The following is a 72,089-nucleotide window of genomic DNA, read 5'->3' as shown; positions in this document are numbered from 1 at the left end:
TCATACTGACAACTGAAGAAAATGAGACAATTCTTCAGACAGGGAACTTTTTGATGCTGTATTGTTTTTCAATCATTACATTTAGGATACTATCAACAAACGGTTTATTACTCATATTCTTAAAGGTGTGTATCATATATATATATTAAGGATCAAACTGACACATGTTCATTTGGTTGATTTGAAATAAATATTTTTGATAATTTACATTAAACAAAAGGAATCAAACACTAGTTACACTACAGATATTAATCAATACATAACTTATAATATGGATCAAGCTCTTATTAACTTTATGATTTCCTATAGTCACATTTCATATCATTTCAGATATTTGAGTTTGATTTGAACATTCTTCCCCACACAGTGTCAATTTTCTACTGTCCTTTGAAAAGTTAACTCAAAGTTAAGTAAAAAGATAGTGGAATTAAAGATATCTCAGTCACCATATAAAGTTTATATTTACTAGCAGTACCTTTAGTACCTTTTAATTGTTTTAAATGCAAAAATGTAATTAATTAAAAAGAAAGTGTTTTGGATGTTATTCATATTGACAGAATAGCACCTGGCATGGCATCACTGAATAGTATTTCATAAAATTATAAAATTATTCAGGTTGGAAAAGACCTCTAAGGTCAATTAGTCCAACCCTTAACCTAGCTTTGACAAGTCCACCACTAAACTGTGCTACAAAGTTCTACATCTACACGTTTCTTGAAGACCTCCAGGGACAGTGACTTACCAACTTCCCTGAGCAGTCTATTCCAATGTCACACAACTCTTACAGAAAAGAAATGTCTCCTAATATCCAACCGAAACCTCGCCGGTGCAACTTGAGGCCAATTCCCCTTGTTTTGTCACTCGATAATTGATAAGAGTCTGATCCCCACCTTGCTACACCTCCTTTAATGTAAAGTAAAAAAAGGTCTCCCCTGACCCTTCTTTTCTCCAAGCTAAACAACACAGGCTCCCTCTGCCACTCCTCATAAGACTTGTTCTGTAGAGCAAGTAATTTCTTTAAGTATTCCACTAAGCAGACATCCAATTGGGCAGGTGGACTTTTTTTTTTCCTTGTTGGACGTCATTAACACACAATGGATTAAATTTAAGCCAGGGATTTATTTTCACTTAACTGAGGATTACTTGCCAAAACATTTGTATGATATTCAAGTTTTGAATATACATATCCTATTTAACGGTATATAATCTAACACAGCTCATTTATTTTCATATCTACCTACATGTCTAATCTTGCCTTTTTGCTTGTGTATATAGTTAATCTTGTTATAAATGCTCATACATGATTATTATTATTTTTATTATTATTATTATTAAGAAGTAAGTTGTTTCTGGAGATAACATCTTCATTTTTTATTCTTACAAATATTAGCTCTGAGTGCAGGGATATAAGAAAACATACAACAAAAGGGATGTATGGAGAAAGATCTGGAGGAAACAGAAATCCTCAAAAAAAAACACAAAATAAATTAAGTTGGAAACTTTCCTGGGGACTATGCTAGTTTACATTGATGGCTCTCTAAATCACATATTTGTTTTTGAACAAATTTTAATTAAAGCTTGCTGTTTAGTTTAGCCTGTCTCTCCTGAAGCATGCAAAAAATACTATTTTACATAACTTGCAATGATTCTGATTGAAGAACTAGATTGGCTAAGTGTTTTTTAGTGATTTTTTTTTCCCAACAAACTTAACTGTCAGATCTCGTTTTCAATATTGATGTCACTCTAGAAGACAATAATAAAATGTCATGAAGTTAAAGGGATGTGACAGTATCCTCTGCATAAATGCAAAGATCATTTTCTTTACTTCTGTGAAATCTGGTATATTTTGTCATTTTCAGACTTGAAATTTTAAATGCTCTTGTATGCTGTGGTGGGTTGACCTTGGCTGGCTGCCAGACCCTCACACAACCATTCTCTCTCTCCCACCCCTCAATAGGACAGGGAGAAAATAAGATGAAAAGCTCATGGGTTGAGATAAAGACAGGGAAATTGCTTCGTACTTACTGTAATGGGCAAAAGAGATTTGACTCAAGTAAAAACAATTTATTTTATTGCCACTTAAAACAGATTTGGATAGTAAGAAACAAAGATTAAAACACCTTACCCCTAACCCCATCGCTTTTTCCAAGACTTTGCTTAACTCATTCATTCTTGAATCCCTTAGCTTCCCTTCAAAACCCCGGAGTGGGACAGGCAAGGATGAAGAATGGGGTTTATGGTCAGTCCACAACAACTCCTCTCTGCTGCTTCTTCCTCCTCACACTTTTCCCTTGCTCTAGCATGGTTACTTCCAAAGGCTACAGTTCCTACCAAAAACCCGCTCCAACACGGGCCTTTAGCAATCCATAGTACCTTCAGGGAATATCTACCTGCCCAGGTTTGGGTCCTTTATGGGCTGCAGTGTGGATATGTGCTGCAGTGTGTTCCTCATGGGCTGCAAGAAATAATCTGCTCTACCATGGTCTTCTCCACAGGCTGCAGGGTAATATCTGCTCTAGCACTTGGAATAACTCTTCCTGACCTTGATGTCTGCAGGATTGTTTCTAATGTGTTTATTTTCCTCATTGCATGAAGCACTTTGTAATTTCTGAAATGTATTTTCCCTGGTGCATCACCATTGTGGCAGAGGGGCCCAGCCATGCCCTTTGGTGGCTCCACTGGAGCCATCTGGAACTGTCAGTGCCCAGCATGGTGCGGTCCCAGCATCACCTGACAGAGCCCACCCCTGCAGCCCCCTGCTGCCAACGCTTTGCCATGGAGTACTAATACATGTGTAAAAATTAATGGAAATCATTTAGATCAATACAGGACAGAGCAAAGTGGTAACTGTGGGTGGTAATTAAGCCGTGCTATTTGAAGTTTTAATTTTATCAAATCAAGGAGAGGATATTTTGAAATGTTTTTAATAGTGTTTAAGAGGCAAGTGAAATAACACAATTCAGACATCAAATGATGCTTTCAAACATAAAATATAATCTCTGAGGTGAAGAATCTTTTTCTAGTATCCAATACGAATCTCCCCTGATGCATCTTTATACTGTTCCCTTGGGTACTGTTGCGGTTTAATGCCAGCAGGCAGCTAAGTACCATGCAGTCGTTTGCTCATTCTCTTGAGCAAACTCAAGAGACTGGGATGGGGGGAGAGAATCAAAGAGGTAAAAGTACAGGAACTCATGGGTTGAGATCAAGACTGTTTACTAGGTAAAACAAAAGCTGCACAGGCATGTTGTGGTTTCATCCAGCACCACAGGAAACTAAGCACCACACAACCATTCTCTCAATCCCCCCTGCCACCAATGGGATTGGGAAGAGAATCAGAAAAAAAAAAAAAAAAAAAAAAAAAAAAAAAGTAGAACTTGTGGGTTGAGATAAACACAGTTTAATAGGACAGAAAAGGAAGGGAAAATAATAATCATGATAATGATGAAAGAATATACAAAGCAAGTGATGCACAATGCCATTGCTCACCATTGGCTGACTGATGCCCAGCCAGTCTGCGAGCACTGGTTGCCTCTCCACTGCTCTCCCCCAACCAACTACCCCCCAGTTCAGCATGACACCACATGGTATGGAATATCCCTTTATCCAGTCTGGGTCAGCTTTCCTGATTCTGTCCCCTCCCAGCTTCTTATGCACCCGCAACCTCCCCACTGGCAGAGCAGCACAAGAAGCTGAAAAGATCTTAGCTTTCTTCCTAAAAGTTAGCATGGTGTTGTTTTGGATTTACAATTAAAATAATGCTGATAACATACTGATGTTTTAGATGTTTCAGAGCAGTGCTTACACTAAATAAACTCTATCCTAGCTGAAACCAGGAAAGGACAAAAGCAAAGCAAAAGAAGAAATTCATTCACTACTTCCCATTGGCAGGCAGATGTTCAGCCACTTCCAGGAAAGCAGGGTTCGTCATGTGTAACGATTTCTTGGGAAGGCAAATGTCATCACTCTGAATGTCTATCACAAATGTGCAACATTAACCAATGTTTTCTCTGGTCCTTCTTTTGCTGTTAACATATTCAGAAATACCCTTTTTGTTGTTCCTCACAGTTGAGGCCAGCTTCAGCTCTTATTGAGCTGTGGCTGCAGGAATTAATGCCTTACAATGGCAAACAGGGATCTTTGTAGTTCTCCTAGGTTGCTTGACCTTGCTTCCAGTGTCCAAGTACTTTTTTCTACCCAAGCTCTAGAAGATCCCTGCTCAGCTAAGCTGATCTTCTGCCCCACTTGCTTGACTTCCAACACTTTGGAATTCCCTGCTCCTGCGCTCTTAAGAGGTTGTACTTAAAAAGTTACCAAAATTGATGGATCCCAACACCTTTAAAAGCAGATTCCCAAGGGACCTTACTAACTAGTTCCCTGAGCAGCTTGAAGTCTGCCCTCCCCATATCCAGGGTCAAAATTTTGCTGGTAGGTTTCCTTGTATCACTAAAGATATTGAACTGGAATACTTCATGGTCACTATGACCACAACAACCACCAATTGTAACTTCACCCACCAGACCCTCTCCATTTACAAGCAACAAATCTAGGAGGGCACCTTTCTTAGTTGTTCCCTTAGTAACTGTACCAAGAAGTTGCCATCAACATGCTTTAGGAATTTCCTGCACCTGTTTGTATCAGCTGTGTGGTATTCTCAGTTAACGTCTAGGAAGTTGAAGCTACCCACAAGGATAAAGGCAGCTGATCCAGAGACATCCCTTATTTCCTTAAAGAGTTATTATTCATTATTGTCATCCTGGTCTCTGGTAGACTCCCTCAGTGATGTCTGCTTTGTTTGCTTTTCCCTTAATCCTTATTCAGAGGCTCACTTAATGTAGTTCACTTGTTTTTCTATTGGGTTGATTAAAACAAAAATCTTGTCTGATTTTTCTTGTTTGTGTTACAAACCTTTCAGAATACATGTATATCAGTAGGATCTGTGGCCATTTAATAGCATCTCTTATTACCTCTAACCCACTGAATAAGCAAGATGAATGATTTTTTCTCCTATGGCAACTGAAGACCCTTTTATGTAAGTTTCAGGATACTATTTTCTGAATGATATCATTCCTCTTGATATCCTTAATCTATAGGCTTTTGGTTTGATTTGAATTTCCTTCAGCTGAGAAAGATAAATATTTTGCCTGTTGGTGGTTTACTATACTGGAAACATTTTTTATTTTTTATTTTTCATCATGTTCTGTACATTATAACCTATCTTCAAAATTAATCCAGTATTCTGGAAAACAAACAAATAAACAAACAAAAGCAAATGCCCCCCTCAAACCAACAGTAGGCTGGAATATAAGTATTTGCTTCTTCCTTGACAGTTGGTCTGTTAATGAGAGCATTAAAGAATAAACCTTACATCAGCATTCCTATACCAAGGTATATATATAGAAAAAGAAAAAGTGATTCTTATTAGAGCTGAACTTTAACTTACACATCAAACAAAAAATATTGTTTGGGTATATATCAGGCTATTCTGAAGTGGTTTCTAAGATGCTATGCTTTGGAAGCAGTCCTCCTTTTTTTCCTCACTTTAGTGTTCAAAATAAGCAGAATATGAAGGCCTATATACTGAAAATGTAATTGTTTTATTTTGAATACTTAAGAATTAAAAGGCTAAACAATAACTTAACCACATTATGAAGAGCATCCGGGATATGGGAATTTCAGTTATTTAACTACAGCTATCACTAGGCATATCAGTGTACAGAGCATACATAAGCCTGGCAGACTGAGATAAGTCTTTGTATTTAACCTTAGCTGTCTGAACATTGATGTCTTGGGTGGAAGACTAGCTGAATACTAATTGTCCCATGGCATCTTGCAAGGCAGCTGATATTTTGGTTTTGATTTGGTTGTGACTTAACTGTATCAGACTGGCAACACACCTACTCTCAGTTGCACCCATGTGCGATGAAGAAAATAAATACATGAATGCTTGTTATTACTCCTAGGTATTCACTGCTATTTTCAGAAGAGATCCCAACATTTGAACTGATGCCTAGCCAGAAATTCAAAATTCTACATACTATTTGCATACAGTGAAGCAGATGGCAGGTGTCCTCATTGTTAATTTAGAGGTTTACCTTCAGATGACTACATTTCATGGCTTAAAATTATGCACATCTTGATGTTAGTGCTTCAAAAAACTTTCCCTTTGCTCCATAACCAAAAGACTATCTGTTTCAGTGTAGTTCTTATATTTGTAGTTCATAGATATATAGGTGCACGTTTGCAAAAATACAAATACATGCAAGTAAATATCATGCCGTTAATTTTGGATGTGTGTACATATACCAATCAGTATTGTACCTTTTTTTTTTTTTTTTTTTTTAGTTTTAGATGTGTTTCTATTTAATATTTGTTCATAAACAAATGAAAGTATTATTTATTAAAAGAATTAGTAACAAAATATATGGCCACTTTCAGAGCTTGCTAGTCTTGATCTAAATGTAAATGACTTAACCAGGTTTTCATTTTATCTAAAAATTACTCTTTCCTGTACTGCTGTAAATTGATTTTGAGCAGAAATTGATTCCATCTGTGCCAGGTAAGCAAGCACAGATATTTGCACTTCAGGATGGACTAAACTTAGCTTGTTGGCTGTAAGAAGAAGAGCATCAGAACAGAAAAAAAAAAAAAAAAAAAGAAGAAAAAAAAAAAGTACTTAAACTAGAATACAATATCTTCTGTGAAAAGTGATCTTGGAACAGATGACCTCCAGAGGTCCCTTCCAACCTTAATCATTATGTGGTATTTTGGAGAGACATGATGAAATCTACATGTATAATACATATAGCTGATTGTACACTAAGCTATTTTTGATGAAAATACATTTCTGGGTGCTACTAGAATTATTTTAAATCCTTAATTTAAAGTCTTAAATAATATGATCAATCATTCTTATTAGTGGCATATATCATTTTTCTTTTTTAAGTTGTCTGTCTTTCTTTCTTTCTTTCTTTCTTTCTTTCTTTCTTTCTTTCTTTCTTTCTTTCTTTCTTTCTTTCTTTCTTTCTTTTTCTTCCTGTTTTTATTCTTTTGATTCCATTTTCTCTGTGTTTGACTAGTAAATTTTAGTGCCATAAACCTCCATCAATATATTAAGTAAAAGACATAAAGATTGTATCATAAACAAACTCCCCCAGTGCAAATACTTTCATCAGTAAAAATGAAGACTATAACCTTAACACGGTTTCTTTCTCATTGTTTTCATTTGAGATGTAAGGTGAGATTTCTTTCTTTAACTTTGTTTTTGTAACATTGAAGACCACATATATGTGCATATACATGCAAGTTTTTGCATGCTTGTACCATATAGAATCTGGTGCTAGTATAAAACAAAATGGGTAACTACCAAAACTCACAGCAAAAGTAATGTTTATATTGATAGTAATGTAGTAATTTTGTGATGATTTTTCTTTTCTAAAGCAGACACCAAAACAGAGAATGTGAAAGGTGAGTCTGAGATAAAACACTGACACACACTGAGCTGTACAGGCACATGGTCTGACCTTGTACATCATCCGTGTAATGCTGAGTTGTGGTGGCTTCTATCATTTTGCAGACAGGTCTTATTAGGAGTTGAACATCATCTCTGAAATACAGCAGGGAAAGGACAGAGTGAAATTTTATATTTTAGGAGGTTCTTATTAAATATCTACAAGACATCCATAGCTGCAAGAAATCCAATCACATTATCACTAATCACAAATCACTATTTGTGACACAAGTGTACTTACATCAATAACTTGGATAAATATTAGGGAAAAAAAAAGCAAGCTGAGTGAAAGAAAATCAGAGCTAAACCTAGCAAAAACTGATGAAAATTTATTTAAGTCACACTGCAAGTGTATACATTACAAGCAATAAAGTCAACAGAGATGTGCCAATTTACCTCAAATGAAGTTCTGGTCCCATATCAAGTCTCTCCTTTTTCCTTGCTGCCCTTGGGAAAAAAAATACAATAAAACATAAGTTGCAGATTGAAGACTTAGAGCACACTTGCAAAATGTTCTAACAAGAAATATGATGAAATAAACCAGGAAAAATACGAAATCTCTGGAGAATACCTGTTACCAGATTTGAAGCACAGTGGATGTTGGGCATCTTCATTTTATGTTTAAGACCAAAAGGGACCATTACAATTTACTTGAACTTTCTGAAGATAAAACAGGTCACAGAATTTTTCTGAGTGGTTCTACATCAATATTTTCAATATTTGGATCTATGTTTTAACTGAATCTTAATGGTTCACCCACCAACACTAATAAGAGGATTGTGCACATTCCCAGTGCATACACTCAAAATGCTTTCATCAGGATCTGACATTTTTATTTGCTATAATTTTTAATTACAACTTGATTCTATGTTTTGTTTTCAGATTGATTTAATGTCAGCTGCGTGATACTAATAGTGAAAGACACTGTGCATTTGTACTTCATTAGTCCCTTCAGAGCACAGGCAAATAGGATAAATATAAGAATGAAAGTCCCCAAACAACCTTTAGTTTCTATGGACCATAAATCTCTATAAACAGAAATCACTCAAGTAATGATTTTTACTTTTTTTTTTTTTTTTTTCTTCCCAGTTAAGCAATCGGAGAAATAGACATAAAGTCTGAAACTATGATGAAAAAATATGTATTTATGCAGCAAGCTAGGTATCATACTAATAAAATCAGCAAATACAATAATTCAACAAAATTGCAACACAATTCACAGAAAACATGAAAAACTAATATTTTCCCCAATACATGCCAAAGACTTATTAAAGTTTGATATCACAGGGATTTCAGTACTTTAAAAATGTCTCATGCTGCACTTGTTACTACATCTAAGATATTATATACATAAACCAGTGCACCAGTAAATACCTCATGTGACTATAATTATTCTCCATTTATTCACTATCCTGATAATCTGCCACCTTCATTACCTTTTCCTAATTAACCTTCTTTTATTGAGAAAGGGATTCACTTTAAAAGTTCTACATGATCCAGTCATCTCCATCCTTTCAAAAAGAAAGAAAGATTTGCATCTCCAGAAACTAGCAATTAGTCCCTGAAATAACTGCTTTAGGAATGGATAAATTATCAGTCATCTCCTAAAGGTGATTTCATCTGTTGACTGCAGATAGAAGGACTGTAAGGGTATGTGGAAGCAGGGAGTCTGCTCCTCCAGGGGTGTCTAGTCAAAGGAACCAGAACTAAGATCATAGAGAGACAAATCTGAAGGACAAGTGGTAAAGGAGGTGTTGATAAGAACAATACTGATAATTCAGAGAACCACAGAATCACAGAATTTCTAGGTTGGAAGAGACCTCAAGATCATTGAGTTCAACCTCTACCTAACACTAACAATCCCCACTAAACCATATCCCTAAGCTCTACATCTAAACGTCTTTTAAAGACCTCCAGGGATGGTGACTCCGCCACTTCCCTGGGCAGCCCATTCCAATGCCTAACAACCCTTGCGATAAAGAAGTTCTTCCTAACATCCAACCTAAAACTCCCCTGGCGCAACTTAAGCCCATTCCCCCTCATCCTGTCACCAGGCACGTGGGAGAACAGGCCAACCCCCACCTCGCTACAGCCTCCTTTAAGGTATCTGTAGAGAGCAATAAGGTCGCCCCTGAGCCTCCTTTTCTCCAGGCTGAACAAGCCCAGCTTCCTCAGCCGCTCCTCGCAGGACTTGTTCTCCAGGCCCCTCACCAGCTTCGTCGCCCTTCTCTGGACCCGAAATTCACAAGATTTGGTACAGATCTGTTGAGTGTGAAGATGTTTGTTTTTCAGTTAATAGGATAAGGAAAGGAAGGGAAACAAACACATAAAACCTGACCAATAAGAGTTAACAAAGGCAGTAACCATAAACGAATCTGGGTAGTCACATGGACTGACATGATATCAGTGAAACTGCACACAAACCAGGACTTTGCAGCTAATAAAGATGCAAACCTGAGGATGAACGACATCGGAGGGGGGTTGGTGGGACTGTGCCAAGCGAGAAGATGACATGCAGGGTAAGGGGAAGCAGGGAGGATCAATGAGGGCAGTGTCTGTGTCTGCCCCAAACCATGTGTGTGTGTACATTTCCCACAGTGGACTAGCCAGTGAGTAGGAGACCCATGGAGTGGGTGAGAGGGGCTGGGATGTGAACAGGGGTACTGGGTGGGCAGAGGGGCCATGCTGGTGCTAGGGGCACCCACTAGTATGTATTTGCTGGTGAGCCTGGAGGGGTCTATGTGTGCTTGCACCTGGGAGCTGCAGTCTTTGCTAGCCTGAGAGGAGGAGGGGACTGGACTGTCTGTGCTGGTGTGGTGTGCAAGCCTGTGTGCGGGTGCTGCTGAAGGCAGTCTGTGGCAGTTCTGTGTGTGTGCATGTGCATGGCTGTCTCTGGGATAGGTGCTCATCTTTGCTACCATTTGAACCTGAAAAGGGAAAAGCAGTAGCTGCCTGGGCCGAGACTCCAGGTCCCTGGGCACTGGGCTGGGCTCCCGCAGCCAGGCAGGAGCAGTCCTGGGCCAAAGTGGCCAGAGAAAGCAGGTGCTTTTGAATTCCCTTAAAAAATCCTTGGAAAACCTTTCATGCTGAATCACAAAACAGGAGAAAAAAAAAAAGAATTCTTGCTCTAAGATTTCAGCACGCATTTCTTAACTGTACATCAAGTAAAGATTTAGTGGACTTACAGTTACAGGTATTCAATCTGCAGAAGATAACTTCAAATTCTTTACTGAACTTACTGGCCTGCCCTTCACCTTCCTCTCTGCTGCATCTAGCCTAGAGTTTGCTGACAGCTTTTAAGATGACCTTAGAGTCTTATTATTTCTTCTTAACTTAAACTAACTTCTGTGCCAGTGGCTGTTTTCCTGTCCAAAGCTCATCTTTAAGCAGTCATCCTGGGACATGATTTGAGTTTGTAAGGAAATTAATCCAGTGTAAGCATCCACATAAGAAGCTGAGAAATTTGTCTTTGGGGTGAGGAGAGGTGTCAGAACATCAATTCTGGCCAATGGTGCATAGCACTGTGTGTCTCCAGACAGATTCAGATTCCATTTTGCCTTCAGCTACACTGAAAATGGAGGCTGTCCACAAGGAGGTTTGGAGCTGTGCAGGAGGAGCATGTTGTCTCCTTTATAGACTCCAGAGCATGATCTGAAGGGATATATTTTCTTTGGATTTGTGTGATCTTTTGATATTTGCCCTGAGGCTGCAGCTAAGAACCCATGTACACAGCATGTCCTTTGCCTCTAAGGGTGGGTTGGGCTCTGAAATGAAATCTCCACTAGAGATCCCTGCTGTTATCTTAGCTAAAATGGATCATGCTTTGAAGGCTCAGCAAAGCACACCTGCATCCATGCAAAGTGACTTCACAGTGCCTCTGGTGTTCTGCAGCTAGTTCACTGCTTACTGATTGATAGAGGGGGAAGGGAAATGGACAGTTTCCTATGGGAGAGGATCATTATTTGCTGAAAGCGAGGGAATAAAGCAATACCGTTTCTCCTTTATGTAGTTATGCCATGGTAGGGAGATGATAGGTGTGAACATGCAGATATATTTACAGACCCAGTGATCTTCCTTGTATGAATGGGAGTCAAAGAAGTCTGCTGCTGAATAGAGGTTTTCAGATTGTCTGGACAGAGTTTTGGAATAAACAGAGAGAAGTCACTCAGTCAGTGTAGCCTATTTAATTGAATGTAATGAAGTGTTTGATGTGATGTGTTACCACTCAAAAATAAAAGATGCAAAAGAAAGCACCTTTCAGAAAGATTACTTTCTCATCACCCGGAGAAATTGGAGCCTTAGCTCCTTTTTATTCTCTTGGCAGAAAAGGAACTGGGAGCTTTTGTGGACAAAAAGTTGCCCATGAACCAGCAATGTACTCTTGTGGCAAATAAGTCCAACAGCTCCCTGGACTTCATTGGAAAGTGTGTTGCAGGAGGTCAAGAGAGAGGATCTTTCCCCTCTATTCAGTACTGGTGGGACTAATCTGGAGTGCTGGGTTCAGTAAAGGGCCCAGAAGTACAAGAGAGACATGGGCTTGCTGGAGTGTGGCTCCATTGGAGGGCCATGAAAATGTTTAAAGGTTTGGAGCATCTGTCATACGAGGAAAGGCTAAGAGATCTGAGAGCCCAGAGAAGACTTGTGGGGTCTTCTCAAGGTGTATGATGGAGGTCCTGATTGGGGTGTGAGGGGAGAGGTGGAACCAGACTTTTCCCAATAGTGCCCACTGAAAGCACAAGAGATTATCAACACAAATTGTGTTGATTATCAACAGGAAATTCCACTGAAATAAAACTTTTTTACTCTGAGGGTGGTTGAATACTGAAAGACTTTTGTCTTCTTGCCTACTTCATGTATTCTGGTAAAAGGGAGAGAACAGGCTTAGGAAGGGCTTCTTGTTGATGGGCCTTGCTTGGTTTGCTGAGAGCAGTGACAACAGCAAGCAACATAGTTATGCGTGTAAGTTAGAAGTGTGGAACTTGGAGATACGGGCAGACTTGTTCTCCATTCTGTAGCCATCAAACAGGTTTGTGTGTGCAGAATTCTGAATGGCATGCAGATGTGATGGCCTGGATTAGCAAATTCAAAGCCACTAAAACAAGTTACTTGCCGTTACAGAATTCTGCTAAATATAGTTTGTATGTCAAGAACAGCCTAGATAAGAGAATTCCCTCCCTGGTGAGAACCTGGATCCATAAACTGTTTGATGTACTCAGAAGAAAAAAAAAAGAACTACTCTGTCTGGAAAAAGAAAAGAAAAAAAAAGAAAACAAAACAAAACAAAAAAAAAAAAAAAAAACAAAAAACAAAAAACAAAAACAAACAAAAAAAAAACACGAGGCTGTTTCATTGCATAAACACTTGAAAAGTAAACATGTGAAAAACAAGTGTTTTGAGATATGGGTGGTATAATGCAAACATTTAGCTAATCTTATCCTAGCTACTGGAGGACAGAAGATAAGCCCTTAATTTATCATCATGATATGTAAACAAAAAAGTGGAAGGTGCTTAAGTATACAGTCTTAGTTTGTTCAAATTTATTCAGTAAAACCAGCCGATTGTGTACAAATGAATGTAATATCTAAAAGCTGTGTCACAAAAGACTTATGTGTCTCTTTATGGAAAAATAAGGATGACAATGACAGAATGATTGTGAGACATTGGTCACATGCAGAGATTTGACTAATGTAGCCTGAAAAGTTAGTTTTATTGAAGTTTGATGATCAGATGCAACAGGTAACATGGTGGTGGTGGTGGTTGTGTGGTTGTGGTGTTGTTTTGTTCCTTTTTTTTTTTTTTTTTTTTTTTTTTTTTTAAATTCCAGTATATACTGCACTTTAAACTTTAGCAGACTGTTAGGGATATGACCCTTCTCAGAATCATGCAGTAGTCTGGCTAAAACTAAAAAAGGTTATGTGGGATAGGTTATACATAATCTGACACTGATCATGTTGAATGAACTAAGAAAGCACATGATCAATGACAAACTCTGATCTTGTCTAACTGAAACAAGCACATTAAATGCAGCATAGCAGAAGTTCCTTCTAAGATGGAGACCACTGCAATAGCACGCTGATAAGATGGGTAGAATCAGTTGAAGGCTCTCATCCTTCTGCATCCTTTTTCTAGAAGTTAATACTGATCATTATACAATCTTATTTCATGTTAGAGAGTTGACAGAGATACTGAGACGTACAGAGGAATGACTCCAAATGATTCAAATTTCACAGGAAAGGTGAAAGAACAAGAAACTACTCTGAGCCATATGAACTTTCTGCATTCCATCAAGATCAATTCTCTATCTAGTGATCCTTAGCATCCACACTACCTTTCCAGGCCAGGGTAGTGGTTACCATCTCACATGTTGCCTCCTTTCTCAGAGGTGGAAGCAGCAGAAGTCAGGCTCTGAAGTTACATGATAGAGCTAGATATTCAGGCAGTATGTGCCACTGCTTCAGCTGATCTTCATTTTCTGTAAGGCAAAGTAGTCTTAAGAATGTTGAAAGATCATCAACAAAGCTGTTTTACTACTCCCAACAGTAACTACCATAGTCAATCGCCTGGTTTGCCTGGGCCTGGAACTAGTGTCTAGACCCAGTATGTACTACGTAATACTCCACTACGTTCAGTTATAACACTACAGACAGTAGTAGTAGGCAGTTCAAAGATATAAAACAACTTTTCAGAACTCAAATCTGAGCAAGACAAATGTTCCACTGGCAGGGAAAATAAAACAATTTTAGATCTACCTCTGGCACAATATCCTTTGGTTGAAGGTGCACATTCTCAAACAAACAATTTAGTTTTCTGACAGAGTTGAAATTCTCCACTGACATCAGCCTCTCCTATAGAAGCATCTATGAGTAATGCTTCCTATAATCTCTGGCCATCTAGAAGAATCTGTCCTATGATAGTGAGCAATGGCCTGGTCTCAGTTATTCATGCCTTTGTTACCTCTCAATTTGACTGTAGCAGTACAATATATCTTGCCATGAGGTTTTAGGAAACTTCAATGCGTACTGGACATTACAGCATATCTCCTCAGCAACAATGGCTATTATATCAGACAAGTCTTCTGATCTTGCTTTCTGTTTTGTATTAGTACGTAATCCAAGTTTCTGTCCCTACTATGAGGTTTACTGAGGGCTCAAAGTGGTGGACACAGCTAAAGGATTATCAAATACTCTATCCAAAAGAGTCATTACAGTTGCAATTTTCTAGTACAAAACAATTTCCTGTAGTAAAATATGCAGCTTGTCTGTCCTGAGAACATTCTCAGGGTCTTACTCAGGACAAAGGCAATAACAGCAGCTCCAGAAGCTGTGGACCACTGCTGCATATCTCCTACTTTAAACACTAGGTACACCTTTCTAGCCTCATTTTTTATAACAAGTGACTGGCAAGATATAGGTGTTTACAAGAACTGAAAACTTTAAAACAAATGCATCAATGGATATAATTCATCTTCCCTGGAAGAATATCAAAGAACAAATACACCAGAGATATTTGTCACCTTACTTATTTGTCATACTTCTCTCAGAAACTGTGATCTTGAGCACTTTATAACAACCTACATTGAAGAACTTTGAATAGAATTTTAATATATGTAACCTTTGATGAGTTTTAATATGACATGTAAACTAATCATATTCTCTTTACAGTCTCAATTCTGTCTTTCCTGAAAACAAAAAGGTGGTTTTTGTTTTATTTTTCCTTCAAGAAGTCTGAAAAACAGGCTTTAAGCTTGTTATGAAAAACAAGTACTTCCTAATCTAAGAAGTCAATAAAGTTATTTTCAAACAGTATTGAATTAGATCTGTGGAAAAGTTCACTGCAATAACAAATACTTGAATCTTTTAAGTATTTCTAAGTCTTTAAAGGACATTTTTGTTCCATAGCAGAAGGTATTTGAGTTGACAGAAGTGACTAATAAAACCATTAAAACAAGCTGTTTTTTGCATCTCTAAAAGGTGTTTATAAGATTTTTCCTGAAAGTAGTTCTTATATTTCCTTACATTCAGTCAATCTTATTAAAATAATCACAACTTACATAGCAGAGCTAACAATCTGGGAAGTAAAAAGAAAAAAAATAATGGATCTCACTACCTGCTGCAAAAGAATTACACAGAAGCATTAACAAAAAGGATAGGAATAAAAGAGTTTGCTTGACTGTATTCCCATTTGCCAGCCTACATATGTCATTTTAGCTGACTGATTCATTATGTACTAGCTGCAGTGGAGTTCACTGTTTAAATCTAAAATTTAAAAAAAAAAAAAAAAAAAGCAAAATTAATGCCTAGAGAATATTTAATGTTGTATAATTTTTGGTGAATCCTCAAATGTCCGAATTTCTCTCTTCATGGTCCTCTAATTAGAAACTTTTTTTTTTTTTTTAATTATTATTATTATATTATTATTTTTCACTTCCAGAAGAACAAGCTGGTCCTGTGGCAGGATAATTTTTAGATAAGGTGTAAGTCCTTGAACAATTTGATGACATGAGATCTCTTCAAGGGAAATGAAACAGAGAAAGGAGAGGAATGTCATCTAGTAGTATGTCATCTTTTGATGGAACAAAGTCACTTTAACAAAAAACCGGTATAAATGGCTGCAGAGTAGGATGAATTTATACCTGCAGAAGCACTGTTAGTGCTCTGAGAGGAAACTAAAGAAAAATGCTTTCACTGAAATGTTTCTAAACACTTTGCAGATGCTAGTTATGATATATTGTTATAACTGTATGATAGTTCGAGCAAATGTTTAGTATCACAGGTCCCCTGGTTTTACCCAGCTGGGCAGCAGAGCTCCATCACAACTGCTCTCTCACTCCCCCTCCTCAAAGGGAAAGGGGGAAAAAATACCATGGAAATACCATTATGAACAAGCTAGAGCAGTGAGAAAATAAAAACAAACTAAAAACATTCCGTTCCCGCCATCCACCTCCTCCTCCACCCCCCACCCCCAAACCCAACCCCCCACCATGGTTAGTTACCACAGGGGAACAGAGAATGGGGGCTGCGGTCAGTCCCTAACGCTTTGTCATCTGCTGTTCCTTCACAGTCACTCTCTGCCCCTGCTCCACGTGGGGTCCCTCCCATGGGATGCTGTCCTTCCCGAACTGATCCTGCAGGGGCTGTCCACAGGCAGCAGCTCTTTAAGAACTGCTCCCACATGGCTCTGTACCATGGGGTCCATCCCCCAGGAGCAAACTGCTCCAGCACGGGTCCCCCATGGGCAGCAGCTCCCCCCAGGCCCCCTACTCCTGCGTGGGCTCCTCTCCATGGGCTGCAGCTCTGGCCCGGGGCCTGCTCCTGCGGGGGCTTCCCACAGGCTGCAGCCTCCTCCAGACCACATCCACCTGCTCCACCGGGGGCTCCTCCACGGGCTGCAGGGGAACTTCTGCTCCATGCCTGGAGCACCTCCTGGAGCACGGACCTTGGTGTCTACAAGGCTGTTTCTCACTCCTCACTCTCCCAGCTGCTGTTGTGCAGGAGGTCTTTTTTGTTTGTTTTCTTATATCTGCTCTTACAGAGGTGCAAAAAACATTGCTTATTGGGTTGGCTCTGGCCAGCAGTGGGTCCCTTTGGAACTGGCTGAAACTGGCTCTTATCTAACAAGGGGCAGCTTCTGGATTATTTTCACAGAGGCCACCCCTGCAGTCCCCCGCAACCAAAACCTTGCCATGTAAACCCAATACACCATCACAGAAATAACAACCGCACTATGAAAGGTACATGTATGGTACATTAGCTAAAAACTGAATAAACTTATCACACTGAGAAAATGGATGTACTGTCTTTGAAGACAGCTTGAACGGATACTGAAGAGGAATAAAAGCTATTTCATAACATCTCTGCTTTTGTGATCTGCCTGTATGAAGCTGCCTTTAGGCATAGAAAAAAAGTAAAATTGCTGCCTGGAAAAGCTGAATAGTTGAGCAATTTAAGAGCTGTGTTTGTGTTGACTAGGTGGTTTTTTTTTGTTGTCTTTTTTTTTTTTTTTTAAATATATATATATTTATATATACGTATACGGAAGGGGTCAGGCTGGCTATAGCTGAAGTAGCTGAAGATGCAAGCTTCATTTTTCTGAGCACCCTGATTTCTTACTTCAGTCTTTCTCACATCTTTGCCCTCATGACCTACATCTCCACTTCTGGTAGCAGTAGGGACCTGAACTGTTCTTTCCAGAGCAGAAAAATTGCATTTTATGTGTTCTGCTAAGGAACTTCAATCTGGGCCTGTGCCCAGATCCAAGAAAAGGAGGCATTATGGTTATAGGCTTGGCTTCATTCCCTCAAATGTGGGCACAGCTGACTCTCAATAGCTCCTGTATAATAACACAATTTTAAAAGGCAGTGGAATCTGCAAGAATACTTACAGGAAGATGACCTTTGTTGGTGCACAGTGAGGCTATGAAGTCTCCTGTTGCTCCATCATTGATCTCAACCCTGTTCCAGTGCAAAGCTAATGCTGTACAGAGGGCTTCAGCCTACAGAACAAGATTATTCTGGTCTCTGATAAACAAAACACTCATGTATTTCCATCTTCACACTATTATCACTGCAATGTATGTTACCAGTTTCTCCTTTTTATTTGACCTGTATTTCTCTTCCTGTAATTCATGATAGTAACTTCTACCTTACAAATACTACAATATTCAGTCAGTACTTTGAAAACTGAACACACATGCTATACATTGCTAATTATTACTTTAAAAGTAATAAAGTACTTTATTAGTAATGTACTTACTTTTTTTAATTGACATAAGCTAGAAAATTTGCATTGATTAAACACCATGCAATGCTTTTGCACCATCTGACTGCATCCTTATTGGGTGGAATTTATGCTAATCTTATCTCAATTAAGCAATAGTCATTACTGTTCAATTAAATTGGTATCTTATGAGAAGTCCCAGTAAAGTGTCCCTCACTCTCTGAATGTATTGACAGTAACAGGAATATATCTTACTATGAAGAATCATCAGGGATATATATTCTCATATTACCTTGAGAAGAAGCAAGATGTTTTTGGTGGGCTAAATGTCAGTGAAACAACATCAAAGAAATGCATAAAGGTCTTCTAGAAAATCATCCTGTGACTCAGAGCAGCAGAAAGATGTTTGTTTCTTATTTTCTCAAGCAAAAAGTATGCAAAAAGGAAAAGATTTTCCTAGATCATAGAAAGAAGCTATTGCTAGATAGGCTGAGACCACTGCTATTGCTATCCTCGCAGTAGCAGAATGTGTACCTCTTTGCCCCAGTCTTTGTGAAAGAGAAGCCCCAGACACATATCTCCATGTTGGGATGTTGCAGCTTTGCTGTCAGTTTTGGTTGAGATAGAGTTAATTTTCGTCATAGTGGCTGGTATGTACTGTGTTTGGATTTAGGAGAAGAATAATGTTGATAACACACTGATGTTTTAGTTGTTGCTTACACAGAGCCACGGAGCCAAGGCCTTTTCAGCTCCTCATGCCAGTGAGGAGGCTGGGGGTGCACAAGAAGCTGGGAGGGGACAGAACCAGGACAGCTGACCAAGACTGTCCAAAGGGATATTCCATAGCATATTGCATCATGCTGAACAATATATATTGGGTGTCTGGCTGTGTGGGGGGAGAGGGAGGGTCACCACTGGATGGGTTGGGCATTGGTCAGTGGGTGGTGAGCATTTGCATCACTTGCATTGTATCTTCTGTTGTTGTTGCTATTATTTTATTTCCCCTTCCTTTTCTGTCCTATTAAACTTTATCTCAACTTTTTTTTTTTTTTTTTCTTTTTTTTTTTTTCTGATTCTCTCCCCGGTCTTGCTGTGGGTGAGTGAGCAAATGGCTGTGTGGTGCTTAGACACCTACTGGATTGCACTTGTGATCCCACATACTAGTGTGTCATACCATGAAAGCTGGCAATCCAAAGACTGTAGGAGGCTCCTTGTCCACTTTGGTCAGAGCATGCTATATACTCTTTATCTCAGTCCTGATGCCAATAATCCAGATCCCGTTTTCTAGGATGATCCTGCATGTGCTACTGAGATTTCTGAAATCAGTGCACTGAAGAATTCCTCTCCCAGATTTGGGAACTCCTCACTGAGCAGGTACTAGTTGGTTAAATTTCTTCTGTGCTATTCATGACCCACAGTGCCATAAGTTCTTTTATGCCCATGGCTGAGACTATGGCATTATGGGATGTGCATTAGGTTGGCTATTTGGGTACTGTGCTAACAAGTAGAAAATAAGATCTGAGCTCTTAGCAGGCAGCAGAAAGGACTAAACTTGGTTCTCTTTCTTGCTGTGACAGCATCCTGACTCTGAGGATTCTTACACATCTCAACCCTATGTGGACAGACATGGAAAGGGTGAAGGCAAAGGGTATCCTTTGAAAGAAATGATAGTGAGTTCTCATCCCTGATCAACTAATGGTCACATAGGCTCTTTGTCCACAGTAAGCTAGAGGTGGGATTTCAGACTCAGATTTCTCCTTAGTGTTTCATTTATAGAAACTTTCAGTTAAATTCAGAGTTCACTGAATTTGCAGCGTCCTGGTATATGTTGGCCTCTAGTGAGACCTTAATGCTTTTCAAATACTGACTATAGAGCCTAGACTCCTACATTTCTGTCAAGAGGACAGTGCCACAAAAGTCACCTAAGGAACTGTGAAAATTTAGATACAAAATTATTCTTTAAGATCTAGCCTTCCACCTTAACTGTCCCTCCCCTGCCCACCCTAAAGCCAAAACCCAAGAATTTATAGATCCATATTAAGTTTGTGTTATGGTTATGGCTGGGATAGAGATAATTTTCTGTGTTTTGGATTTTTGATGAAAATAGTGGTGATAACATACCAATGTTTTCATCGTTGCATATCATTGCTTACACAGAACCAAGGACTTTTCTACTTCTTATGCTGTCCTGCTAGTGAGGAAGCTTGGGGTGCACAAGAATCTGGGAGGGAACACAACCAGGACGGCTGACCTACACTGACCAAAGAGATATCCCATAGCATATCCCATACCACATGGTGTCATGCTCAGCAATAGAAGCTGAGGGAAAGAAGGAGGAAGGGAGGTACATTTGGAGTGATGGTGTTTGTCTTCCCAGAAAACCACAACGCATGACGAGCCCTGCTTTCCTGGAAGTGGCTGAACACCTGCCTGCTGGTGGGAGGTAGCGAATGGAATCCTTGTTTTGCTTTGCCCACATGCACAGCTTTTGCTTTACCTAGCAAACTGTCTTTATCTCAACCTATGAGTTCTCACACTTTTACCTTTCTGATTCTCTCCCTCATCCCACCTAGGGAGAGCGATTGAGCAGCTGTGTGGTGCTGAGCTGCCTGCCAGGGTTAAACCACATCTCTCCTTTTTGGTGTTCAATGTGGGGTGTGAAGGGTTCAGGATGATGGCGGATGTGATTGAGTGTGGAGTCTGACCAGATAAGTTCTGGCAGTTATGCCACAAGTTAATATTTTTAGTCATTTTAATTAAAAATAAAAAGTACAAAATTATCATAATGAAGGAAGTACTTCTCTCTTTTCTCTTATTGCTTTAATTAGTGAAGAATAATGTGCAACTAGCACTAGACTACAGTGTGACCTTATTTTCCCAAAAGTCCTAGAGGATTCAAGGTAGTTTAGATAACAGCTTTTGGGTAGTTTGAGGAAATGTTCACTGTAATTTATAGATGCCAGGAATACTGTCTGGCTTTGGGTAAGAGGGAATCATACATGATTGAAATTTAGATAATCAAAATTGCATTGTATTGGCAAATTTTACTAAATTACATGCCTCTGGCAGCTAATTTTGAAAGATAAAACCTTATATTAGTAAGAGTATTCAGGAATAGTTTGCAGCCTTGTAACTGTCAAAATGACTGAACTATAATATGTGGCTTATTTCCTAATGTTCTTAAGGCATATGACACAATAATCAAAATCCCACATCCCCATACCCTCCAAAAATGGAGAGAGCCTCTGTATTTATTATAACAGTAGTTCAAGATATCTTCTGTTGTTGTTTGTCTTTAATGAAAAATGTGTGTTATAAATAACCTTTATAAAGCACACAGTAACCTGTAGCCATCATTTCATTTCCATTTCACAGATTCACTGCAGCTGCTTTCTCTACTTTAGCAGCTTTTCCTTTAATTTGTAATCAATTACAATGATCAAACCTATTTTCAGTTTTTTGTTTTGTTTTGTTTTGTTTTATGTGAGCCTGAAAGAAATATTTGATAACACATTTGTAGGAGAATTTAGTTTTTCATACTTTTCAATATTGCTTCAGACTTGTAGATTTATCTCACTGAAATAAGGATTGTCTTTTAAGAGCATCTCTTTTTTATTTTTGTGACTGCTCCCCAACTCTATTTCACAGGTGACTGCTACAGTAGTCTGAAGTAAGTTTTGGCAATGCTCTTGAGTCCAATGGATTCTAGCCTCTATGACACATGAACTTAATCAAAAGTTATGTCTTAGAACACATCACAGGACTGCAGAGAGAGAGCCTCTGCTTTCACAGAAGCTAGAAGACCACTTATATGATAATTTTCCCTTGGTAAAATATTTACTGATATGTGAATGAGTAACAGAGAAATATGAGAACAGAAATTACTTTTTCTAGTAATGAAAAGTCAGTTTCATTCTGAAAGCATACCTTTCATATCTTGTATCCTAGTTTATCATTTTACTAAACTCTATACTATATGCAACAGATTTGAAATAGCTTCTTTTTTCAAAACATACTAGATTGTTTTTTTAAACAGTTACCTAATGGTCTTTGTGACTTACTTTCCCCTGTATGTGTTCATCTTTTTCTTCTTCTACTGCTTTATCATCATCATCATCATCATCATCATTATTATTATTATCATCATCATCATCATCATCATCTTCATTTAGTTACTAATTGTAAGGAAGAGAACTGCACACTTTCCATTCTAGCTCTCTCTTCAGGATTGGACATGTTGAATGACATCACTTCTCTTCACACTGCAGTCATTTACTACTCAGGAGATACAATTCATGTAAAAGCCACATGCTTACGTAGTTGAGTTTTATCATGAAAGGATGAATAAAACACAAGTACGTACAGTATGTTCTCAGCTACCTACTGCAGTAGACTTTAAGTAAATTATTACTATTATTATTATTATTATTATTATTATTATTATTTTATCTTAGAAACTAAGCATTGTAGTTTAAGTAACTAGTTCAAAAAAAAATGTAGCTGAAGTGTTAAGTTACGATTTTTGAAAGTGTCAGAGTACAAAAAGGTTGTTATGACTAGTTTGGTGCCTAGGAGAAGAAGTGAAATTGGAACAGTGTAATTTATTATACTCTGAAGTTCCCTCATTCACTTCCTTTGCTGTAAAGGACCCTTATGGTAACCATCCTCAGACATGATGAGTGAGATGAAGTATATCTTATGAGTAAAAGAGCTGTATAGACTGCCTGTTCTCCCCTGCCTCCTGAAGCCACTGTAAATTTAGTATGATGCTAAGGTCTTCTCATAGCATTGTGTGTTGAAAACGTGCAAACAGTTATTATCCAAAGCTCCATTCCTAACTTTGCACAATTATCAGTATGGGAAGGATGTAATAAATGTTTCATTAATTATTTTCTGTGAGTCACTGGGACTAAACGTCCATTTCCATAAATTTGTATATACCTGTAGATGGTAACAGTTCTGCTGCACATGAAATCTTGATAATAAATATATATATATATGTATACATATTTGTCTCAGGGTCTGATGGAGCCTTTTTCATTACAATTTCTGATAATTATAACCTCTCTGGCAAATGCTTATACAAGAGTCTCCTTGTTACTTACCAGGAATTGGATTAAAATAGGAAAGCTAAAAAAGTAGAGGAAAAAAACAGTTCAGGTTTGAATGGAAGCTGGTGTTCTGAACCGCTGCCTCTTATGTTTTGGATAGCATATAAAAAGCCTTGCTTTAAGGTTAATCTTTAAACTGACCTCACTATAGTTAATTGTTTCATCCATTACTGTTAGAAGTATTTGTACAGCAATAGAAGAAAACTTTTTTTGTTTGTTTGTTTTTAATCTTAAAAAATAGGAAAACAGTTCTGTAAAATTTGATAAAATGGTTAAAAACAGATACATATTTTCTTCCTTATAAAGTCCATATATAAACATGGTTCAGCTTAAAAGATTTAATTAAATAGTATCCTGAATTTTAGGGAAAATCAGTCTTTGGCTGATGGCCCTTGGAAAAGCAGGAATGCTTCAGATCTTAGGACTTAAAAAAAAACCAACAACATAAAAACAAGTTAACAGCATGGTTTTAACTGAAATAAAGCATTAAAGCAAGGAAAACAATTCATACTTTTATTATATCCCTTTTTCAAGCTGAAGGGCAATGAACAATGTGTTTTTCATGTCTAAAGAAATTAAAAGCATTAATGCTTTGCAGTTATTTTTCTGCAGCTCTTGTCTCCTAAACACCTCTTATTCTATCCCTGTACAATCATTTTACAGAAAGTGAACTTGAGGAAGGAAGAGGCATGCCTAAGGTTACAATAAGTCAATGATTCATCACAATAACCAAAGCTTGGTTATTGTGATGAATCAAAATTGAACCAAATGGTTCAAATGAATCAAAAATGAACCAAAATTGGTCTATTTCTCTGCTAAAAGTGGGTAAACAGGAAAAATGATTTTATTCTCGTCAGTATCATATTGGAAGGTCAAAAGAAATAAAAAAAAAAAAAGAAAAAACAGTATGTCCATCACTGAGGTAGTGTGGTTCAGTATATTGAATCATATCACATGCAAATACTCAGACATGAAATTTACTGCAGGAATTTATTTATGTAAAAAGTAATAATAATTACTTCAGGTTTGGTGAAAGTTAATCCTTCTGGTCAACACTTGTTTTTACATTTAAATTTTTTTCACAAGACTTCATTTATTTTTCTGTATTTTCAGCAATTATTCTCTATTTTCTTTAGACAGTACAATAAAAGAATACAGTTTGTTACTGGGGGGCTCTTTGCATTTGAGCTTAGAAATATACTACAAAACATCAAACACAACATCTTGTCAGACACACAGAATACAGTTCTTAACAAAACCATAAGAGATGTACTATTGGTACATGTTCATTCAATATATTCTTGTCGTTACAAATCTTTCATAAAATCCTAGCTTTGCTGAAGTTTTTAAGTTTGATGCTAAAATGTTGAAAGAATCTTATCCTGAACTTACACTGAGGTATGCAGGTATGATGAGAAATATGGGGATGAAACAAACAGGAAAGAAAGAAATCTGAATATTTATAGTGTTATTCTGGTCTTAAATAACATGTGCACTTATGTATCACCTTTTACACTTTGTAAAAGATTCTCTCTTTTATTTCAGTCCTTTCCTCCCCCACTCCCATGAAATGTTTGTATAATAGAAAATATATACTGTTCCGTGGAAACAAAATATTTCATTCCCTGAAGGTACTAGCAATTTGTTTTTCTGGGAGTCAGAATGCAAACATTCTACTTCTGTTTTTCTTCACCTTAGATCATCTTGACAGTGCTTTACCCTTTCTTGCTAGAAGGACATTTTGGAGATAGGTGAAAACATAGCAGAGTATCCTTACTACAATAGCTCAGTGCTGAGCTGAGCTGACTGATGTGGTTTTGTGGCTCGACTATCAGTCTTTTAGGGACTGGCTGTTGGTCTCATGGTATTGAAAGTTAGAGACTGAAGTTAAAGTCTAGTATTTTACTTACACAACCAGACAAACTTCCCGCCTCCTTTATCTTTGAAAAATGTCCATGGATACATAAATCCAATTAAATATTTCAAACCCATTTCTGCACTCCTTCTCAGTTAAGGTTCATTTCTCAAATACTAGAGTAAAAGCTGACAAATGCAAATATATTCATCTACTCTAACTAAATTACAGTTCAGTTAATAAAATCACACATGGATTAAATTCAGTGCTTCTTTCCTGTTCCTGTAAAAGCATTCTTATCATATAAATACCCAATAATAAAATTTATTTTTACCTCAGAAAACCTTTTAGTACAAATAGCTGGAGACCGTTCTAAGTCTTCAAGCTCTAATATCACACAGAAGAAGAGAGGTCATTTTAAGTACTTTTACAGATTTCTGATCAAGTGGAAAAAAAAAAAAAAAAAAAACACCACCACCACCACGACCACTTAAAAAAAAAAAAAAAAGTCATAAAATGATTGGTGCATGTATTTCAAAGGCACTTGTGTGAAAGCATTATTAGAAAAAGTGACATCAGCATATTTTTCCCATTTATTTCATAAGAAGGATTAGAGAGCATGAAGTGCTTGCATCATTTGAAAGTCATTCAGATCCTCTGAAAATGCACGAATCACACAATTTAATTTACAAAGTCTGCAAATCCTGTCATTCTTTTACTTTATGTCAGATAATCCTATCGTCAGATACATAATTCTGCTTATACTACCTTTTGATTAAATAATTGAGAACAGGCAAAGAAATTTAACCAACACAGCAGATTCATGTACTTTTCTAATCTCATTACTTTTTACCTTTAGCCCTGGATCAATTTTTGTTGAAGATCATATCAACAGAGAGGGAACATTTAAAAATCATTGAAATTTTAAAAATGAAATAACGAGAAAGAAATAGTTATAGACTATCTCATCATTGATTCCCAGCACATTCTTGTGCAGAGAGTTGTACATTACTATAATTCCTCTGTCTTACAATTGGGTACATTTGTAGGTACCTTGGAAACCAGATAAGATTCTGTTCAGATGCTGAGTTTTATTACGATGAACTAATTTAGACTCAAATCACCTCACTCATAAATATTTAATACCATAACGGCTATTTCAGCACTGTTTTTCAAAGCATTTTGTTACATGCTTCAAAAACCTGAAAAAAAATATATTAATGCACATTTATGAAGTAAAATGTTTAAAGTTAGGGAATTTCTATAAATTGCCAGGGAGAAAAACATATAGCATGACCTGAAGGTTTGGGAAAAAAAACTAGCAAGCAGGGTGATTACAAAATACAAGAGTAATTGGTGAAGAGTGATGGTGAACATTTCTGATTTCAGATTATAATAATTATAACATACTTTATTTATAATGCATGTAGTATCTGTGGAACTGCATTTATTAATGAAGGGTATGGTGGATATAACAAGATGCTATATCCAAAGGATTTATTTGGTGGGGTTACTTGTGCCAACAGAGTGAACAGGCAAATAAACAGTGTGGAAACTAAAAAGATACCTAAGATATCTTAGAAAGATCTGAGTATCTCATTCAGTTTGAGATCCATGGCAGTGTTATCTGAGTGAAAAACTTGGTATTTGGCCAGAAACTTGCTAAAATATGAACAAAAGAGAAAATTTTACTTATGTTTGAAAACATAGTATGTGCATGTAGTCCATCTGGTTCTGCTTCTTACTTGTTTATTTCGATATTTCTTAGTTATTATTTTAGTTGAAAGCAGTCTGTATCATCACTGAAGCAATTCAGGTTATAAGTAGTTAGTGGACTTTACTGAACAGTTATCTGATAGGTTAAAGGGTATTAACCCTCTGTACGAGGACTCATGTACATACTCTGCTCTTTGCTCTTAGTCATATGCTTGTTGTATAAGAGAATTTAGATACCTGCATCAGAGGTTATCGGACTATGTTAAATGACGAATGCTTTAAACAGATGAATTGTTGAACATTTCTTTCTTGACTTTCAAACTGAAGAATTGTGAATCATACTATTGACTGTGTTGTTAGAAAGGAACTTTGATTTTGAAAAGTTAGGACATTGCAATATGTAAACCTGACAAAAAGGAACACAAAGTGTAATCTGGAGAAACTTCCCATTAGAAGTACAGGAAGTGATCAAATTTACCAGCTTGGTGAGAAATGAATTGTCAACAGAGAAATTAATTACAGCTGACATTTTTTAGTGCAATTCACTTGCCTAAATATAGAATGTCTTGTGTCATTTGTGACTCCTAAGGATTTCACACTTACGCACACTCCTGTCCTTGTAGGTTTCTTGTCAGTTCTATCAGTCCTGCATAAATGTCTTGGGCAGCCTGAAGAAAAACATGGATGAATTGGAGTGAGTCCAATGGAAGGTCACAAAGATGATTGGGACTTGGAACATATTATGTAGAGGTAGCAACTTAAATGACTGTGTTTGTTCTAGAAGACTTATCTTCTAGAAGACTGAGATCTTTACTACCTTTACTACCCTACGGGAAGGTATGGAGAATATAGACACAGACTCTTCTGGGATGTGTACAGTGACAGATAAAACATACAAGCACAGTTTACAGACAGAGAAATTGTGATCCTGTATTAGGAAAAAAATAAATAAATGTGAGAACAGTAAAACACAACCCAGTTGCCCATAGGGGATATAGAATCTCCATCTGTGGAGGTGTTCAAAACTCATCTGGGAAGGGTCTTGAGCAACCTGAACAATATTGAGACAGATGACATCTACAGGTCCCTTCTAATCCAAATTACTCTACAACTCTGAAATGTGCCCTATAAGTTTACAGAGTAGGCAATTGTGTGTCATGATTCATTTAACATGCTTCAGACATCAGCAGTTGGTGAAGAATCAGTCCCTAAAACTACTAATTGTCCTCTATTGGTTATAAAGAGTTACTAGTATAGATGTAGCTTTCTACAATATTAATCCCGTTGGTAGAATCAGCATGGTCATTGAGAAATGACATATAATTTGGAAATAATGGTCCTCCGGGACATTCATCTATCTTTTCGGGATGAATATCCCAGAAGCTCTTCTGTCAGCTCTTCTTTCCAAGTGCTGACAAGGATCCTTCTCCAGTAATAAAGGTTGATCAATCACTAACTTAGTGATTATATTTTTCATCAAGCATATGGAAAGCAACTGCTTAATGCCCTCATCCAGAGGAAATTCAAACCTTCTTGAAAAGGTTCAGTAGGCAATCAGTATAAAGATTCTTCCACTGAACTGGTAACACTATATGAAGTTGAGAATTTATGCAGACTACAAAAGAAAGTTTGATTCTTTGTTCTAGTTTGAACACTTCTGACATTTGAACCACACATAAGATGGAGGGTACCACACAGCTCAACATTATTATTATTATTTTTTTTTTCCCCCATATGAGTTATTTTGAAAACTTCTTTATTTTTTTCTGAACAACCAAAAATTTATAAATGTCCTGTGACTGTCATTGAACTAAATATCCTGACATCCAGCTACAGGTTAATGATAAGATAATGACCAGCATCTATTTAATCTGAATATCTCAGCCAACGAAATAGTACCAATCACAGCAACACTGATTTAATTCAACAGGTAATAGACAATGTCTTTAAGATTTATAATCCAATGAGATACAGAGACTCCTCAGTTTTGGCTAAATTGTTAGAAAGTGTCTCTGCTTTAATGAAAGCTATTGCAGGAACATAAACTCGCTTACCTTTCACCATTCTCTCACTTGCATACTCTGCCCATTTTAGAGAGATTCCTTGTCTTGCATCCATGTTAGTGTCTGTCAGTCCTTTAACTCAGAATTGCTTATTTAAAAAATACACCATCTCACCCAACAGAAGTGCCTCCTTTCAGATCTTGCATCTACCTTGACTACCATTTGAGCTGCTGCAGGCCCCAGACTCAGTTCCAGGACAGAGTTTTCTCAGCTCTACTCCATATCTGGTATTCCTGTATGGATTTCTTCACTACCACAAGACATCTGTCTTAGATGACCATGTTTGGATCAAATCAGTCATCTTCAATTGCCTTTTTTTCCACTGAATATTGATAGAGCCTAGGCAAGTGGTTTAGCTTTACATGACAATTAAATAGCTAAAGCTAGGGAGATGAATGACACATTTTTCTCTATCAAATTCTAGTCTTGTTGTCACTGCATTTTTTAACAATTGTATGAGTAATGTTCAAAAAATTGATATTTTGAATGTGATTGAACTGAAAAAGTTGAAGAAAAAAAAAAAAGCTCTGTAACAAATTCTTTTGTATTTTTTTGTCACTGAAACTAACTGTAGAAAATACCCCCCCACACAAAATGAGATGCCCAAATAATACTGGAGTGAAATTTGTGCTTTATTTCTACAATATACATTCTTTATTTCTACACTATACATTTACTCAAACCAAACCAAATCAAAACCAAACCAAAACCAAAACACTCTTGAAAAGTTTCTCAGAAATATTTTATTTTGATTCAACTTTCTCCATGTACTACTAATTGCAAGAATATTTGCGAAGTAATGTCAAGTTTTATTTGACTCTTGAGACTGTTAATGAATTATACTCATAACTTATACTCATCAGTAATTGATTTTTTTTGTAACTTCTCCAATCTTTGCAACATTATTGCCCATTTAAAAACTTAGGTAAACTTTTAGCAAAGTAGATTTGATATTTGCTTGACTTTTGTGGAAGTGTGAAGCCTAGTACAAGATAGTAGGAGGCATACTGACAAGCTGTTGACCCTTCTTTTCATACTTAAGCTGTAACTGTCCCTAATGACAGCAGTGGCTATGAGTGAGTTCACATTATATGACCTGCAAGAAGGCTTCTGATTATTGAGGTCACACAGTCTAATTTTGACCCTATATCACACTAAAATGCAGAGGTTCATTGGATTGTCCCTGTTCATGCCCTAGTTTCAGAGGGTTCCAAGAGATGCTCCAGTCTGAATAACTGCTAGATCAGTATGTTCAAGTATATCTGTCCAGCCATAATTGACAAATTTATTCATTCTTTCCTAATCTGTAACATTCATACTGCTATTCACTTATGAATCACTGTTACTAAGCTACTTAAAAGTATTCACTTATTATCATTAATCTTTCATGAGCAAAAGTGGAGATTTCAGTTATGTGATTTCTGTTTCTAAAAATGGTTATGGACCATCAATAAATAGATCCTCATAACTCAAATAAGAAATAAAAATGTTATATGCACAACATTTGTCAGATTACATGGAAGACAGCAAGCAATTTTTTTTTTTTCTTTTTACCATGCAGAAAAAAATCCCTCGTTTGTCAGGAATTACGAAAGAAAAGGAATTATGGAGAAAAGCAGGATGGATACCAGTTTGCTTCCTGTTCCTTACCTATGCCAGTTAAGCCAGTGTCATTTTAGGATCTAGGTACTAGAGTGTTTTCTTCCCAGAACTGGCTGAGAGGCCGTTGATATATAAGAAGTCATCATTACCCTAAACTCTGTTAACTTGCATAATGATAAAACTGGTGTAGCAAGCTTCTTGTCCTGTCCTTGATCCTTAGAATGTTTTAATCTTGCTGAAAATTAGTCTCTGAAAATTAGTTGCTGAAACAGGGCTGCAGATTATATAATCAGGTATAAAATGCTTTAAAACGTGCAGCTTGAAAGTTTCATAGTCTCTTATTTCTCACAGGCATGTAGAGTTGGAAGATACCTCCAGCATTTTTAAGTCCAGTTTATTCCTTCAAAGGAACCATCTAATCCAATCCCTCGTACAAAGTTTATGAGATTGCTTAAAAGAAGTCTGCTCGCAAACTGGAAACTGGTTTTGAATGTAACTTCCATTATATGAAAAATTATTGCAATTTTTCCAACAATGACAGAAATGTATTCTTGGTTTTCTATACATCTTGTAAAAAATATGGTTCTTTTCTTTGCTTGGTATTTTCCCCAGCAATTTACATAGCAATCCTACTCCCTTTTGTTCTTCCTTTTGCCACAGTAAGTAAACCATGCTCTTTTGTCTGCAACTTAGGAAGGTAAGACACATTTACCATTCCCAATATGTTGTTAAATATTCTTTTATAGCTGTGAAGTCTAAGCTAAGCTTTCTTAAGGATAGTTGACCAAAACTGTATATGGTGTTCTACATATAGTTTAATGAGTGCCTTATTTCATATCTGTTTTAATTGGAATGCTTTCTAGTTCATATTGCCTTTATTTTGATCCTGCACTGCATTTTTCCAAATACTATGCTATATATCCTTCCTTTCATATTCAAATGTCCTCAGCACTTAGTAGATTAGCATACTTTGTCCTAAATGCATGACTGAAATTTTATTTTACTTTTCCTCCCCTCCCCTCCCCTCCCCTCCCCTCCCCTCCCCTCCCCTCCCCTCCCCTCCCCTCCCCTCCCCTCCCCCCCCCTCCCCTCCCCTCCCCTCTCCTCTCCTCTCCTCTCCTCTCCTCTCCTCTCCTCTCCTCTCCTCTCCTCTCCTCTCCTCTCCTCTCCTCTCCTCTCCTCTCCTCTCCTCTCCTCTCCTCTCCTCTCCTCTCCTCTCCTCTCCTCAGCATTCAGTGATGTGATTTCTTGAGTGTCATTAAAAAGAAATAAATATACTAAACACATTTATTTTTCACAGTGTTCCATGAGGCTTTTGTTCTAGTAACCTTCATTTTCCAACTTCCAATTCTACCTATGAATTGCTGTCTTCTCAAGTTCAATGAATAATTTCTCCTGTGGCAACATGTCATCTGCTTCACTGAAGTCCAGACAGGTTTCATCTACTACATTTCCCTTCTCTGAAAAAGAGGTGTCAAAGAAAGACATATAGCTCACATGATCTTTCCTTATTACAGTCTATCCCATTTACCATTTACCTTCATGTCTCTGATTATTCTTTCCTTCCAAATACCTTTGAAAGCTTTGCATACTTTTAAGGCCTGTTTTGTTATTGCCCAGATCATCTCTGTTCATTAACTGTGAATGCTATTCTTTGATAATTTAGATCTACGTCTAATGATGCATTTTTCAAAAAATGTTGCCATTACATTGGCTTGCAATTTCATTTGCAAATTATTTCAGGAAAAGACAATATTTTACCCCTGACTGGATTGCTTGAATTTACTGTCATTTCAAATATGGATCTTTTCATTTTTTTACTCTTACCTCCTTTTTGATACAACATTCAATATTGTTATTCATATTGAAAACTAAAGATTTCATTTAAATTTTAGAACATTCCACAAGTAATTTAAATCTCTATTTCAGTTCTCGGTGTATAAAGGGCATTTCCTTTCTTTTTCTCTTTTTCATCTTATTTTATTTTCAAAAGCCTTAAAATTATTATTCTTAAAACATGCTGGGTATCATTTGTGTGAACTAGGAATGGAATAGGAACAACTTCCAGGATGAGTCACATTGTATTTTGAAAAATAAATACATGTAGTGTGTTTACGTGACCAGGTTTTGGTACCAGAGAGGCATAGGGGTGGCTTCTTCTGGAGAATAATCCAGAAGCTGCCCCATGTTAGATAAGGGCCCTGCCTCTGGCCACAGCTGAGCCAATAAACAATGTTGTTTGTGCCTCTGTGAGAGCAGATTTAAGAAAGGGAAAAAAAAAAAAAGCTGGGGAACATCAGCTGGGAGAGACAGGAGTGAGAACCAGCCATGCAGACCCCAAGGTCAGTGCAGCAGGAGGGCAGGAGCTGCTCCAGTCACACAGCAGAAGTTCCCCTGCGGCCTGTGGAGAGGCCCCTGGTGGAGCAGGCTGTCCCCCTGCAGCCCATGGGTCCCACATGGAGCAGATCTCCACACTGCAGGCTGTGGAGGAGCCCCCAGTGGAGCAGGTGGATGTGGCCTGGAGGAGGCTGCGGCCCATGGGGAGCCCCCTCAGGAGCAGGCCCCGGGCTGGAGCTGCAGCCCGTGGAGAGGAGCCCACGCAGGAGCAGGGGGTCTGGGGGGAGCTGCTGCCCATGGGGGACCTGTGCTGGAGCAGTTTGCTCCTGGGGGATAGACCCCATGGTACAGAGCCCTGTGGAAGCAGGGGAAGAGAGTTACTGAAAAGGCACAGTGGAGACAAAGTGCTATAGACTGCACACAAGTTTCCTCCTCCCCTTGGCGGGGCACAGACAGCAGCTCCCTGGGGCAGGCACAAACACACACCTCCAGGCCCACCAGCACATGCACACTCGTGGATGCCCCAAGCACCCACACAGCCCACCCAGCACCCCTGTTCATATACCAGCCCCTCTCACCCACCCTACGTGTCCCCTGCTTGACAGTTTGTCAGTGAATGCACACACACACCCCACACACCCAGTTTGGGACAGACTCAGACACTGTCCCCAGCAGCCAGCACCAGGCACATAGGCTGTGAGCTGTAACCCTGCTCCAGCTGCCAGCACAGAGCCCCTCACTTGGCTCACTGACCTCCCCCCAAAGCAGCAGGTCTGGGGACAAACACCACTCCCACCCCACACACTTCAGGAACCGATGCTGAGACCCCACTGGCTGCAGCAGCTGCCACCACAGGGCAGGGCACCCACACCCACCCAGGTCTGGCTCCAGCAGCTGGCACCCACTCTTCTCATGCCCAGCCCCTGGTAGCTGGCACTGAGCACTTTCAGCACACACACAGAGCATAGAGAGTCAGTTTACACAGAAAGATAGTTAATAATAATAATAATAATAATAATAATAATAATAATAATAATAATAATAATAATAATAATAATAAACAGTTATAATAAAGATTTAATAAGACAAGACAAGCGGTGAACAGGTGCAGGGGTCAGCCTGATAAACATACCGATCCACCCTGTTTTACATAACTGGCTCTTTTTTTCTCCTTTTCTGTCTACCCCACTTTTTCCTCCCTGCTCCCCCTTTTCCCTCCCCTTCCCCTCATGGGTTTGTACAATTCCTCATAGACTCCTCAAAGACTGCCCCCACCCTGGTTTACAATCTTATCTGTTGTCCAGGTTGATCTTACTGGAAGTGGCATCTGTGGTTTCTCGATAACCCATAAGTTATCTATGTGTCTGGGAGGTTTATTTCTTGTCATTGTCTCCTATGTTTGTTTTATCAGGTCTATGTCTCTGTTTATTTTGTTTCTGGCTTTTCCTTCTTCCCCTAGTTTCTTATTTGACAAGAAACCCAATCAAATAACCTTTCTGGAATAAATGTTCTCATAGTCTCACATTTCCTCAACAATTAGTCTGACTGGCCAGGTTTGGTTTCCTGTCACTGCCTCCCTTATCATTTGTTGTTCAGGTTTGTGTCCCTTGAGTTCTTGTTTATGACTCCTTTCTTTTCTTGTTATCTCTTTATTTTTTATGCATTTAAAAAAGCCCTTGACTCAATACTAATAAAGGAGCAGACACTATCCTTCTGAAGATTTCTGAAGGCTGATCTTACTAGCAGAGGCTGAGGCAAGGAAGACATTGAGTACTTCATCTCGTTTCATATCCTTTCTCACTACATCCCCCAACCTATTAATGAGAGGATCCATGTCTTCACTATTCTTCTTGTTGCTGGTGATTTGTCTGTAAAGGCCCTTCTTGTTGCCCTTCACATCCTTCACCAGGTTCAATTGCAGGTAGGTTTTGGCATTCCTAGCTGTAGCCTTGCATACTTGGACAATGTCTCTATATTTCTCTATATTTGTCCCAGCTCACATGGTCCTGCTTCCAACTCTTGTATGTTTCAGTTCTACATTTGAGTTTTCAGCATTTCCTTATTCATCCATGCAGGCCTCTTGCCATTCTTGCTTTAGTTCCTGTTCTCTGGGTTGAACCATTCTTAAGCTTGGAAGAGGTGATTCTTGATCCTTCCACCCAGCAGGTCTCAATCATCTATGTTGGAAAACACTAGACTGCTACTGTATTAACTAGTGTTTTTTTGAAAAATTTCCTCAGTACCTGTAAAGGGTTAGCATATGCCACAGAACATTCTCAACAGTCAGTTTGCACGCTGTCTTACTCTACCATAGGGTGAAAAGTGTTTAACAAGATACAGGTCATCTCATACCATCTGTTCTCTGTGCCACAGAATTGTCCCAGGCACATTTGGCTTACTAGAACTCACATAGCAACAATATTTGAATTTTCTGCTCTTTATCTTCTTTGATTGTTCATTGTTTTCACCCCTACGTTTTTGCACTGCTGCTCATTTTTTCATTAATTCTTAGAAATCCATTGGATGGTTCATTTGACAGATTTCATTAGCCAATGTTGCACTTATAGCTGGATACATGGACTCTGATGATACTGACAAAGAGAAATATTATTATGTCCCTTCATCTCTAAGGGCACCTGGTGTAGACCGTCTAATATCTGTGGTGCCTAAGGCTGATTTGCAGAGCAGCTGCATCCATGCTACATTGCACTCAGCCCTCTAGGCCCTATGTTGTAGCTTTTTGCTCTTACAAAGTAGTTATCAGTTTCTGTGCTTTTTCAGCTCAATGTGTCTGCAATAATGTGGAGGTTGGATTTCAGCCTACCAGAATAGTGTTTTCATAGCACAACACTGTTCCAAATCCTCATTGTTGCATGAGATAAACCTGTGATCCTCAAGGGTGCAAAACCCCAAGTGACTATTCTGAGCAAAGTAGCCAAGTTCCAAGTTGTGCAGTTCAATTCTGGTTTTGTTTTGTTTTGTGGATGGTGCCCAAAACAGTATCTCAGAGCTGTGTTCAGTCTTTGTCCTAGAGTGGACTACCTAGAGTGGTCTAAACAAATACATTAAGTGGAATTCCAGGGGCTCAGTTTGTGGACTTGCTTCCAATCCTTCCCCTCCTCCTCCCGCCCCCCCCTTTTTTTTTTTTTAGTTTCAACATATTCATAAAATGCCAAAGGAATTCATATAGATTATTTACTATCTATAGTCAGCTGCTTGGTCAGACAAATTTAAGTCTTCCTCATGGTTATGAAGTTTAGACTCGACAGTGGAAGGTTGATGGGCTACAAACTAAGGTGATGCTTTAAGTAAGATGTTATGATTAATAAGCTGTTGGTGTCAGGCACATAGAAAGAGGATAACAGAAACATCTGCCCTCAACTTTCTAATCAAGAATAGCTAGGAAGGTTATCTAGCTTATATTCAAGGGGCTGAAAAACTAGTAGATTCATCATTCCCAAGTCAGAGTGTATTATGTTTTCACTGGAAATATGTGGAATTCTTTTAAATGCAATTTGAATGTTAGACATAACATTTAGGTAAGATGTAGGGTTGAGATTCAAGAATTCTTATCACTTTGATCTGTGGAGAGTGTTAAAGTATTTTGCTCCAAACAGACCAACAGTGAAGATTAACTTCCTCAAGGATCACATTTACTAGGAATTCTTTTCTAGTAAATGCGATTTGCTTTTTTTTTTTTTTTTTTTTTTTTTCCCCACATACCTTATTTATTCTTGCCTCCATTTTACAGGTCCCTCTCCATTACATACTTTCTCTTACTCTTTGCTTACCAAACCAAGAGCTACCATATTGAGCTGTGCTCCATAATGGGCAATTTCGAGTTCCCTTAAGCTGCTATCAGAAGTGCTTCTGGAGACTGAACAGGAATTCAGATAGTGAACTTTTCTATGATACTGACTCGAAATATTCCATGGAGTAAACAGGTACTTTATGGGTTTTTCCTCTCCCAATACATATTCTATTCTATTCTATTCTATTCTATTCTATTCTATTCTATTCTATTCTATTCTATTCTATTCTATTCTATTCTATTCTATTCTATCATAATATATCGCATCGTATTGTATCGTACTATATTTATTGTATCATATCTCATCTCATCATCACATCACATCACATCACATCACATCACATCATATCATATCATATCATCTATCTGCTGCTGTATGACCATTGAAAAAATTACAAATTACCTGTGATACTCATCTCTCTCATAATATATTCTTTATCCACTCTTCCATTTCTCTCTTTACTTCCTCCATTCTTCCTCTACAATCCGTTTTCTTATCTTTCTCTTAATGGGAAAGTATTTTGCCACCTATCTAGGTAAATATATTATTTATTTCATAGACCTGATGTATATATATTTGATGTACAATTAATATTGGACCATATGTTCTACAAAAAATATTTTTTCTATCTTTTCACTCACCATCCCCCAGTATCATTAACAGCATTTTAATAAAGATGTATGTTCCCAATATATAATGCTATTCCAGTTTCAATGAGATGCAAATTTCTTAATCGAAAGCAAACTAAAAACAGATTTCTGGAGCAATATTTTTATGCGATATTTTATGAAAAAATTGGAGTTATTTTTGTGATTTAAAAAGGGTTATAAATAAAGCCACAGATCTCTTTAACTTTGTATCATCTTCCCATAGAGAAGCTTGAGGCAAAAATAGCTTAAAAACTCTCTGTCTCCTCTGTTTCATGTTAAATGACTTCATGCTCTGCACATTAAGAGGTGTAGTTTCCTTTTCCTTTTATTGGTAATAGCTCTTGAAAGAATTCTAAATAACATTGTATGGTCTGAGCAAATGTACACAGACTACAATCCTCATTCATATTCACAGCTCATGCCACAAAACAAGCTAAATAAAAACAAGGAAACACAGCACTACACATAAGAGTTGCTAAGGAAAGGATGGCTTTAATTCTTTGAAGTCACTTACATTGCTGCCATCTCCAAGCTTTTATTAATATTTATTTTATATAGGAGATTTACACGTGGATCAGCAGAAAAACAGGTATCTTACTTTATTGCATTCTGATAGTTTTATCTAGTTGACAATGGCATGTGGAATTATACCCTGGAATAGTATGATTCTGTATAATTGTTTCTTGCAATTATCTCTAGTGATTAAATCACCAGTCGTAGCTTACCTTGTTTTAAAATGCTTTAATACTACTTGTTAATTTTATCAAACAATTCACATAGGATAAATGAATAATAAATCCATAACGAGAATGACAGTGAAAAACTGTTAAGCCTGTCTGTCTGAGCACTGTACAGATAGGGAGTGACAAGTTCAAAGTTTTGTGTATAATCCTAGTGCATAAGTGTTTGTAATCTCTAACAATATATACATTATAATGCAAACCAATTTCTTAGAAGAGTATCTGTACTTTTATGTTACTGGTGTTCCATATGTATTATTATTTTTGTTATTTTTTGTTGTTGTTATTTTTATTTTTATAATAACAATTATTATTATTAGTCTTCTGCATTTAAACTAAAGTATGTTTAAGGATATATGCCTTGTAAGACACACCTTTTCTGACATGTTCTTTTTTGTCCATGGTACATATTTCAATAACATTACCCCTCAACTGGCAAATCATTCTATTCAGTAAAACCCTAAAACATGAATAAAAGTTTCCTTAACTTCAGTAGAAATTAAGCAGATGTTTCAGACTAAGCACTTGCCAAAATGCCTTGTGGAATGGGATTTTAATCAGCAACTGTGCTATATGTTTTCTTTCTAGAAGTATAGATTTCTTTCAATGTAATTGAGAGGGTGAGCAAGTTAGCTAAGCTAATTTAGTAGCATATGTCTGAACAGTGCCAATTTTATTAGGTGCTTTTTAGGAGCTATGTCCATTAACTACCAAACTAATAGCCTGATCCTGAATACATTTCTTATGGAGAAGAAATATTCCCATGTACTCATGTACTAATCACCAAAGTAAATGCAGACCTTTGTAGGATCAAATATTTATTTATCTCAAAGTTGCTGGCATATGTACACTCTTACTCTATATAACATACTTAATCTGCAGTGACTTGTCACAATTGATTAGGTGTTTTTCATTCCATGATTTCTAAGAACACTTAATTTTTTATTCAGCAATCTCTAAGTTGTAAAAGCTGGTGATATAATATCTAGGGTCTGTTTACAAGCAAGAAATACGCATGATAATCAGTGTCAGTCACAGTGAAGCATCAACATGCTTTTAAAACTGCCTCTATAAACCATATTACTGCCTAGTAAGCTGGGTCTCTAGCAAGGCTTCTAACTCTGGGAGAAATGTACTAGGGGGAGAAACCATTCAAAAAGCATCTTCATATGGGTCTTTCTACTTTCTTTTTAGTAGCTGGGATGAGAATCATCTTTGAATTTTGATACCTACACAGAAATCTAACTTAAATTTTATATTTCCAAATCTGGTGGCAAATAGCTTTCCCTTGAATTCTTCATGATCTGTAGGACCGTGTACACATTACTGTGCAAATAAGTTCCTAGTAGCAGCACTAGTTTACTTTATGTACTTGGGGGAAATATATACTGAAACGAGGGTATTGTATGCATTCTAAGAAGGTATACTCTTATGAAATCAAAATAAATTTCCTAGCCTTTCATAAAGGATTTAATGAAACATCTCATGCTGCAAAATTTTAGTCCCTGGTTTTTGATTATTTTGATGCAAAGTTGATAAATTATGGTGAAGTATATCCACCCAGATTTAAAGAGGAAAAGTATATTTTGTTGTTTAACTCTTATTAAAATGTAATGGTGAGTATTACTTTCTGCTAAAAGAGAAGAAAAAATAAAAGAGAAAAATCAAGGTGTACCTTTTTCTAAAATGAAGATGCAGCTCATTTGTGACTTATTCTCTACTGAACGCAGGAACTACAGTTTGAAATGTTATGTCATGTGTTATATTGAACACCAGGCTAGATACACACAGATATTTATTGATCTCAAAATTTATAAAGCCTGAAGACAAAAAACAAACAAACAAACAAACAAAAAAAAAACCTGTCTTTGCTCAAAGTTGGGCTACATGTAGCATCTCCCCAAATTATAAACATTTTGGAAAGCTGCATCTCATGAAACTAAGAATTCAGAGTTAAAAGAGTGCAGCATTCTACTAATGATGTCTAATGCCAGTGATTATTGTCTTAAATAATAACTAATATATCTTATCTGCTGCATTCTAATCTTAAAAGCAGATTGTAAACTTTAAATAAACAGTTTTCACAAGAGTGCTGTTAAGAAGAAAAATATAACTATGTTCATTTAATTTGTTCTTTGTATGCAGGTTGCTTTTAAATGTTAACAGGACATGGAAAAGAGCTGAACTCCACTAGTCAGCTTCCTGGAAGACCTTACTGCCCTTTTCACACAACTGAGCATATGTTCTGCCTGGGGTTTGACTCTAATATTCTGTTTTGAAAAATCTCTCTCTTGCCCTATCATCTCTTTCTTTTCCATTCCTTCTGATGTTGTTATTGTTCTCGACAGACTTGCTGGTAATTTATGATGAGAGATGGGAGCTATGTCTTCTATACTGAGAATTTCCAGTCACCTTACAAAATGGAGGTTTTCCTTAATTTGCTCTTTCTTTTCCCTTTGTGGAAGAACGATTTAGTCACTGCAATTTTCCTCAGTGAATATCTTCCTGCAATTAGATGATTCCATTTATTGTTGACTACAGTCAGGTGGTGACTGGGCCATTAAAGCTGAAAGAGGTTTTTTTGGCTCATTAACCAAAATGGACACAAAAGGTGTTAAGAAAAAATGTTTCATTTCCACTAGGCCAGTCTCTATAAAAATGACCTTTTAATAAGAATTAGCAGTTAGTTTTGCAGCTAGTAAGCCAAAGAAATCTCCAGAATTTATTGATAGTCCTTGAAAATTTAATGGTACTTAACAATCTGTAGTTGTCTTAATTTGGATAAGACCCATGTAGGGACCTTGTTGACCTTGTTAATTGGAATCCCTGAACAGCTCTTGAGGAGAAAAGCCAAAACCAGAACTTGGTATAAACATTTAATTTTGGCAGAATAGTGTGGTTATATCTAAATCCAAGCCTTTTGTCAACTGAGACACTCATTGTTTTCTGTCACTGTGCTTGGATCATGTTAAGGAAAAATGAACTGATGAGCAAACATTACTGAAATGGCTTGGCTAGCTAAGGGAACAGCTGCTGCCTCTGACTTATGATATATCCTTAGCCCACATGCCTTTAAAACTCTTCTACATATTACTTCCTAGAATGGCATGCTTAGGGGTAGAATCCAACGCAGATTGGATTGTTTGAGAAATTAGAGTCAAATCGCCCAAGCATTTAGCCATTTGCTTATGGGTACTTCCAAAACTCTAAATGGTCTTTAGCTTGATAAATAAATAAATAAATTGCCCAGTTCTGTAAAAAACCTAGTCTATTGAAGTTTCATACTAGGCTTATCATTGTGACATTTGAGCACTTACATCATCCAAAATCACTAAAAGACTGTAGAAAATAAACAATAAATACAATAAGTATGAACCACAAGGGCTCAGCAGCATGAAGTAAAAAAAAAAATAAAATAAAAAAGTCAGAAAGACTTTATTGTTGAAACATTGAACTAAGGGATTAATTCCTTAGTTCAAGAACAACAGTAAAAAGGTGAAATAATTGGAAATGCAATAAAATTATGTGGAACAGTATCTTGCACTAGCATTAGAATTTTAAGGGTGTTTCAATGGTTTATAAAAAATATATGGTATAAATAAACATATTCCTAATCTACATAGTCACAATTATCTTGGTTCATTAAAGCAAAGGTATTATAAAAATTCAAAGTACTTGTTGCTGTTTTATTGTTTTGACTGAATTAATGATTTTTTCCCTATTGATATGAGTAGTTTACATCCTGGACATCTCATTTTCAAATAATGCAAATTTATTTTAGAACTTGAAGAACTGATATACTGATTACAAATGCAGTCCAGAACAATAACTGTTTTCCCACAGAGGCTGAGGAATCTCCACATCTGGAGGTTTTTAGGACTTAAATAAGCAGATCTAGTGTTAGTAATAGTTCTGCTTCAAGTAGGAGGATGAACTACAGAGGTTCCTTACAGCCAATATTTCTGTTTCCACGTTTATATATAACAGTTTAAATTTCTGTGGGCTTTATATACTCATAAAAGCTGCTCTAAATCAATGCCAGATTAAATTAGCTGTTTCCCCCTAATTTGCTGGGAGGGTGGATACTCACACTGTCTGCCTTGCCTCACACTATCTAACTTGTGATGCGTGAGATAAAGATCCTGTAAGGCTTTGTGCAAAATGAATGGATTAAGAAATGGTTCAGAACACCTTGGTCAAGCTTTGGTTCTTATTTATCCTGTATGGCACTAAGCTCTAGCCATGGCTCTCTTTACAGGTGGCCAGCAGAAATGGGGTTGCTAATTTAAGCACCTAGAAAAAAATTCATCTGATTGAATGTAGACAACCATATCTGAGCTAGTAACCCTAAACTCCCCTTGTAGTCAGTGGAGAAACAAACATTTTGAGGATATGCTTTGTCTTATCCTATTTCAACTCTTAACTATGAAGAACATGTAGGATAACTAGCTCAGAGGTAAACATTTAAAAGAGAGAGACACAATACTAACTCTGTAAACTGTCCAAAGTTAGATGAGTGTTACGATGACCTGCCTAAATGGTTTACAGCGGACTGTGCATAAAGCCTGTAGATTATGCTTACTGATATTTTATCACAAAATCAGACACATAAGTTTAAAAATATACATCCATGTGGGGAGAAAAAAAAATCATGATGCAGGTCTTTATTAACATACATTTGCTGATCTAGGTTCACATTTGTGCAATCTAGGACCACCACATTTTGTTGCCTTAGTTATCATTGTAAAGAAAGTGCTAGTGTTAAAATAGTTTCTTGCTGTTGTATGTACTACGTAATGGTCACACCATAAGCTGATAAAAGTGTGCTTAGGACTTAAACTCTAAAAGATCTGTTCCCTAGAATACACTAAGTAAAGAAACAGGCATATGGCATGAGATACAGATAGATCAGCTCTTCATGGTCTGTAGCCTATAGTAGTTTGAGCTAGTGTCTATAGTATTTTAAGCATGTATTTACAGCCTTTTTTTTTTTTCTTTTTTTTTTTTTTTTCTTTCTTTTTTTTTTTTTTTTTCTGGACTGCTTATACTTACTCTTAGATTTAGTCAGTCATATCAAACGAGTAGGAACTGCTACTATCCAGCTTGGCTTGGATACTTCATTTATCATTTTTTAAACCCTATCTTTAACCCCTAATGACTTTTTGAGCTGTAAAATCTGCAATTATCCTTGCTGAATATTATCTGATTTATAATCAGGAATAATCAGCTTTTCATCCACAGCAATATGTGTTCTGTTCAGCAAATCTGTTGTATGATTCACAGCTCCTTACAAAGAAGCTGTTCCATGACTTATGAATGACACCTCCTCTCCAAACTTGGTGTTCCTTATTCAGGTAAAAAGTGTATTGATCTCAGTGTTACTTGAGTGAGTGTGTTAGAATAGGATCTTCAGGTAGAGTTCTGGAAGAAAAAAGAAAAAAAAAAGAAAAAAAAAAGGAAAAATGAAGAACTAATATATAAGCTTTTATAAAAATGACTGTTTTCCAAATAAAAGTAATTCTTAGAGAGCTTACACATACATTCTTAAGACTTTCATGGAATTAGAGAGCACAAGAGATTCCATCATCTGTGAACATATCTTCACCCTTTCGCACTGCCACCTGAAATCCCATAAGCAAAATTAGTAACCATGGACAAATTTTCTTGAGAGAATAAGCACAGAGAAGTTCTTCTTGAAGGTCAGTCAAATGTTCAAAAGAAGCCATCAGTCTGGTTTTATTTTTATTCTTTTTATTCTTACTTTTTTGTTTGATTGATTATTTTTATGCAAATGGACCAGGCTCACTTAGTAAAGATGTCCATATAATGGAGCTTTTTTCCATACAGAATCTTACAAGTTATGTTCTGCACATATTCTGTTCAGAAGAATTTTAGCATTCTTTTGAAGATAAGTGTTAAAGTGAATGAAACAGCATATATTGCCAAGCACATGAACTTTCTTGCTGCAAATGGTATACAATAGGACTAGCAGTAAGTGACAGAATAACTTTTCAGAAATGACTTCCAGTGTTGGGTAAAATAATTTGCAAGAATAAAAACAGACAAAAAATCATACACCAAAGCAGCAACTCCTGTATCTCCTTGGAAGGGCTGTCAGATTTTTTGACAGGTGGAAAAAATGTTTTTCTTTTTTTTTTCTGAATGCTATCTCCAAATTGAGAAGCCACCCCGAATCCAGGAGAAACCAAAGAGTAAGTCTTGTCACTATGGTGAAAAGCTGATAAATAATTTAAACTGTCATACTGCTAATGGTTACAGTTGCCTCTAGACTCCCTCCCCACATGCACACTCCCATCCAGCCCCCAAATTTACTTACTTAACATCATTCCTTATCTAAATAAGTGTCTGAGTTACATTTGCATTCTCCCCCAAGTAATGAATTCCTGAAGGAACTAGTGTCATTGACACACTTTTTTTTTGCATTTGTAGTCATTTTTTTCACCATTAATTCTTTACATGTGTGTTTAGAATATACCTTCAGTTTGAGAGAGCCAAGATGTCAAGTACAAGGTTAGTTGAATATTAAGTTTAATTTCAGCGCATCCACAAAATTGAATGACATGAGATGATTGATAAGTAATACCATTTGCTTTGTCCTAAATAACCAGTTCAATTTACTTTAATATACTTTCACTACTGAAACCAACTGTTACCGTTCAACTTGTCATTGTCATTTGATCTTGCATATGATGCCCCCAGTGAATTATTTTTTGTGGTAACATCTCACCTTGTAATTTCTGCCTATCCTATTGTTCTGAATTAATGAGAAGCAGAAATTTATGCTGAAGATGGCAACTTATAAAATAATGTGATACTATAAATTATTAATATTGTTTAAAAACAAATGAAAATACTACTTAATGGGCTATATATAGTTTGTATTTTCTTATTTCAGAACAAAAAGGAAATACCAGAATTCCTGGACTCTGTTAACAGACTTACTTGGTAAGCATTGAGAGTTCTATGCTTCTGTTTAATGTCAGTAAATTGTGTCTAATATTTATAGCACCTATGTGAAATATTCACATAACAAACTGAAACTGTATAGAATATGCCTGAGTTTAATTATGAATTGGTGATTTGGGTTGGTATTTTTCAAGAGGAATAAGAAAGCAAGCTGTGCAATTTAGTCTACCACATATGATCTGCAGTTGTGGTTATCTTTTTTTTTTTTTTTTTTCCCAAAATTTGTTGACCTTAGACAGCATTTGACAAAAGACTGGATACAGATCTTGGTACTTGCCAAGATATCAATTTCAGCTGAAAACAAACAAACAGAAAAACCCAGCTTAGTATGAGAGATGATGATCTATGGATTTCAGATCACTGACTATAGCATGCTTTTGAATCATATGCAATTCATTTTCACAGTTTGATGTAATATCGGGTGAAGCTTGGTTATGAAATTATCCAAGTTTTCCCTTAAGAATGGAATCTGTGTTATATAAGTTATCAGCTTCTCTAAGTTTACTAAAACTATCAAGTCATTTAATTTCTGGGCTAAAATAGATTTGAATGAATACCTGAATAGATAAAAAATCATATGTAAAAGAAGGAAAGGAAGGAAGGAAGGAAGGAAGGAAGGAAGGAAGGAAGGAAGGAAGGAAGGAAGGAAGGAAGGAAGGAAGGAAGGAAGGAAGGAAGGAAGGAAGGAAGGAAGGAAGGAAGGAAGGAAGGAAGGAAGGAATTATACTCAGTCATTTATGGGATAGAATATAGGGTTGAACATACTAATCCAGGAGACTGTCTCATGAGTCACGAGATTCAGAGTGGACCTCCTTGCATTCTAAACTCCTCAGAGGAGGCTAAGTGCAGCTGGATCCAAACTTAGTCTCAGACTTGGTCAACAGTTTATGTCTAAAGGTTGAAGAGACACCCCTGTTGACTCACAAGGTTTGGAATGGACCCTCTTGCTTTCAAAATTCTTTGAACCAAAAAGTTAGGGAGCTTAGGTGCAGCTGGATCCAATCCTAGTCCAAGACTTTGTCAATGGTTTATGCCCAAAGATTACACGTGTACAATCAATCTAAAATATAATCTTAGTGAAGCTTACAAAGTTTATCCAGCTATTAATCACTTACCAAGGATCTGTAGCCACAAGGAATTTATTGTCATTAAGGCATAAAGGATCTCTACAGCAGGCATAACCTTGAGAGGAGTCCCTGCCCAAGGGGAGATCCTGTTGTTCAGACCACTGTCATATAGGAGAGCTCAATGGGCTCTTGGGTTGCTCACTATTTATGGGATAAAATGGTTGACTAACAGTCATATTTGCATACCAACTGCAGATGTTAGTTTCTGTCAAATTTCATTTGAGGGAGATAATGACCACCATTGTGGTCAGGTGAGCACATTGCTCAACTGGCCCCTTGGCTAGTGTGTGTTATCAGTCTGGCTGCAGCCATCACAACCAGATGGCATCCACCACAACTGCCACTGATGGTTATCTGCTTAAGTTGGATGCAGCCATCATGACTGCCACTGGTGGTTATCTCTTGAGAAGGGTTACGGGAAATAAAGGTTAGGAAAGTATGGGTGGAGCACACCATCACACAATGTTCCTACAATGTGCTAGCCAAAGACATACCATGAAGCAGTTAAACAAGTAAAGGAGACAAAGATGTATGACTTCACTCTTCACAAATAGTGCTGTAGATACACTTGCAAATGCAATTAATTTTGTAAAAGTGATGGAGGAAATTAAAGTCTGCTGTACAGAGCCAACAAATCTGCTTCCAGTAGTTTATTTATGACGCTGCTATTCCTTCAGGGGGAAATAATCTAGGGATTTTTCATTTAGGAATCAAGTTTATAACCAGAGTGTTAAGGAATAAGTTTAATGTTGTCTAAAATTGCTTGGACTGATCATTACCAGATATAATCTTAGAAAGCTTCCAGCCTTCCTTCAAGAAGTCCTACTGACTCAAAGAAAGAGTTACAAAATGAGTCAAGCCAAAGATGTATTTTGGAGAGATAATATATTGTGAGAATTGAGTCATTATTCATTTTCAGGGGATCATGGCCCTTAAGCTTTAAAAATAACTATATTGAAGGGCTAGAATAACTATTAAAAATAACTATATGGGTTTGAATGACCCATGTGTAGTTGCTTTGCTTAACTTTATTTTTTATTTTTTATTTTTTATTTTTTATTTTTTATTTTTTATTTTATTTTATTTTATTTTTATTTTATTTTATTTTTTGTGGACAATTTTTCTCTCAAGCTTTGGCATTTCTCATGGCTGAACAGACTGCTCAAAGCTTGCAGTTTGAAAGATCAGAGAGTAGTGAATATCTTTTCTCAGCTTCTGAAATTCAAAAATGGGAGCATGAACTTCCTTTGTGCCAATCGGAAAGCAGATTTACACTATGACTGGTATAATCTTTGTGGGCCAAAGCAGTACGTTTTTTTAATCAAAACATAAAGCATAGTATTAAGGGCACTATCCAAATTGAAAAAAAAAATAAAAAAAAATAGTAGCTCTAGCCTGTGTATATGCAGCTTTCACACTTCCTGTGTATAGATTTTTATACAACCTTTAAAAAAATTGCTGTCTTCCTGGGAATCTTCTTTCCATCCCCAGTTCCTTGCTTTTGAAGAGGATCATAAATAAAAAGAATTCAGATCACACAAGGAAATTTATATCTACCATAGCCTATCTGTCAAGTCTTTACTTTTCAATAATTTTTTGGCATTATTTTCTGTATTCGTCCTTTAAGGCCATCTAAAAATTCCTCCTTGATCAATTGTTATTTAAGATGCAGAAAATACTTAGTGAATGTATGCCAACCTCAAGTTCTTTGGAAACTGGAAGTTTAATTTCATTTTTTATATGAATAAGAAGGGTAGTAGGGAACAAGAAGAGGGAAATAAATTCCACTCTGAAAGAAAAAAATGATAAGCCAATGAAAAAGCAAACCACCAATACTACGCCATTATTATTAGCAGATGTGGTGCTTAGGTGCCTCTGAGTAGCTGCTCATTTCTTTTACATATTGAATGGAATCAGAGTTTTTACTTAATATTCAGTGGATATCAAAAAGGCACGAGACTTTGAAAATCTGGTCTCTATGTAATATTCTTCTATTCCAATTATTATTATTATTTTTTTATGTAACTCAGATAAATTTACATACAGTTTAAAAAATACGAGTTTATAAGTTTATAATGAGTTTATAGTGACACCCTCAATTTCACTGAATTTCACTGATGATAGTTTTAATTTTGTCTTTTAACCATTATATGTGTTCATTTTGTGAAAATTTGGAAGGCTCCCCACCAAAGTCTGATCCAATTTTTATTTCTTTCTCTCATGTTCTAACACTGTGATGAATGAAAGCAAAACATAAAGCTGACAGAGAGGACATAACATTAATTATATTGAGACAATCTGCTAGCAGTCAGGGTAAATGAGTTTCTTTTACAATCAAGTTTCACCAGTACCAATAGTCCTATCAGCTTCTGAGCTTGTTCCACTGCATGGGTGAACAGCTAGGTAGGTCATTTGTCACAGAATATAAAAGCAAGAATCCACTTTTTGAAGTGGGGAATTCAAGCCTATGAGCCCATCAGTAATTTGTACTATAATTCCATCTTTGCATAATCAGAGAGATTAGCTGCCAGCAGTCTGTTTATGTGCAAGAGCCTAGCAATATCTTAGAGATAGTTTTCCATGTAAGCCTATAAATTTTTATGAGATTTATATGTTTTGATCAACAAGAGGAGTTGAGGAGTTTTTTTGTTTTGTTTTGTTTTGTTTTTACTTTGAGGAGGAGTTTTTTTTTTTTTTTTTTTTTAATTAGCAACTTATTTCACTTTTTATTGACACAGGAATACTCGTTTGGCATTTTATTTTGAGAAGTAGCCAAAAGCATACTGGACTCTCCTTTTGTGGTAGGTAGATAAGGTGAAAAGTTTGAAAGGGATATTGCTTTAACACAGATGACCATTGAATGAATTTGATCTTGTTAGGGCTTGAATCAACTCAGCTGGAAAATTGGATGTAAGCAAGACCCGACTGAAAAACAGGTGTTGTAGTTCAATTTAAATAGTCTCAATAAACAAATGACAGCCAAAAGCTATGTGAAATTGCAGGTAGTTATTGTAAAATGGTAGAAGGAAAAATGGATTTATGATACTTTTTATTGGAAAACCAAAAAGGTTCAAGGAAGAATGTTGCTGTAGTTGCAGTACATCTTTACAATAAGAGGTTAAGTAGCAGTCTTGATTTTTTTTTTTTTTTTTTGAGAGAAAAAATACTTGATATCTGGGAGGAGTTTAATAAGGAATGCATTTGATATAAATCTTATTGCTAGACTTCATGCATGTTTCCTAATATATATTTATTTCTGGAGACAATTAAAGTCATTATTTACATTTTTCAAACAGTGACGTTTCATCTGGTGTAGAAGGAAACAAGAAAAACTGAAAGGAAATACTGAAACTGAAATTCTTATGCTAGCTGCTAGCATCTTAGTGTTTATTGATGATATATTTGTACTAATACTACTTTCCTGAAAATACATATGACCTAAATTGAAAATATTGGTTTACTTATGCAATAAATGTTTTAAAATTCTTGGTTGCCACCACTCTAAAAATTCTTTAAAATTATTTTAAATCAATATGAAAATAAAAATAAATTTCCATAAATATCAGAAGTCATTTGAATTAAAAATGTTCCTTTATTTAGAAAAATGGATATGTGTTTCCGGCTCCCTTTTTATCAAGAAATCTACATTATGCGCAGTGTGAATTAACACTATGTATGATTTCAGAGCTATAACTAATTCATACAGAAAGAAGTGATTAGGTATTTTTGATGGTTGTGGTATGCAGTACTCACAGGTTATTAGTATGGATGTCTCCCCATTCTTTTTGGTTTTAAGATCGGTGGCTTCATTCTGTTCATTGTGGGAATAATGAGCACTTGAAGAACTTTGCTGGGAAGAATGTGGAGTGTTCATATTAATGGGTTCTTCTTCACTGTAGCATACCCATTTTAATGTTGTACTATTTTAATTTTAACATTTTAATATATTTTCTAACATACTTTTAAGCCTTTGTTCTTTCTTCATTTGTCTGTGGCACCATATGACATTTGAAAGTTCTATATATGGAGCCTCCTAGGAATGTTAAATACCATGGTTCTGTTTGTTATCCTTAGGTTTTGTACAGCTCTGGTCAGCATTACTGTAACTGATCATGGGTGAGTTGTTCATAGCTATGTGGTCTACTGCACCAGCCTGTGCCCCAATCCTCATCATGCCATGCCTGCAGTCCTCCACTCTGCAACCTGTGTCCCCACTCCTCAAGGTCTGTGTAACAATGCAGACTGCATCATTATGGTACAATCATGAATATTTTGTTCTATATGTAAGAACTACTTCTTACTGCTATCTATATAAAATTATGTTTGCACTATACATGGATAAACACAATTTGAAAAAAAAGTAGCCATCACCACCTGGTCAGTTAGAAAAATGGCTGTCACAGTTAAATTAAGTAAATCACAGCTGTATGCAGGTCAAGATAAGTTCAGACACAGCAGGCTTGACAAGCCTTATTTCTGAGGCTGTTCAAGCTCAATATAAAGCTCAAGGCTAATAACAACGGTACGGTATTACAGAACTGTATAGAACTCCAAGGATGAGACCAGTTATCCATGTAGAGGCTGTGATTTTAATATCTTAGTATAGGTATATTGATCACTTTAGTGTGTGTGTTTCCCCGTTTCTGCCCCCGTATGTAACCTGCCAAATAGTTTGAGGAATTTCATGTTGTGATTCAGGCCAAAGATGAAATACCTGTATTTCTGCCTAAGTAGATACCTCCTTTATCTATACTCTTTTTAAGCTTTCAAGCATGAACAGCAACAACAACAAAAAGATCTGGAATGATTTTTCTCCCTAGCTCTTTCTCAGATATTTTCTTGTGGGAGCTGGTGAAAAGACTTCCTTCCCTATTTGTTTCTTTGTATATTTTTATTTAAATAACTTATTACCCAAATTTAAGTCTAATTTTCATCTATATACTGTACATAGATTAGATATTGGTATATAAAGAATCTTAAGTGTTGTTTTAAACCTTGGAATAAATTCATTCTTGAAAAAAAACTGACAAAAGTCCTATCAAATCTTCTTGGCATTGCTGTATCATCTGTGTATATAACTTGTAAATGCTCAGATACCTTATATTTATTTGAAGTTGCTTGTATAAAATTTAGTAGGTTCTGACATCACATCAGAGTTAGAACTCTGAGATACCATTGAAAATACGTGGTGAGATTTTGAAAACAGCTATGTTTTCAGAAGCATTTATAATGATTGCTTTTGACTACAGATTATAGGTCTCAGTGGGTTGTTCTTCTGAAGCATTTTTGGGGCAGTAATAGACATGCTGAAAAAGGCAATTGAGACACTTCTTATGTGCAGCCCTAAAGGTACTTTGATAAGTGTTTTTCTTGTTTGTTTGTTTGTTTGTTTTTTAAACAGATGGTGTAATTTGCTTCCTGCTGTTTTAAGGGTTGTCTTCATCCTGAGGTATTCTAGTGCACTCTTCTGCCGATCCTATTTGTCCATTATGACTTTTTTTTTCTTTTTTTTTCCAATTCTCCTCTGACTTATATTTCACTTTTATTGTGTGATGTTTTCTTTCAGGGAATTGCTGACCTAGTAAGCCTGAAGCAGCCATGACATACATGGTTCTGGATTATTGTTAAAATGTTTCTCCCTCCTTTTTATGATTCTGAAATAATATATAAATATAATTGCTTCTCTGAAATTACATACGCACAACAAAATATTTTTAAAAAGCTAATGTTGTGTAATGGTATTATAACATATTCTCAGAGTTTTGCTTCGCAAAGATCATGTGAAATCAGCCCTTACTGAAGGGTCATGTTAAGATATAATTTACTATAGTTATTCTTATTCTACGTTGCTTTTATGCTCTAGAAAGCAGTCCACTGATATCCTGGAAGAACAGAATCCTTTCCTTTAAAATTCCAAGTTGTTGAGGTAGAGACAGCAATTCTGGAAAGCCTTTCTTTTCAGCTGTGGTGTTTTTCTGGGAGGGGAAGAAAAAAAGAGAGAGAGAGAGAGAGAGAAGAGAAGGACGGAGAGAACCATGGTGCTTATTTTAGATCTCGTGGAATGGGTGGTTATGCTCATCTGGAGATGATCACAATGTAAAAGTTAAACAGTTTTACCATATCTCCTTACAGCTGCTTTACCTATACTTAAAGAAATTGAAGTTTGTGTCATTTGTTGTAAGATAGTGACTTCTCATATTATTTTTTTCCTTTTGTTTTGTTTTGTTTATTTTCTAGATCTCTGACAGATAACCTGAACAAAGAACAAAAGTTGATTGACTGTATGTGACTTTGGAAATACTTGCTATGGGCTAAGAGTGTCCATTTAAACATGTCTGTATAAGCAGATACAGGCAGTTATGTACTAGCTCTTCCAGCATTCTGGGTTGGCCAGTCACAAGTCATCTCTGGACCAGGTGCTGTCTAACTTAATTTGAGAGAGGCTGTATCTCATTCTAAAGTATCAAACTTGTATAGATGATGTACCAATATTTTCACTATTCTTGTCAGGTGACAAAACCTCTTCATTCCCCTTTACAGATGATGGTTTGAGGAGAATGACTTGCTTGGACATCACACAGAAAAACTGTGAAGACAAACTGTGTTTATTTCCTAAAGTGTGGGCTAACACAATGGCTATTAAACAACTACTTCTCTTCTTTACTTGACATTGTGGTATAAAACTATGAAACTTGGTATTTGTGTCCTATTAAATTATATTTTTGTCTGCGATCACTGGAACAATACTGAAGTATGTTAGTGACTCTTTGCCATCAGGAAGGTAGAGGAGTAAAATGCTTCTAACTAGCATAAAATCATTAAGGTTAGAAAAGACCTCCAAGATCATCTGGTTCAACCATCCCCCTAACACCAATGTCACCCACTATACCATGTTCCGAAACGCCAGGTCCAACTTTTCCTTAAACAACCCCAGGGATGGTGACTCCACCACCTCCCTGGACAAACGATTCCAATGTCTGAGGAGAAATTTCTCAATTTCCAATCTGAACATCCCCTGGCACAACTTGAGGCCATTCACTCTAGTCCTATCACTGGTTAACTGCGAGAAGAGGTCGACCCCCAGCTCCCTACAGCTTCCTTTCAAGTAGCTGTACAGAGCAATAAGGTCTTCCCTGAGCCTCCTCTTCTCCAGATGTAATAACTCCAGTTCCCTCAGCTGCTCTTCAAAGGACTTACGTTCCAGGCCCTTCACCAGCTTCACATCCCTTCTCTGGACACATTCCAGGGATTTGATGTCCTTCTTGTAGTAAGAAGCCAAAAGTTGAACACAGTACTTGAGGTGCTGCCCTCACCAGAGCAGAATACAAGGGGACGATCACCTCCCTGGTCCTGCTAGCTACGCTATTCCTGACACAAGCTAGGATGCTGTTGGCCTTCTTTGCCACCTGGGCACACTGCCAGATCATGTTCAAGTGAGCATTGACCAGCACTCCTGGATCCTTTTCCTCTGCACAGCTTTCCAGCCGCTCTCCTCCAAGCCTGTAGTGTTGCAGAGCAGTGCTTACAATAAGTAAGGAATTTTCAGCTTCTTGTGCTGCCCTGCCAGTGAGGAGACTGAGGGGGCATGCAAGGGCTTTAGGACTAATTGCTAATTGTATTAGCGTATTGGGTTTATGTGGCAAGATTTTAGTAGCATGGTGGCTGCAGAGATACCCTCTGTGACAAGAGCCCAGCAGCTCCCCCATGTTAGGTGCAGCTGGTTAGAACCCGGTCCAGCCAGCTCCTAAAAGGACCCATTGCTGGTCAGAACTGAGCCAGTCAGTGATGTTGGTTGTGCCTCTATGAGAGCAGATTTAAGAAAGGAAAAATCTGCTGCACCACAGCAGCTGGGAGAGAGGAGTAAGAAAATGTGAGAGGAAAAGCCCTACAGACCCCAACGTCAGTGCACAAGGAGGGCAGGAGGTGCTCCAGGCATGGAGCAGAAGTTCCCCTGCAGCATGTGGAAAGGCCCCTGGTGGAGCAGGCTGTCCCCCTGCAGCCCATGGGTCCCACATGGAGCAGATCTCCACGCTGCAGCCCGTGGAGGAGCCCCTGGTGGAGCAGGTGGATGTGGCTTGGAGGAGGCTGCGGCCCATGGAGAGCACCCACAGGAGCAGGCCCTGGTCTGGAGCTGCAGCCCGTGGAGAGGAGCCCACGCAGGAGCAGGGAGTCCAGGGGGAGCTGCCACCCATGGGGGACCCGTGCTGGAGCAGTTTGCTCCTGGGGGATGGACCCCATGGTACGGAGCCATGTGGGAGCAGTTCTTGAAGAGCTGCTGCCTGTGGAAAGCCCTTGCAGGATCACTTTGGGAAGGACAGCATCCTGTGGGAGGGACCCCACGTGGAGCAGGGGAAGTGAATGACAGTGAAGGAGCAGTGGAGATGAAGTATTAGGGACTGACCACAGCCCCCTTTTCCCACTCCCCTGCACTGCTTTGGTGGAGGAGGTAGAAGAAGATGGATGGGGATGGGAAGGTATTTCTAGCTTATTTCTAGTTCTAATAGCTGTAGTCTATTAGTAATAGGCAATAAATTGCATTAATCTCCCTTATTCTGAGTCTGTTTTGTATGTGATGGTAACTGGTGAATGATCACCCTGTCCTTAGTTCAACCCCTGATCCTTTTTTTCATCGTATTTTCTCTCCCTGTTCTTTTGATGAAGGGAAGTGATGGAGCAGTTTGGTGGAGCTTGGCTGCCCATCAGTGTGAAACCACCACAGTTAGATGCTAGCATAGGTAGGGTAAGAGATATAATAATCTGAATTAGTGACAAGGTAGGGTACAAAAACAGGGTTAACATATAATCTGGCCAATTTAAAATCATTTCTAAAAGTGAAACAAATCACTTTCTGACTATCTGGATTTTCCAGGAGATATTTTCATATATATTTGTTTTCATACTTTTGCATATCTATTTGTTTGTGTAGGTGAATTAAAGTCAGTTCCAATTAAAATCAGTTCTATTTTGGTGCTATTTTAATACCAGTTTAGGAGGTAACATAACCCTATGAAATTGCTTGAAGTAATCAGAAGAGTGCTTTCGAAAGATGTTTTTCTGTCTGGTCCACTGGTGATATTCTAGTTGAAGTAATTATTTATTCAATAAAGAGAGAAAATATTTTTTAATAATTTTAAAAATTTAAAATATTTTTCAATAATTATTTTTGATAATTATTGAAATTAATTTATTATTTAATTTATTAATTATTATTAAATAAACTCAAACAATTTCTGTCAGAAATACGTAGTCACAGTGCCAGGTGTGACTCCAGCCCCCCTCACATCACTGGTAAAAAGCCTCACTGCTTGCCGTGGATGCACTGTTAACAGTGCACTATTAACAGAGTGCTTGGACACAAAGAAGATAGTAGCAAAGGCAGTATGAGATAGCAATTCAACCACAAATCTGCAAGTGGAGTGTAGCAGAGGTAGGAAAAAAAATGTAATATCTTTGGCCATCTTTTATTTAAAAAGAGGGAGTTAGCATTTTCTCACAACTGGGGCATAAGCATAAATGCTTATGGGGTACATAAGCATTTCAAACCTTGTGGTCTTGTCCAAAGATCCCAATATCCCACAACAGCAGAAAAGTAGATGTGTGGCCTGAGACAACTGAGTAGAGAAGTCGAGGCTTCTCCACTCCTGGTGAGAAAAGTAACTGGACAGCTGACAAAGTTTCTGCTCTGGGATCTGTATGGATTTCCAAGAGAAATAGAAATCCACGGGCATGTACTATCAAAACAACACTGAATAGACAGTAAGAAGTAGGAAGTGCTGCAGATGGCATTCATCTTGCCTATATTTAATTACATAAAAGCAGGTATCCAGTCTAACCAAAAGTTTTCACAGATAGCAGAGGTATACAAGCCTACTCCAGAGGCTGAGTCATCCCATCCAAGGGTATTAACACACAGGAAAAAAACTGTTCTCTGGATTTTCCTGGCTACAATAACTAAAGAAAGAACCTAATGATAACATAAAATAACTTTTAGAGAGCTAGATTAAAATGAGACAAATGTCTTCTTCATTATTCTTTCTCTGATTTGCCTATCTTTATGATGAGGTATTAAGTTTAAATTACCTAGTCTTTCAAAAACTACTTAATTTGTGTTATAAACATATATCCATGTTATAATATTGGCATAGGTGATGACATTGGCAAAGTAAATCTAACCCTGACTGTAATTGTGGTTGGATACCTAACTGAAAGTATCCTATCAAATATTCTTTTATATATAACTGTTTGTGGTGATAAAGACACATTTATTTTGATATTGTTACAAATGTAATACCTTGAAAAACAGGAAGGCACTGAGATGTAATAGTTATGATTACGAAAGACAAAACTCAGAAAGACTTATAAATAAACATAAATTTCTGTAGAATAGGGAAGAAAATTCTGATAAATTGTCCATCTGTTGAGGTTTAACCCGGGAGGCAGGAAAGCACTGCACAGCCGTTTGCTCACTCTCCTGACACAGTAAAATGAGGGAGAGAATCAGAAAAAAGGTAAAACTCATTGGTTGAGATATAAATGGTTTAATAGGATAGAAAAGGGAGGGAAAAATATAATAATGATGACAAAAGAATATACAAAACAAGCAATGCACAATTGCTCACCAGCTGCTGACCAATGCCCCAGGCAATGCCAGCTCCCCAGCCAACTTTTGTTGCCTCACATGACGTCGCATTCCTTTGACCAGTTTGGGTCAGCTGTCCTGGTTCTGTACGTTCACAGCTTCTTGTGCACTCTCAGCCTCCTCCCTGGCAGGGCAGCACAAGAAGCTGAAAAGATCTTTACATAGTGTAAGCACTGCTCTGCAACAACTACGAGAAAATTAGCTCTATCCCAGGACACCATCATATTCAAATTATTCACATAATTCACCAATAAATGTATTTAGGAAATGTTGAAGTGTTAACAACAGAATGGAACATAACATTTTCCAACCTAATCCCAATATACCAAGTTTCCATTCAGTAGCTTTTTCCTAGCTGTTTTTCATTAAAGTTTATCCTCCTGAAAAACATTTTCATAATTTGATGCCATCAAGAGATGAGAAATCCACTACTTAAGTTTCTTCTAAATGTTTAACACTATTATTTTTCAAGGAAGTTGATTTAATCTTTTTGTGTACAGCTTCAATATCTGGGGGTCACAATGTTTTTTGTTTGTTTGTTTGTTTTTTGCATATACCATTTTAAAGAGTCCTTTGGTATTCATCCTTTGATATTCACTATTTCATCTCTCCAGAGATACCATACTCTCTGTAATCAAGACAATTCTGTTTTCTTTGATCAGCTAAAAAGAATGTGTTCTTTAACTTTTTCTCTGTATATAATAGTTCTTCAACATCTATTTCTTCCATCTCTCTAGCCTTTAATTTTTTTTTTCCCAGATGCACTTCTTGCCTAAGTTATCAGCTGAGAGCAGAAATTTGATTCTTTCTGTCAAATGAAGGAATCTCCCCAAGCATTTTCTTATGATTATTTATAAGTATTGCCATGTGAACTGCAAATCGCTAAAGCATGCATGGGTAATTAATGTCCATTTCATATGAAATATGCAGAGTAAACATCATTAATTTGCTATGCAACAAGATTTTAAAAAGCAGGATGCTTATTTAGTATTTTTCCACACAAATAGCACTCATCTAAGCTTCTCACCTCTGCATTTAGTCCTTCCACTATTTTAAAGAATATGTCATTCAATACCACATATGCTGTGGATTATAAAATACATATAGGGTTAAAAATAATACAACTCTTACAACTTTTTCTACACTTTTAACAATGGATTATTCCCCTGTAAACCTTCTAGGGTTTAGAAAAGCTTGGGTATCTTTTGAATCTTTCTGAGGAATCTTCTCCCAGCAGACCTACTCTTTTATTTCACATTTAGAAACATATTAAAACATTAAAAGTAGAATCAACTTGTGACATTCTTGAGGGATTTGTGGATGGGAACTATCTTTCTTCCTGATTACTTCTTTTGGTACTTCATCAATACAGCAACATTCTTAAAATGGACTAGCAAACTGACAAGTTACTTGAAATGACAAGTATTTGTGCAAAATAAGAAAGCTGATGCATTTACTTGTTTCTCTCAGATGTAAAATCCAAAGAGATTTTCTGAAGCCTGGCCAATTTTTTTAACTCCAGTGAGAGATAAGAAAGATCAATTTTGCACATTTTGAAAACTGCAGATTCTTCATGACTCTTGGACACATTGTATCTCTTCTGCCTACCAGGTTGAGTAGGTATATCATATCCTCAAAATGTTTGCACTTCAAGCCTTTTTACCATAATTTTAGAATTTTTTATTTTATTTTATGTTTTATTGAATGTGGTAAAGAAATGGCATAAGTCATCGACTGATAAGTCATTGAAACCTTGATTGGGTTGATATCTAAATATGGCCTCTGAAGTTAAAAAATGGTGGAAACAAAATCATAAAAAAACTTTTTGTATTTTTATTTTTTTTTAATGGCTTGAAGACAGAGACTGTTTCCTAACAAAAATGAATAAAAAATATTTTCAGTGATAATAGGTACATTTTAAAAGAGTCTCAACTTTTGGCTGTTTCTCAGCTACAGACAGTACTTCACCAGAGCTGTACATTGGGATTCTCACTGCCATAATTTGTAAATGTGTTAACCTGGAATTTTAACTGCAACTCATAATTATTAATGTTAAAAAGTTATTACCATTCAGGGCTTTTGTGAGGTGTGATAACTTCAATCTAGTTTCCCTCACAACTAGACCTGTCTTACTCACTGATGATATCTGAAAAGGGACAAAGTATCAAGTAAATAAAAAAACTATCATACATATGCAAATATATGCTCAGTTATATTCTGAGCATATATGCCCTTATTCTAGCTCATTAATGGAGTTATGTAGAAGAAGCCATCTGTGTTATTACTTGCCTATGTTACGCTGTTCTTGGCAAAAGTGGGATATGGGGAAGTTTACTTTTGGAAAAACCTTATATGATCAGATAAATATTTGGAATATATTGTAAATAATAATAAATGGCTTTCCACTAGATGCCCAGCTATATTTCAGTCTCTGAGTTCTACAGCACTTCAAAAAAACAATCAACCTTTTGAATCCTAGTTTATGAAATCTGCCAAGTTCTTTCAGTGAATTACACCCTTGTATTCTTATGGTAGTCATTTATTATTCCAAACACTGCATTCCTGTATTTCAGGCCATTAAATAGTACTGAAATAATAATCTAAAGTATAAACTATGTAAACATAGCATAAACATAGTATAAACTATGAGAAAGCTATAAATATTACTTTTCAGTCATTTACAAATAAATATATTGATGAGTATATGTAAACGTATTTTTAATTCTGTAATACACGTTTTTTAATTATTGATTTTGTATCTGTCCTTTTCATTGTTTTCAAGTATGTGTAACTCCATCTTTTTTCTGTTTTTATTTTTGGTAAATATCTGCTTTGTGAATTCATCTGAACTGTGGAATTCAGTGCTGTTGAATGTGCCTGGAGCACAAAATAGAGACAGGAATGGAAACCTCCCTATATGAAAGCATGGGTGGATAAGAGACTATTTAGTATATTTGCCTTTTGCTTCCAAAGTATATCAAAGCAGATAGATTGGGGAAGGTCAAAGTGGTCGTCTGAACAGTAGGCTTTTTGAATAACCTACTGCGGATGATGTTGTAAAGGTCATCAGTCTCATCATGGTTGTGATATACATGTAAAAGAACCCAACCAAGCTCCACAAAGAGCACTCCCTACTACACCTCTCCTACTCGAATTTCACACATTTAGCTAGTGAATTATTTATTTATTTTATTCCTCTGAAACGTCTGGTGTAAGAAGCTGTTGGAGGAAGTATCCTGGTTTTGATAGTCCTTTCCTCTGTTCTGCTGTGAGTCATCTTATGCTCCACCTGTTCTGTCACACAGAATCACATTTAGAATCTCTTTGAAACACTGCTTTAAAAACATCTAAATGTTAAACAAAATGTGTACAGTGAAGGTGTTCTCACTACATAAAATCAAACCTTTAAAAATGTTGTTATGCAAGGTCTAGAAGTTCTTTTGTTAGAAGAGACAAGGGTATATTTTCCACTATTTGAGATATACATTAGAGGTTGCATTTATTTATTTATTTATTTATTTTTAAGCAAAGCTATAGCCATTCTAGTTGATATGTGGTGGTATCATATGAACATTCTAACTTTTTTACTTTACTTTTTATTCTGCAGTAAGTAGAAATCAGATGTTAGAAACAGATAAATAAAAGAATCAGAGTGAGGTTTCTCAATTAACTGGCAATTAATTTTCAGATTGATGCTTCCATATATTCTGAAAAGTTAACAGATCCACAAGTTGTTCCAAGTCACTATATTTCTTGTCAAAGTAAACTTTTACTAAATTGAAATAAGTATATCAGAATTCAGCTGAAAATGTTTTGATCATTTTTGAAATAGAAGGGCATTCATTGTTGCAGGGTTATATTGAGTCATGCACTGGAATAAAATGTCAGAGGTGTACATGTGTATTTATAGGCATTTTTATCCAGGTTGACAGTATTTTTCATGTATCCTGTCTTCCTGTAAATTCTTTCTGGTACTATTAATGTAAATGCCTGGTATTTATTCTTGCCTCTTGCTAGATATGTTGTCATATGTCTCCATTGTTCTTGTTCTAAACAGAGAAAGGAAGGAATGTAAAGAACATAAATCAAATGTGAAACAACAGGCACAGAGAAGAAAAAGTGAGAAAGAATCCTTCACTGTTTCTTATCTTCAAGTAACAAATTGTCACATTATTTTTCCCCCTCATTAGCTGGGATAAATAGCAGTATTTTGTTGCCAATGGGTAAATAAAAATTTAGTCTCAATTTTCCATGAAGATGAAAAGTAAAAACTCTTTACCATGACCCAGGAGTTGTGTCAGACTGAGTAAAGGATGGGATAAATAATGCAAACCACCTAAACTAGGCATTTTTTATTAACCACATTTAAATATTCTTTGATCTTGCTCTCTGACTTCTGCTCTCAGAACAACATGAGAAACTGTCTGGGAGCAAAACTAAAGTCTGAGCAAACAGATTACTTTCTGTGATCATAGAATACATTAGCAAATGTTCTACTACTGTGAAAGCTTGCATGCCCTTCAGTCTATGAATTGCTACTGGTTATATGAAGAGCAGAGGAAACTGTAGCAGTTACTGTATAAATGATGGATGGAACAAAACAAAGATAGAAATTAGTTGGGTGAGAGTTTAGATTTCCTTAATCTAAACTAGTCAGGATATTCTCTTTGGTGGCATGGTTGAATGTTTTCCATGTTTTCTCATCAGTATGCATTGACAACGGCTCAGTTTCTTATCTGTTTCTTAGCAGCTGGTTCTGTGGTTCTTACTGTTAGAAGATCTGTGCCATGAATCTGCTTACGGGTTGGGCATTCTCTTAGTTACATATATAGGAATAATAGTAGCACATGATCCAAGTCTTCCATGGCCTGGAAAATCTCATGTCATCTTTTTCTGTGGGGGATGGATGTTGATTATCATTTATTTTTATTTTTTTCCAGATGATCTGGAGAATGTAGATCTAATGCCATCTTACAATAGCTGGAGGATGCTTCTTGCATGAGATCTTCTGTGGAACAACTGTTTCTTACCCCTCCTTAGCCAGGTATGTTTTTCAGAGCTTATCATGTCGAAGTAATGAAAATGACTTATGAAAGGTAAATGAAGCTGTCATGATACGAGATGTTAGATCCCCACATAGATAAATACCTAGTTAAGAGATGAGAAAAAAAATGACCAGCCTCCAAAATGGAAGATTTTTCCTAGTCCTATTCAATTGATTTATAAATCATCTAGAAAAGGGAGCATGTGGTAAACTGACAAAAATTAACAATTATTAAAAATTAACAAAATTAACAAAAATTAAAAATTAAGTACAAAATCCTTCAGGATATATTTAGTTTTATCAGCTGTGAAATGTCTCTGGGGCATCTACAATATTGAATAACTGGACAGTAAAATGGCAGATGAAATTCAGTGTTGACCACTACAAAAAAATAAATATGTGGGTAAAATCATTGACTATATATACACACAAAGCTGAGACCTATTAGCTATTACCATTCAGGAAGAGATCTTTCTGTCATGGTGAGTAGTGCTTTAAAAATTTTAGCTCAGTGTTCTCTGGAACTCAAAAAGGCATGTTAAAATTATTATAAAAAGGTTAACAAACACAAGAGAAAACAATATTTTACCCGTACTTAAACCCATGATGAGTCCACGTCTGTAACTGTGAAGGTCTATTCAAGCTTATTCTTTTACAACTTCAAGATATAGGAAAACTGAAAAGGTACTTCATCAAGGATGATCAGAGATATGGAAAGCTTCTTTAAAAAAAAGGGAGCATGGAGCCTGTAGAAGACTGACTTAATGATGATTTTTAAAATCATGAAATGATTTTTAAATCTTTTTTTTTTTTTAATCATCATGATGATTTTCAAAATCATGAATCATATGAAAGTGGTGAAGAGCACAAGAATTGGAGGTAATTATTATTTCATCAGAATAAATTAACTGACTGTTTATGAACAAAGATCAGGAGTTACTTTTCCATATAATCAGTAATTACACTGTAGATGTCATTGTCACAAGATGTGGATGCCAAAACCTTTAATGGAGTCCAAAAGAAATATTGGAAAAACTAATGGAAGAAAGTGTTATTAAACATGAACAGACAAAGACACATCCACCTCAGAAAATCCCCTTTCTTTTGCAGAATCTGACATTCTTAACAGATGATAAACCAGGAAAAAAAAAAAAAAATCCATACCTGTCCCATTCTTATGATTTTTCTCTAGGCATCTACTATGTTGCCACTGTGAGACCAAACAATGGTGCATCTCTTCTTGGCTTAACAAACAGCATTTCATTTCTTATCTCTTGTACTACCTTGCAGTTCTCCTCTGACATGACTTTGCAATAATCTGGGATAAATCTTCTCTAGCTCCCTATTTGTGGATACAGTGTCTGTGTCTCATCTTCTCCAGCTCTCAGGTATGCATTTTTAAGTCACAGACAGGTAGCATCTTCTTTTTGCATGGGGAGAAAGGTACTTACAATTCTGAGTTTTCCTAACACAATGACAAACCTAAAAATGCCTTTCAGAGAATCATGTCAATATGCCAATATATGTCACTTAAAATGACTAAAGTTCCGGGGGAAAAAAGAAAAAAAAAAAAAAAAAAAAAAAAAAAGAGGGAAATGCCATAGAATAAAGGCTATAAAATATCATAGAATCATACATGTAGAATGGTTTGGGTTAGAAGAGACCTTAAAGGTCATCTGTTTCCATCCTCCCTGCCATCTGCAAGGACACAACTCACTAGACCAGGCTGCTCAAAGCCCCATCCAACCTGATCTTGAACACCTCCAGGAATGGGGCATCCACAACCTCTCTGGGCAACTGATTCCAGTGCCTCATCACCCTCTGAGTGAAGAATTTCCTCCTAACATCTAACCTTTATTGTGCTGGGTCCCCCAGACCTGAACGCAGGTCTCATGTAGGGTCTACATAGGGTCTCACGAGAAGAGATTAGAGAGGGAGAATCGCCTCCCTTGACCTGGCCACTACTCTGTTGATGCAGCCCAGGATGCAGTTGGCTTTCCAAGCTGCAAGCATGTACTGCTGTCTCAGGTCAAGCTTTCAGTCCAACAGAACGCCACCAGCACCAGCCCCAAAACAAACCTAAGACAAATATGCTAAATAACAATTCAGGAAGCAAATGTGAATTGTGGTTACCTAGTAATTCAGATTTGAATCAGTTCCCATCTCTGATGAATATCTGTGGCTTTTTTTTTTTTTTTTTTTTTTTAATAATAAAAGTACATAGTCTCTACTATGTCTAAACACTTTTCTTTAATGCACTTGGCAGATAAACAGTCAGTGGTAATACTGCTGAGTACGAAGTGGATAAACAGTAGTCTGTAGTCCCCATGACAACAGGAACCACAAGATAGTGTCCAGTCAAACTGCCTAGAGTTATAGTGGAGTTGGTTTTAAGACTGCTGTAACAGCTGAAAAAGGAAACAAGGAAACCCAGGAGGGGAGCTACCATTAAACAGAGTGGACAGTCAGTTCTATTCTTACTCTTTGTTCCAAGACAATTTTATTTAGCTGTAAAATGTGTTTAACACAACACTTGTAAAAATACTTTTTTAGATCTAATAATTATTTTCATGTGCTCATCCTCTAGAAATGCAGACTATAATACTTCGATGCCTGAATGTGCATGCAGAAGAATAAAGTCTGATCTTGATAGGACCTTTCAGATTATTTTACCATAAACTATATCAGTAAGAGTATGAAACTTTCAGTGTATAAAAATGGTTTAGAAAATGGTAATAATCTGAAAAAATAAAGACTACAGGAAATAGCTTAATATGGATTAGAGCTAACTAACCAGACCCTGAAGATTAAAAGATAAAGGCAATGAAGAAATCTGTAAAGGAGGGGATTGTGTAAACTCAGTTTACAGCAGAATGAAAATAACAGTGGTAATAAATTCCACCATGACTTTAATGTAACATGAAATCTATTTATACACAAGAGAGATAGAAACCAGAAAAGAAACTAAAAAGTAGCACAAAATGCATGGGGATAAAGATTTTTTTTTTTTCCCTTTACTAAAGAACATAATAACCCTTATATAATATGCTACAGATAGCAACACAGATCTATAATGTTTCTTTACTTGAAGATTCTGGAACATTTTTATATGAGAGTTATAACACGAGTAAAAATCCTTTTCTGTTCAAAGGAATTGTTCCCCCCTCAACATACACACCACCTTCTTCTCCATCTTTTTACTCTTTCCATCCCCTTTAGACTCTCTTTCCTGTCTTCCTTCTCCCTTCTGCACCTCTTGCCATTATGATAGTTTCCCGCAGTTTTCTATTTCTAGTATGCATTTGTTCGTTTTCATTGTGGAAAATATTTTCGTGAACTCTTGTGAATTCTAGTATTTTCTCAACAGAAAAGTAAAGAATTCAATAAACTGCATTTGCCCATTATGCAGACATGCATATTATGAAAGCCTCGAGGGTCACCAGTAAAAAACAAACAACAACAACAAAAACTGTTTTTTTCAGTTTTAGAATATATTTGCCTATAGATAATTTTATTTTGCATTGCAGGGTATATTTGAACTACTGTTTGCAAGCTGTTTTTAACATAGCAGCTAAATATTGTCAGAAAGAACATGTTAACAATACCACTTAATCAAGAATATAAAGACCGCAAAGTCAGAACATAAGCAAGAAAATGTAGAAAAAGGTGGTCTGAATTATTAAAGAGAAAAGAAGCAAAAGAGAAAGTTAAATTGTATCATAACCAGGTCAATGTGATGATCATTATTTCAATCCTATGTAACACTACCTCTTGCTTTATTGGCCTGGTAATTGTTTCTGTTCATGACATAGATAGAACAATAATGCCTATCTAGAAATTTGATCAGTCTAGAAGTGATACTAACTACTTGCTGTCCACACAATTAAATAATTCAATGTAATTTCAGATACTCTAGTTTCCAGAATGGTTTTGTCAGAGGTAAGACAATATTAACTGCTCTTCAAAATCAGGGCAAGAGAAGGAAATTCCATGTCGGAGCAATACTACTAGTCAAAGATGGTTTAATTCTTCACTTAGTGTATCTTTAAAATAAACAAACAAGAAAAACAAACAAACAAAAAACAACAGCAAAACACTGTTCAATTATAAACGTGTTGTATTTACTCTAAACGTAATGGAGGTGTTTCTTATAAAAAGCCTCCTGATTTTGTACACATCCCACATATATGCAACAAGTTAGATAAGCATACAGTTTGGTCCTGGCATAATCTGCAAGTGTTAAAAGAAAAACTGAAGGGCTGTTGAGTGCTAGAATTACACAGCAAAATATAGTAAGTAATATTTATCAGTCTCAAGTTGTACACTTTATTTTCTGTTAGTCATTACCATTGCAAAAGTTGTTGATGTTGGGAGAAACAACAGCACTGCATTAGTTTTCATTGCTATGTATAAAAATATAACCTGATTATTGGAACTATGCTGATGTAAATTACAGTAATTTGATTTGAAAACACTTCTCAGTATGTTATAGTAGTTACATAATTCATTAATTATTATGTCAGTGTATTTTTGTGTTAAGGGACAAGATGACACTATGTGTGATGTAGTATCTTCTGTAATAGCATTGCCTCCCATCTAAATCTAAGCTCTACTTTCACAGAAAAAAAAAAAAAAGTATCATTTTAAAGACGTAAGAAATGCCATATTAATGCTATTCGATTCTTGGTGAAATTATTTTTGAAAATCACATTATAGTTCTACAGGATTGTACAGATTAATATTTTACTGCTCTGAGGCAAATGAATCATCTCACCCTTCTGTGTTTAGTATTAATATGTTGTTCCCTCTGATAGGGAAGTAGGAGATCAGTAATTTATCCAGAACACTGCAAAAAATTTTTAGCAGAGCTAGGATTACAATTAAATTTCTTCATCTTCTGTTTTAAACATTAGGCTATGTTTGTTATTGTTATTGTTGTTTGATTTTTGGTTTGTTTGTTTGCTTTTATTTTCATTCTCGTTTTTCTGAAGATCTAGTTAGGAACCTAAACTTAAAATGAATTTATCTGCATACCATGCCCAGTGTACAAGTCAATATCAAGTGTAATGTTTTTAAAATGATAAAAACACAGAGCCATGCATTGCAAACCAGAGGCAAAATTTATTTCAGCAAGCTGTGTTCATGAGCAAAGTGTACTGCTGGCATCAGTGACATCCCAGTGGATTTTTCTTTCACTCTGTTTTTCCTTTTTTATATTTTTTTCTCTCTCTCTGTGTTAAGCTAGTAAGAAATTTGTGCATATAATAATCTAAATAAGTCTCAGAGCTGGTGAGCAATAGCCAACCAAAAATATTTCAATAAAGTGAATTTGTCCCCTGAAAATGCAATTTTCTTCCAACTATGCCTTTTTGCTGCATTGAATTGGTTTCAATTAAATACTTTTGGAAAGGTTTCCCTGCTCTTGGATAGAATTTCTGGCAGGAAAAAGTGAAGAAGAGAAATCCCAGAAGAACAACCTAGTAGAAAGGATATTTATCTGGGATGTAGAAGACATGGATTAAATCCCTTATATGAAGGATTTAATGCTTTCTTACTTCATCTTCCCAACGACTAGTAATTCTAAGGCTGTAGTCAGAGTATCATATATCATTGCCGTCTAGGAATTTTGCTGAAATTCCAAATGCTTTAGTGAACTGGAAAAAAAAAATATTTTCTACCAAGTTCTCCCTGAGATTAATAGTTGTTTGTTTGTTTGTTTGCTTGTTTGTTTGTTTGTTTTTTAACAGGATTCAGGGTGTCAGTAGAGAGTATTCTGATGGTTTTAATACTTATGTTAATACATACATGAACTTTAAAATTAAATCCGATTAAATGAAACCTCTGCCAAAGAACTGATCATGCAGCGTTCATTGCAAATCAAATGCTTGTGTCACAGACTCAAAAGGAACAAGAGAGATTCCATTTCATAATATAAATGCAAGCTGAACTTTGGAATAAAAGCCATATATATGTTCCTCAAATCCTGTGACTTGGGTGAGATATGTTGTTTTCATAAACTGAAGTATATGCAATCAAAATAAATTTGTTTTGGTTTCAGGTAGCTGCAGTACACTCCATCAATGTAATGAGGTCATGGCTGAACTTAATTAATTTTACATGGATATACTGTTTCCTTTTTAACTTCTGGTTTTACCACTGACTGCAAATAACACTGATGGATGATGGATGCAAATTTCTGAAATGGGCCAGGCACTAAAGTTCACTTGTAAATTGATCCTTTAAAGACCAATTTAATTTTTAATTTTCAGACTAGTAGCTAACATTACTTTACTTTACTAAAATAAAATATAAAGTAAAGTAAAGTAAACAAAACAAAATTGCCATTAATAACCCTAGCATAAGACCTGGAAAAGTGAAAAATTTACCTGAAATTCTGAGAAGTTTTGGACCACTTAGTAGACTAGATGTAAACTTTGTACTGATTTATCAAAATAAATAGAAACTTCGTTGTTAAAAGCATCTTATATGTTATGTTCTTCTCTGTCATTGCATTTGCAGAACATTTAAGAAGAAAAAAAAAAAAAAAAAAAAAGAATTATATGTTGAAAATTTTAGTCTAGCTTTCCATATTCTCATTTTCACTTTTAAAATATTTATGATTTTCTTCTCTGCAAATTTTAACAACCAGTGCTGTGGGAGGTAATTTTTTTTTTTTTTTTTTTTGTCTACAAAAAGACCAACATATTGTTTAATATTCAAGTTCGTGAAGGGCTGAGTCAATTTTCTGAGTCTGTTAATCCAGGCTACATGGGCACTCCACTTGAAACAAAGGAACAGAACTGAACATACTAAAGATTTTTGTGGCAATTGGAGATATGGACTCTAGAACCTTGAAGCAGATGAGGGAACTGAGTACAGCTTTCTCATTTCTGAGCAATTTCTTTAATTATCGTGCTGCATTTTCCTTTTCTCCTCCTACCTCCTATCCCCCAATCTTCCCCCCAGAACTAAAAACCTTTTTTGAATTTATTTATTGATTTATTTTATAGGAAGGAAACAATGGATACCTTATATTGTTGCACTCATCACACAGACAAGACTTTAAATTTGAACTCACATAGAACTTATGTGAGGTTGAATAGACTGCAATTCAAATCACAGTGTTTGTTATGTTCAGATATGGAGAAAAAATCAGTTCAAATAATTTTGACTGAATTCAGGCAACTTAAGGTACTATTGAAAAACAAATGCTCTTTGGCTTACACAACCGTTTATCACCAAAGACGTACTTTAGGTATGAAAGTGAACTTAATCTTTCCCTTAGCCTGAAGTAGAGCAGCAGGGTCCTATTGTAAGTTCCCTTAATACAGGGGAAGTGTAAGAAAAGGAAAGAAAATCTAAAAAAAGCCACACACATATTTGGGGTATTCATGCAGGAGAGGAATAGAACATTGGCCTATAGCTTCTAGATCAAGCACCCTACCCGTTTCATTATTATGTAGGAGGTTTGTGCTAACTTTACCACCGCATCAGAAAGCAATTACTGAGTTTTGTGAGGGTCTCATTCCTCCTTTCTGGTGTATTGAAGTCAAATTGCAGATGTCTTTTGGTTTAGGGCTTCCACTGGGAATTTAAGAATTGCCTTCATTTTGCACAGCCCACTGGGTCTTGCAAAAGACCTGGCATTTATCTTCTGGGACTTCAGAATTTGTAAACATGTAGAAAATCAAAGGGGACTGGGAATATGACTCAGCCTCTCTAACTGTAGATATTTTGATCTGAGTTAGTAGCTCTGAGTTCCCTCTATAAAAAGGAGAAATGCATGGACAACTTGATGTCTCACCTCTTTTATGCAGCTTCTTCAGCTGAACTGGACAGCCTCTTTCTCTTCATTTCGACCATATTGTAATCTAGGTTGCTGGATAAGTTGACCTGATAAACTGTTTTTATGAAGTCTTTGGGTAAGAAAGGAGCTACCTGGTTGTTTTTGAAAATTCTATGGACACAGTCATCAAATAATATTTTAAATAGCAAGATTGAATTTAGAAGTATAAGGGTCAAATTACTGTCATGTCTAGATGAATGAAATTTCTGCGGAGACCTGATTAATTCAGAAACTTTCAATGACTTTTTTTTTTTTTTTTTTTTTTTTTGAGTACTATAGAGTATAGAACTATAGTAAAGAACTATAGAGTATAGTTATTCAGTTAAACAGGTGGTATTTTTCTATCACCCTAATTCCTGTCCAACTTTTTAGATCTATTCATGTCTAATTAGCTTTATATAGTGGCTAGAGAGAATGCACTAATTCTAAGCTATATGACTGTTGATGGCTTACAGAAGAAATGTACAACTAAGTGAAAGCTTAAAACTACTTTTCCTCTAAAATTGACTTTGTCAATATTTACCTCTTCATTGTAATGCCTTATCTTGCACTGTCATTTTTGTCCATTGGATACCTACTTCTGATGATTTACCAACTGCTAACATTGTTCTAAGAATAGATTAAGAAAAAAAAAAAAAAAAATCTTAAGACTGACAAGACTAAATATTTTACCTAACCAAATTGCCTCAGAATTTACATTCCTCCTTTTCATATATATACATATATATGTATATACATAATTGACCTCTGAAACACTTTTAGATTATTAATAGATAATTGCATTTAACCAATATGAAATAAGTATAAAAATATCTGATACTTCAGCAACTAGAAGTTATACTGAAAATATTGACTTGAACTATGATGAGACAAGATATTACAGTTCATTAAGTTAAATGGTCTATTTTTAATCCACAGAAAGGATGTATGTAAGCACTAGGGTAAAACCCCGATGATATACAGAGCCTCTGAATGCAGAGGACACTAATGTCACATGGGAAAGCTTAAGTAGGATCAGGTTTACGAGCTATAAATATAAGAAATAAATAATTTAAAAAAGATGCTTTGAAGAAGAAACCTCACAGTTCTTTTCTTTCTCATATGATTAACTGAAAATTGTAGTCGAGTCTGTAATATCTGTCTTTGATAAAACAGCATGCCATACTGCTTTTGACTAAAGTTCACTGCAGAAAAGGAAAGATGAGAAAAGATGAGAAAAGTTCACTGCAGAAAAGGAGAGATGAAGTAATAACAAATGAGATTTCCTTTAACTTAAAAACTGTGTAACTGTAAAAAAGTAGGAAAACATATATTTTTCATATATGTTTGACCTGTCTTCCAGTCTACAATGCTTCATGAGAGAAAATGAACTAAATCCACAGAAAGACACATTAACTGACAGTTTTCATGCGGAAAAACTCTTGTGATATACCCCCTCTGCTTAATCCTCAAGAACTAAAGCATTTATCTAAGCACTGGAAAGCCAGTATCTCTTGAGCAGAATCTGCCAAAAAATATACAAAATGTTCTGTTCAAAGCACTGTCTGCACCCTCTGATACTAAGCAGAATAGGTTTTTTGTTTGTTTGTTTGTTTGTTTTAATTGTCATCATCATTTATCTATCACATACAAGAAGGAGGATAATTTTCTGAAAAAATGGTCTGGATAAACCCGTTGAAATGAACTAGTTGAACAGACAGGCCCAGATGGTGGTGATCAGTGGAACAAAGTCTACTTGGAGGCCATAAACAAGCTGTGTACCCCAGATGTCAATGCTCAGTCCAATCTGGTTAAAGAAGTTCATTAATGATATGGGGCAAACTGTACCCTCACAGGTTTGCAGATGACACAAAACTGGAAGGAGTGGCTGATATACCAGAGGTTCATGCTGTCATCCAGAGGGATGCTGACTATCTGAAGAAATGAGCCGACTGGAGCCTCATAAAGTTCAAAAAGGAGCAGTGGAAAGACCTGAGCCTGGGGAAGAACAACCCCAGGCACCAGTACATGCTGGGGACTGCCCAACCCTATTTTATCTCCTCCCCCAAAGCAACACAGTGGAACGGAGAATGAGGGCAGTGGTCAGTCCCTAATGCTTTGTCTCTGCTGCTCCTTCACTGTCACTCTCTGCCCCTGCTCCACGTGGGGTCCCTCCCACGGGATGCCATTTTTCCTAAACTGAGCCTGTGGGGGCTTCCCACAGGCAGCAGCTCTTCAAGAACTGCTCCCACATGGCTCCGTACCATGGGGTCCATCCCCCAGGAGCAAACTGCTCCAGCACGGGTCCCCCATGGGTGGCAGCTCCCCCCAGGACCCCTGCTCCTGCGGGGGCTCT

This window comes from Aythya fuligula, chromosome 1, assembly GCF_009819795.1.
Source record: "Aythya fuligula isolate bAytFul2 chromosome 1, bAytFul2.pri, whole genome shotgun sequence".
In the NCBI taxonomy this organism is placed as follows: domain Eukaryota; kingdom Metazoa; phylum Chordata; class Aves; order Anseriformes; family Anatidae; genus Aythya; species Aythya fuligula.
This window is presented reverse-complemented; position numbering follows the sequence as displayed.